Here is a 72,089-nt window from a genome sequence, read left to right on the forward strand (position 1 = left end):
AGAATGAAGGAGGTCTTGTATCTCTCTCTCTCGGAACTCGATTTCCCAGCAACCCGCAAGGGTAAACCGTAAACACTGGAGCTGGATTTCTTGGCTTGAGAAAAGACACCGTCTCTCAGTGCGTCAGCTGGAGGGTCGGCTTCCTTCGGCACTTGCTGCTGCAGAGCGTCAGGCAAGTAGTAAGTCGATCTGCTCCAAACCACCGTGTGTTTGTCTGGACAAATCTGGGCATATTTATACTATGAAGGTGCCGAGATTGACGTGTGATTGAACTTAATAACGTCATATAAGGACTCAATCCCTAGAAAACTCCTTGATTTCCTAGATACATTAGCATACAGACAAGGGGAAGTCCTGAGCTGCTGAAGGCGGGTTTCTCTAAGAAATCGTTGTAGATTCTTGGAACTTAGTGGAAGTAGCCATGCCGTATTTGGGCTGCATAGGCTCAGACTAAATATGGTAATGATTTCTATGCCTATATAAGGATCGAATACGCTATACCTATATAAGGGCATGAATCGGGAAAATTACACTAGGGTCCTAGATTGATTTACAACACCCACTCCACGATCTAGAGTTCGATTAAACTAAACCTAACCTATAAGCACTGAACATGTCTATGAGGCTAGTGTTTACAATCCCACCAAAATACAACTTTGCATTTCAAAAGGTCTGTACACATGAAAAAATTGAGCGAGAAAGTGACACATTCTAGCACAAAACTGATAAATGAAGTTTACATTTATGAAATGTCTCTTAATGATACAGAAAGGAAAAAAAATCGAGAACATTCCATAACATAGAATTTAAACCTTTTTGTTTCAAACAAGGCCAAATATTGTCATTGTTTAGCAGTATCAAATGAAATCCAGTTCTCTAAGAATAGTTCTACTTTAAGCAGATTACCTTGTGCCAACAAGTTCTATTTTGAAAAAAGTTCAAATTGGTAGAGCAGTTGTTGTCGTAAAAGGAAGGTTGAATTTCAGAGTTCAGGGAACGCTGTGTAATTCAATAGTTATTTTCGGTTTCAGTGGAAAACATTAGTTCGTCTAGGCTGGCAAAGAAACCTTCAAACGTAGTCGGTGAAAGTGAAACCACTTAATAGGCCAAAAGCGCAGAAGTGTGGCTCATCGCCGTCAGCGTGTGATGCATTAGCAACGTCCGAAACAGATGGTACCTGTGTGCCTGGAGTTATCGCCGATAAGGTCTCAATGAATGCCGTCATCAGAATGGGCAGCCTTTCGGTACAACTCGATGCATGAGCCGTTACTGGACTTAGCAAAGCGTCGACATCCGCTGGCAGTACTGATGGTAGTGTAAGACAAATTTCCAACACGCATTCTTTTCCACAGAGCAGGCATCGTAGAACAGGTAAGATGCAATCTTGCCAGATTGGTCTGAACGATAGAAACCATGTCGTGTTCAGATCTCTCAAACGAGCCATGCCAAGAATCTTTGATATTCTCTCACAATACCATATGGCAAGGAGGCATTGTTCCATGGCATTCTGAGTATCGCTGGTTACTGGACTTGCCATATCGGAGCAGAAGGAATAAAAACAAATTCCTGCTATGAGTCCCAAAACAAGAGCCAGCCCGCCAAACACAGAGTGCACGAAGTTTGGAAATATGCTGAGGACTGCTTCAAATGGTGCTAACAGTCCTGAAAAAATTGTCTTAAATACATGTGCGATGCCACTGGTATAAGACATGTTTAAGATTTGACTTAACATTTCTGCGAAATGTACTGGGCAGTTTGTTGATAATAATGTATGTATCTCAGCGGCTGTCCTTGCAACCTGCAGATCATACGTTTCTCTGGACGAGGTCAGTGGCACATTTTTTTGTAAAAGAATGGCTTTCATTCTGCTTAAAGTATCAATTCGAATAGAAGAGATATTCAGTGAAGGCCATAATGCCGTCCCTCTGTCTGTCTTGCTTTTTGGATACAATACTTGCATACAACAAGTAACCTTGGATGACACACTAACTAGATAACTTTTTCCTGGCAACATGCCACAGCAGCTGTGATCATTGAGTAGAATGTAACTGCCATTAGATAGCTGTCTAGAAACGGGTTCTATTTTTGTGGAGGGAGCACCGTGCAGATGGCATGAAAGGTTATTTGCAGAACCGTCACAGGCTCCGTGCAAATTAATACCCTGACACAAAAGTGTTCCACTAAGTGAGGTTTTACAGTTTGTTCCACTAAGGAAAACCTTCTTCCCCCACTCCAACAATTGTGTGTGTATGGTAATTTCCAGGTCGACTTTATGTATTCTTTACCCAACCTTTTATACAGGCCCGCTGGTATATGCTGTAGACAATACTGAAATAACGTCACTGGTATCGTAATGGTACCATGTATTATCCATTCTATGACCGGCTTCTCAGAAACTGTTAATGGTAATCTTTCCAGTTTTTCAATGCTAAGCACCGTATAGTCTGCTCCTTTTTGTGCCAACGAGATTTGTTTATCTGTAAGGTTAAACACAGAAAACAATGACGTTGTATTGATTAAACGCCATGGCACGTAGCCTGAACGGAGATTTTGCAACGTCCAGCCTAACAGCATGATGGAACGTAATTGCGACTGGCCATGTTGTAACATTAGCAAGTCCTGCTCTATTATGTCAATTGCAGATGACACGATGCTGTCCAAAGAATAAATTCTGGAGGACAGAGTCGTTAACCCATTGTCCACTACAGCGAGTGTTTTCTCCAAATTAATACGATCAATTTCTCGTATTCTTTCTGCAGTTTCCAATTGTGTCAATTTCCAAGCTTCGTTGTATGCAGCGTATATACCGGCATATATGAAACGTTTCTGCTGTGGTTTGCGAGGCTCCATTATGAAATCTCGCAAATCATTGCCTTTTAAGTAAAGATAAGTGTTGCTTGATTTGTGGGAGTGTAGATGTCTGTAGCCATTCAAGGCAGAGTTTCCCTACACTGTATGTTGTTACTATCCCTGGATGTTGTCTCTGGGAGTATCTTGGATCTGGCTTATTTTATTCACTGTGAACCCTTTTGTTCTGTTCCGGAATCTATCTTGACAGCTATTCGTGTCTGTAGGCCAGATTAACCATTTTTTCCAATCAGGAATTGTTCTATTTTGTTTTAAAATATAAGTCACGTCTATTCCGTCATCAGCAGTGTCATTACTTTCAGGTATGGGCTTAGGTATAGATGGTTTGTTTAAATCTTTTATCTTAGCCAGGCCAAGACATGAAGTTTGTTGAATAGTGTCATTCAAAAACATTATTTGTTCTGGTATAATGCAGGGCAGGCTCTAAACAGGGCTTCTAAACCTTGCACCTGCCAATCTTTCGTGCCCCAGACTGTTTTTTTCTCAATGTTGTCTTTCCAAAAGTTAAATCCTAATGTAGACAGCTGGGCATAAAAGTTTGCGGAATAAATGTGTTTAGTATTGGTCAACATAGTTTTCATTCCAGTCTTATTCACATTTTTTAAATAAAACGTTTCTGCATTGGTAACATTAAACCCGGAGAAGTACTGAAATTTTTCAGAAAATGTTTTTCGAGCTACCCCTTGGGGGAGTTGGACAATGTTCCCATTGATTATAAGTAAAAACATTTCTAGGGTGTGCAGATTTACGCAAATAATGGTGACCATAGTGGTTAAAACAATACATTTGTTCATAATCAGACGAACCTTCTAAGTAATTATGTTATGTAAATTTTGCTGACATTTCTAAATCTGTCATCATATTGCTAACAGTTTTTCAAAGTCCCAATCATCCGAAAATGTGCTGGTTGAAACAAAGTCACTCAAAGAAATCTTGAACTGGTGTAGAATCCTTAACAACTCCACAGGGCCATAAATGTCATAATCAGTTCTGTCCCATGCTATACCACCAGGTATAGGAACTGCTGTGATGTTTACTGATGACAGGTCTCTTCGTACACGATGAGATGAGCTGTGAGGTTGCAGCAGTAAGTTGACGTTGGTACTTGCAGTGTCCATCTTACTGTATTTTCCATCTATCATTTGTCCCAAACTTAACACTAGAATGAGCCAGATCAGGAGGAAAAATATACCTAACACAATCCAAAATTCAACCCAGGGTGAAACCAGATATTTTTTCTCAAGTTGATGAAAGAGTTCTGTTACTTTTTCTTTGAAAAGTTCTTTAGCTGGCGTTGGTTCTGATTCACTTGGATCCTCAGAAAAATCATTAAAGTTGATAAAATAGCCAGAGGCAGTTCTATCAATACTTGGGATTGCATCCAGATTTTTTGAAATCACTGGAGTTGCTTCTTCCTTAGTCATGTTTGTATAGTCAGAGGCTACATCATTGTAGACAGGTGTTTCTTGATGAACTGTTATTTGGGTATTTAGAGGCACAAGTTCCATGGCTTTGTTGCATAGTCCTTCTTTTCTCACTGTAGGTTTATCAAAGGTGATAAGTCTTTCAGTTTGAACCTCTTGAATTGTAGTGAGATTTGACTGTCTGCTACATCTTGGGAGTCCACTGGGCCTACTACTTATTATTGGCCACATGTTGTGGTTTGACCAGGTCAATTGATACAACTCTGTTCTCCCTTTTTCCAGCAAGGGGCGGTAGTACTACTGATCCTGTTCCTTTTATTTCCAAGACAGGTACTGCTTTTCTGTATGAAGGCCCAAATTCCTTCTTTACTGCGATCTTCTCTCTGACCAGATCCCCAATCTTTGGAATCCAGACAGGCCTTGCTGGGACAGGTGGTTTTTCTTCAGTGGTCGTTTGTTTCTGTGTTTTGTTACTCAGACTTCTTCTTATTTCATTTAAGTCCTGTAAAACAGTCAAACGGTCTTTGACATCGAAGAGTTTTTGTTCCACCACTGAAGTTTGACCATCGAGGTCTTCGATTATCATTCTAGTACCAAACATTAATTCATACGGAGTGATTCCACCCAGAGGATTTCTTCGCAGATTGTTAAGACTACGTTGGACACTTATTAGATGTTTTACCCACCCGTCACCCGAAGCTAATACCTTAGCTGTTATGGATTGCTTTATGTCACAGTTTTTTCTTTCCACTACCGCATTACCCTCAGGATGGAAGGGACTAGAATACCGCAATGCAACGCCCAAACTAGCCATGGCCTCCTTGTAGGCTCGAGAGCTAAACGCAGGACCCTGGTCAGAATGTAGCGTGCCGATTGCGTATGTGCCGATAAAGACTCGCAAATCCTTTATAACAGTTCTGGCGTCAGCCGAGCGCTGTGGCCACATCCAGATGAATCTTGTGCAGGAAGCCACTGCGACCATGTTATATTTATAGTTACCATCCCTTGTTAAGGGACCACAGTGGTCCAGGTAAACACACGCTAGTGGTTTATCTGAAATTAGGAGTGGCGTCTCTGAAGGTCGTTTAACTGTTGAAACTTTTATTTTCGGGCAGATTTCACATTCTAGAACATAGCTTCTAGTTTGTTTCCTCATACGCGGCCACCAATATTTTTGTTTTAATAGCGATATTGTTGCCAAAATTCCTGCATGAGTAGACGCCAGTCCGTCGTGTGCTGCTAAGATCAGTCCTAACCTATGTTCCATGTTTGGAATTGCCCTATCCCCCACTCCAGGGATTTGAGCAAACGGAACATTATTCGCATCAGTTATATATGAGTACTTTACAGGAAAGCCCTTCGGGAGTGTCTTACCACTGTCTTTGACTGAAGCAGTGACAGCTTGCATTATTTTGCTGTCTATTTTTGTTTTTGACCGAGTGATTGCAGCTACGGAAGCCGTTTGCACAGCTGCCTTCGTGGCTTCATCAGCCAATGAATTCCCTGCAACGTGAACGCCATCACGCTGATGACTCAGTGTATGTATCACGTGAGTCTTTTGTAGTTCTTTTTGCAAAAGAACTACTTGTTCCCAAAGCGTTTTATGCTTAATCGTGCCACCTTTTGCATCTTTGAAACCGTTTTGAACCCAGTTTTCCAGATATTCATTGTAAAATTGGACGCAGTAATACGAATCGCACACTATTAGTGTGGGGAATTCGCGATCGGCATTCTCAAGCGCCATCTTGAAAGCCTGTAGTTCAGCTCGCTGAGCTGTACAGTCCCCAAGTGATTGAATTTTGGTGATCATAGGTCTGAATTTACCTTAGCGCCAGCGACCTTGAACAATCACGCACGCAGCACTGTAAGCTTGCTTCCCCCGATTGCGTGTTGTGCTGAACCGTCTGTATATATTATACATCCGTAATGTTCTAGAGGTAGGAGTTCGATCAGCAGAGGACTTTCATATTCGTATTGTAGGAATTCTTGTGTTTTTAAACTTGGGTCAAAAACGTATTCAACGTCTGTCGCAGCAAGAGAGTTAACCCATTGTATCCATCTTGGATGTAAAGCTTTAGCATTGGGAATGCTTGCCTTTGTCACCGCCTCTAAGGCAGGTACAGGTGTAACGATAATTATGCGTTTACCCTGTGCGAGAGCTCTCTCTTTTGCTACTGCAGTTTGAACCGCTGTCAAAAAATTTTCTGTTGAAGTGAATTTTATTTCAGCTTGTGTGTACAAGTGTGATTTGTAAGCTATTGGTACCGTCTCACCTTCATTAAAGGTCAGGTACGTGTATCTGCATCTCCCAGGGATGATTCGGATTACAATATTGCACGCATTGACGCGTGTTTCTAAGTGTGTTTTTGCTAACATGTCTGTTTGCACTGAACGCAAAATTTCTGTGTGTTTTTGAGTCCAATTTGTTAGTTTGAAATCAGGTGTGATTAGTTCGTAGAGAGGTTTAACCCTTTCTGCGTAGTTTAGAACATAAGTTCTTCCAAAGTTTAGGAAACCTAGAATAGACTGTAAGTTTTTCAGCGTCTTTGGAGCTTGGAGCAGCGCACATTTCTCTAGAAAGTTTGCCGCCAGGCTTTTGCCTCCATTTGATAACTCATACCCTAAGAAAAGGAAGTGGAGGTGGGCAATTTGTGATTTCTTAAAATTGAATTCGTACCCTAGTATTATGGTTTTTACTCTTTTCAAATGCACGTCCAAATTATCATCTGTAAGATAGATGTCATCGACATATGATAATGCCTCATCATCGTACATTTGTAGTAACTCTGTTACCCTTGCTGAAAATATCCCTGGACTATTCTTGAATCCCTGCGGTAAACGACAGAAGTGTCCCTGTGTCCCCATTATTGAGAAAGCGGTCAAGTGCCTGCTTTCAGGTGCAATGTTTTGACAGGAAAACCCATTTGAAATATTTAATGTGGTTTTATATTTTTTACGCACAATGTTATTCATTAGTGCTGCGCTGTCTGCATTCTGTACTGCAAATGTTTTACAACAAGAGTTTAAGTGTCTGTAATCCAAAACTAGACGATATGAATTGTCTGGTTTGGAGACAGGAAACAAAGGATTGTTCATTGACGAGGTGCATGTTTCAATCACCCTTTGGTATTCAAGTTGATTTAAAATCTCCCTGACCTGTTTTTTAGCTTCTTGCTTAACTGGATACTGTCTTTGTGCAGTAGGTTGGTTTTTTAACTGGATTTTATGGTGAGGAGAGTCCTCATCCCATCCTACATGATTTTTATATAATGCTGGAGCCTGGGTCACTGCCCATTTTCTGGCATATGTGTATTTTTTGTGAATAGGAATACATTTTGAGAAGGCTGGCATAATTATCTCTTCGCCATGTGGGCACTCCCTGACAAACTCAGGTGGCCAGTCTTTTTCAGCTAGAAGAATGTCACAACCCTTCGAAAGTTTCTCCTAAAAGAGTGCTTTTATTTTCCTAGTTATGTCCCCCTCCATCCGGAGTGTTACTTCATATAACTTGTGGGGTACGCTAACCCTGGTATCGGCAGTTTCAACTTCAAGTCCACTGTCTCCAGATGATCCATCAGGATCCTGCAAATTATTGTTACTTCTGCTGCGCTGTCTAGCATTGTCTGGGCCCATTCCCCGTTCTTGAGTTGTGTCCTCAAGATCCTCGGCATGTTTGATTCTTACACTCGCTACCTTCTTTTTGGAAAATTGAGGGGCATATTATCAAGGACGGGCGATACATTATCGCCGCTTTTATCGGCAGGAAACTGCCGATAAAACGGCGATAATGGGCTTGATAATATGCTCTATGAATTCCTATCGAAGCCCATGTTAGATGTGAAGACATCTAACATGGGCTTCGATAGGAATTCCATAGAGCATATTATCAAGCCCATTATCGCCGCTTTATCGGCAGTTTCCTGCCGATAAGAGCGGCGATAATGTATCGCCCGTCCTTGATAATATGCCCCTGAGTTTTCTTGTTTTTTGGAACGTGTTCTTCGTCTTTGGACTTCACGTGTTCTTCTTTTTGTTCTGATCGTCCTCTTCTTTCTGATTTCTGCGAGGAATTCTGAAAGGGACGAGAGGAACGTGTATCAGTGTCTTGATATCTATTAGGTTTTCTTAAATTATTCCTATTTCTAAGGTTATATCTTTTTTCAGAGGGCTCCCATCGGGGAGACCTATCTTCTTGTTGGGGAGATCTTCCTCTGGATTGAGAATACTTTTCCTTAGGAGGTGTCTTTTTAGTAGTGTCCCACTTCTCTTTAGGAGTTGTGAGATTATTTTTTGATAAATACCTTTTCAGGTTTTTCTGTTAGTTGGGGTTTTACTGGTTCCCACCCAAACTATCTCTACCTAGTTCTTCAAAGGATTTTTCAATACTTCTTGCCAGCTCAAATGGCTGGTCTGCTACATCTGTTTCTCTTAACCTTTGGCGGATAGCTACCGATGCTGCTTCACCCCTAATGTTGGCTAATAGTATAGCCGAGACCTGTTTGAAATCTTTTAGTAATTTCATACCTAGATTTAAGGCCGGTTCTGGACCGTATTCATTTTGAATTTGACCCAGAACTTCCGGTATTACCGCCATAGACGGAACACCATGTGTTTTTGTGTAGATTGAAGCAAAGACTGTACCCCAAGTGTCACAGTCCTCCACATGTGATGCTATCCCCATTGGCAAACAGATTGTCAGAATTCTGTGTTTCTCATGAGGTGTAGTATCAGGAAATACTGCCTCTATTTGAGTGATTTATTGTGCTAACCAAAACTGAATTTGTTCCCTTTTAGCAGGCAATTTACCGATGACTGATTGTATAGTCTGTGGTGTGATTTTGTTTGTGTTCCCCTGATGAGGGGTGTGTTGTGGAGTTCTTACAGTTGGTTGGACTGTTAAAGTCCTCATGACATATTGTACCAACTGTCTGTGAATCTTAATCAGTTGTTTTAACTGAGTTAACAATTCTCGGTCTGACATATCTTCTATGTCAGGATAAGGTGTATAGCTTGCTAATACCGGCCATGTAGCTACTGGTCTACCTAGTGGACCGAGCCTGGTAATGTGATTTTGATGTTTTAGGGCACCTTTAAACCAGAGCGCATGCTCTTGGTAAGTTAATGGAATTTCGATGTCCTCGTAAGGAACATATTCCAACGGATGTTCCTCTATTTTGTAGTAGTGAAACTTGTGTGTATCACTATCTGTTGGAGGAAAATGAATCCATGAACAGTATACGTCTGTCTGCCGATACTCATGTGCCTCTATAACAAATATTACTTTACCACCCGTTGCTGGAACTCCATTATTTATGAGTTTGTAAGTTATTATTTTTCTTACATTTATCGGGATTAATATGGCATCCGGATCATTCTGTATGAGAGTTCTGTCATTTTAAGCTACTTGTGCAGCAACTCTCGCTCTTTCTCTTTCGTCGTCACTTTCTGACATTTTATTGACCGAAAGTCTGTTTCTGCAGAACAAGTTTCAAGGAAACCAAGATTAGGTGCACAATATTTTGGAACACTGTATCCTTCAACGTTAAATAAACTAAAAACTAATATGTAGGATTCTCATCCTACTTAGTTTTAGCGGATATTTATCCTTTTAACCCACTCTAGACGTCTTTTGGAGTTTTTTATGGGAAAAAGGAGGTCTGTGTGAAAAGCACGACTGAGTTACTCTAGTATCTAGCGTTAAATCATCTGCTTACCAAACCTTGGGCGCCATGTAGTGTAGTTCCTATATTCCCAATAGGCTCTGCGCATTGGAATAATAAATCCTGTAGATTAGACGTAGGACTGAGGTCAACCAGGTCTCTACCGAATCTACTAAACTTAATAGTGAGTGCCAGCTAGCTCAGAGGTCACTAGAAACTTTCTCGAATAAACAAGAAGGGATTAGTTTCTGACAACCGTATAACATGACAACTTTGTTTCCCCAGAATGAAACGTATCTCTAGAGTCGCGGAAACAATAGATAGTTATTTCGCTCAGTCATTCGTGCATGCTTAGTTTCACCAGAGTTGCTGAGAAAAGGAAAAGACGGGAGTTTTCAATAAAAGTATTTATTGAATAGTGTTATCTCTCAAGCATAAGAAATGTACTGCTACAATCGTAATACTGGTTATAAAGTACAAGGCGTATAATACGAACAGTATTATAAAGTAGTACTGAAAAAGCATGATATGGTTTCTAAGCCATAAGTTGCTTAAAACATATAAAATACATACAATGATAAAAGTTGGCTAAAAGTACTCAACTGGTGCTTCTAAAATATGCCTACCCCGGTGTACCTAACCTAAGTCTAGTACGAGGGAGGGAGTAAGTAAGGAGTAGCTTTAAGTTTAGTAATTCTCTGCCAAGAGTCTGATAAGGAATTCTCTAAGAGTTTAATCAGCTCCGTACCTTGGTTTAGAATGAAGGAGGTCTTGTATCTCTCTCTCTCGGAACTCGATTTCCCAGCAACCTGCAAGGGTAAACCGGAAACACTGGAGCTGGATTTCTCGGCTTGAGAAAAGACAGCGTCTCTCAGTGCGTCAGCTGGAGGGTCGGCTTCCTTCGGGACTTGCTGCTGCAGAGCGTCGGGCAAGTAGTAAGTCGATCTGCTCCAAACCACTATGTGTTTGTCTGGACAAATCTGGGCATATTTATACTATGAAGGTGCCGAGATTGACGTGTGATTGAACTTAATAACGTCATATAGGGACTCAATCCCTAGAAAACTCCTTGATTTCCTAGATAAATTAGCATACAGGCAATGGGAAGTCCCGAGCTGCTGAAGGCGGGTTTCTCTAAGAAATCGTTGTAGATTCTTGGAACTTAGTGGAAGTAGCCATGTCGTATTTGGGCTGCATAGGCTCAGACTAAATATGGTAATGATTTCTATGCCTATATAAGGATCGAATACTCTATACCTATATAAGGGCATGAATCGGGAAAATTACACTAGGGTCCTAGATTGATTTACAACAGTGTCAGCGCATGAAGACTTCCTAAGAAGTGCACTCACGTTGAATGGGTCAAGTAGCATAAAGCTACAGAGCTCGTTCGAAGAAGCTCCTTCTCTCTCCATCAGATCTTCTCTCCTAACTCAATCCCGGGGCACTGCCCATATTCCAACATCAAAATGCTAGGACACACCTTCTTCACATCACACAATCATCTCATCCAGCTGGACACCTCTTCCTAGGTAATTGTCCTGTCAGTTTCGATACTCCCAGACTCTGGCTCGATGACCTTGATTCCAAGGCCTTGTCTAGTGAGTAAGAACACCATCCCACATTATCAGCTCCATTTGTTCAAATGTATTCTCTCTTCGCTAAGCCTAACTCCTAAAACAAAAGCGTTATTTTAACTAACAAAGATGAATTTCTCCACCTGCTACAGAAACGTGAGAAAGAAAAGATTCGACTTGCACATGAACATTACAAATACTTCAATTATTAATGCCAGGGAAAATTACATATGAGGCCTACAGAAAATCGGCTAACATAAAAATCACCAAGAATCTTCGCTAAACACGCATATACATGAACCTTGTTACTGTGCTCATTTAAATCAGTGAGTTACATGTAAGTAAATAAATTTCTCCTTAGACGTATGCGAAACTAACATGAAACTTTATCATGCAGAACACTATTACATCGTTAATATCTCCATGTTGCACGAAATCCCTCTATCACATTACTTTACACGTTATTACATTTCGCATTCTAATGACCAAATGTTAACACAACATAACAATATATGCAGATGCAAACGACTAGTGATTATAATGCACCCCTGCAAAATGAAGGGCACAATCGAGCTCCATCAGTCCCGAGTCCCACAAGGGTATACAGAAAGCCCCTCTATATTTAATCAGATCCTGAAGAAAAATGTAAATGCTTTTTGTGATGCCAAATCATTCAGTCCTTGTCCAGTACATTGACGACCTGTTGGTAGTGTCCAGTACACAGTGGCTTTCACACGTGACACCATTGCCTTGCTGAACCATTTAGCTGAGAATGGACCTAAAGTATCCCCATCCAAGTTGCAATTTTGCAAAAGAGACGTTCTGTATTTTGGACATCTCATTAAGAAAGGAACAAGGAAAGTGCCCCAAGATAGAATCATAGCGGTTCTAAACATGAGTCTGCCCATTACACAGAAGAAAGTCTGAATCTTTCTTGGAAAGCTTAGCTACTATCGTCAATAGTTTTCCAATTTTTCGCTGACAGCGAAGCCTCTCCAGAGGTTGACACGCAAAGATGTGTGCTAGCTCAAATGCATAGTCCTGTGTGTGAATGTGTAGAATATTTTTGGGATACTCTTGATCCTGTAGCTGCCGCATTGCCTGCATGTTTAAAAGCAGTTGCTGCAGCATGTGTGAGTTTGAAACAGAGTGAAAGTATTGTCATGGGACATTCATTGAAAGTTCATGTGCCTCATTCGGTCAAGGTGTGGTTTACCCGTACTCAAATGCAACATCTTACCAGTAGCCATCTCATCAAGGATGAGCAGATTATTTTGGGAGCACAGAATGTCACTCTTATGAGATGCACAAGTCAAAATCCTGCAACCTGGATACCCCTTCCTAGAAAAGAGAATGTGATTGATGAATCTGACCAAGATTGTCTAGATGTGAGTGAACTGTGTATGAAGTCTCGTCCTGACATACTTGATACTCCCTAGCCTGAAACTAATCATGTGCTGTTTATTGACGGATCTTGTTTGTGAGATGCGGAAGAAAACATGAAGGCTGCATATGCTATTTGCACGGTTGTGGGTGTGGTTGAAGCTACATAGTGCAAGGACTTTTTCTGTACAAGTGGCAGATTTGGTAGCCTTAACATGCGCTTGTATCATCTCTGACCAATTGCAAGTCGCCATCTTCACCAAGGGGCAGTACGGATTTGGTGTTGTACATTGTTTTGGGCAATTGTGTTCACAGCGGGGGTTCTTGACCTCGTCTAGTTCCCTATCCGTAATGGAGAGAGTGTGAGTAACCTTTTGCTGTCACTACAGTTGCCTACCCAAATTGCAGTGGTGAAGTGTGCTGCCAATCGGCAGGGCAACTATTGTTACTGTCGGCAACTGCTATGCGTATGAGACCGCGCGCTATTTTGTATTGTGTAAAATTCTTACACCTTCAATTGAGATCCAATGGGAGAGAACACTGATGTCACAGATTGCAGACTGTTGTTATCCACTGTATACACCTGGGAGAAAGAAGTAAAAGAGATACAGGATGAAGTGCCAGAAGCTGAGAAACAAGGTTGGATTAGGGCAGGTTACACTAGGAGACAGGAAGACAAGGTGTGGGTATGCACTGAGGTAGAACCATGTTACCAGATAGGTTTCTGACTCCTATGGTGTGATTCTATTATGGTCCTGCCCATGTCGGAGGGATGGTTTAACCCAATGTTTAGGTCAGTTGCATAAACCCTGTGTCACAGATGCATGGTGTGTCAACAGCTGAATGCAGTTGACACACCATCACAAAGCCCTTGTCACAATGAGTCATGAGGGAAGATCGGGAGGTCCTTTTAATCAAATGCAGATTAACTTCATTAAAAATGCCTATATGTAATGGCCTAAAATATGTTATTGGTATTGTAAGCAGCTTTTCACGATCGGTGGAAGCTGATCCCACAAGACGAAATGATAGCCTAACTGTAGCAACATTATTGCTAAGGGAACTGATACAGCATTTTGGATTTCTGACTTCTTTGGAGTCAGACCGAGGAACTCAGTTTAATAATGAGGTTTTGAAGATGTTATATGCAGCATTACAGATTGACCAGAGACTTCTGGGATTGTGGAACAGGTAAATGAAACATTGAAATCCAGGTTGGCAAAAGTGTGTGCTTTAACTTCTCTGAAAGGGCGTCATCCATTGCCCCTTGTGTTGATGAGTTTGAGAAGTACCCCAGGCAGAAGAACTGGACTATCCCCATATGAAGTAATTATGACTAGAGCCATGAGACAGCCTACAGGTCCAGCAAATGCATTAGTGAATATAACAGATGACTTGGTGCTGGATTACTGTAAAGGACTGGCTGACGTGGTGCGTTCTGTGTCTCAGCAGTTTGGAGATGCTGCAACTTTGCCTCAGCAGGAGCAGTGCTATGACCTAAGTCCTGGAGACTGGGTCTTGGTGAAAAAACTTGTATGAAAGTCATGTTTGGAACCTCGTTGGCGTGGGCTGTTCCAGGTGATTCTGGTAACCACAACTGCTGTTAAATGTGCTAGTCTTCTGAATTGGGTACATGCTGCTCATATTCGCAGAGTCCCATGTCCTCTTGAGGATACAATGCCTGTCTTGGGTGTGCTGGTGGTTCCAGAGAGACAACAGATTCAGGTCAGCCAAGCTGTTGGGGACATACAAGCTAGTGGGATCTTATGCACTTGGCCAGAGGGGGTCAGAAAGAGTTGATTCTTGTGGGTACCAAAGGGTCATAAGTGAAAGGGCTGACTAGGCATGATTGTGACCCCATCAAAGGGACTTGTGTTCCTGAAGTGAGAGTAGTACCCGGGGACTGTTGGCCCAGAAGACAAGAAAGGTTGAGGCACATTCTGACAGAAGGAAGAGTACCACGGCCGATCACAGAGGTCTCTAGCCAGCCTGAACAGAGCGACAGTGAAGGACCATCAGTGAGAAGGTCCAAAAGAGCCCGAATACCAAGTCAAAGGTTAATGTGTCAGATTGCCATACAACATTCCTTTAACCCTTTGGGTGCGTCGGACAGCCCCTGGCCGTCCAACGTCACAGTGGGCGTGTGGGGAGGATGGCCGGGGACTGTCCGAAACACGCCTTCTCATTAATTCCCCAGCACTGCGCAGAATATGCACCGCGGTCAAGAGGTTAAAGCCACTGCCAAAGTTTACTGCATGAACAAAATAAACAAGCATCTGATTGTTACCCATGCTATTATGCTATTCAGCATAAACAAGAGGTATTGGGAGAGCCAATAAGTCTCAAAGGTGCACCCTATTAAATTTTCCAATGCTTGATGTTTTAAGTGACTTTGGTTTGCATGAATTTGGGGCTTTGGTCTATAGGTCACATTTACCAGTCTTGCCTGAGATCTTTGTTTTGCTGTCAACTCTGGGATAGTTTGTCATTTATTTTCGTATCTTTCCATTTGAAGGGAGAGATGACTCATCCATTGTTTTATACACTGTCTACCTCACAGGAACTCTAGGGATCCTCCACATGCAAGTAAGGCTGCAGTCCTGTTCTGCTGGTGCCGATAGAAGTGTGTCAGAGTGTTTGTCTCATTTGGGGCAGGCAGTAAATGTTTGAAACTTGTTACCGGAATAAGTACTTTTGAGGTGAAGCAGTCGATTGAGTGCAGTGTTTCAAATGCTGTCCCACCCTCCAGAAACATTTTTGTTGTGGGTAATCTAGTAAAGCACAGCAATCTTTGGGCTAAAGGGTCTGGTAGTGCCCTAGTGCAATGAATAAGAGGTACAGCACACCCTCCATTTTGAGGATTCATTTGTGGACAATTATCACATTAAATGCTGTTGCTTTTTGACTTGTAATAGTGTTATTAGTAGGATTTCCAGTTAGGTAAATACGCACAAGAGCTTCTTAATTTAGAAAAGACTCTTCATGTTGCTTTATGCACAAATGGAAGATTGGGGCGGATTCACAGAACTAATCTGAGACAAAATCCTAAACGTACTACTTTTGGTATTCAAAGAAGGCATTTAGTAGGAGTAAAGTTAGTATTTTGTCTTAAGTTAGTATTTTGTCTTAAATTAGGATATTGTCTTACATTTTGTTAAGACAAAATCCTAATTGAAGACAAAATTCTAACTTAAGACAAAATACTAATTTAAGACTAAATCCCAATTTAAGACAAAATCCCAACTTAAGACAAAATACTAACTTAAGACAAAATACTAACTTTACTACTACTAAATGCCTTCTGTGAATACCAAAAGTAGTAAGTTTAGGATTTTGTCTCAGATTAGTTCTGTGAATCGGCCCCATCATTCTCAGAAGACTGATTTGGCTACTTGTCTTCTCCTGTTTATCTGGGTTGCTTCGGTAGCTTTGTGTGTTTCATCTGTTTCCAGGCATGGTCCAAAGCCCATGCACTGCTATTGCACTTTAAATGCTTAGGCCAGAATTTATTTTCCCTCCCCAGTCTGAACATTATTGCCAGGCTGATTTCACAATAACATACAGCTTGTGCTGGCACATGATCACAGACAGCCTGTTTGTTCATGGTTCATCTCCCAGACCAATTAAATATGGTTTGATAAAACAAGCCTGCAAGACTTCACTTGTCAATAGCCAACAGCGCTCCCACTCTGCTTATTTACTAAAACCCCCCGGAAAGGCCTGACCTACTTGGAGAGAAAAAGAGGGCAGCAATGTGCACTCCAACACATCCGATAAATGGCGGTTATCCCTTTCTAGGATAAAGATAGCGTTTTTATTTGAAGAAATTTGGATAAAATACTGTTGTCCCATTCCAACTTTAGGATGTGGTCAGGGCCTGACTGGGAACCCAAAGCATCCCTGGCAAATTTTTTCCGACCAATTCCACATCCAGTATATAGCGATCGATCCTGACCACTACACGAGGGCTTGGTGGGGTTCTTCCCCCCAAAACAATTTGGGGGGAAATGGCAAAAATAGTGCATTCTACATTAAATTTGTCCTTATATATTTAATTGTATTTGTTTTGATATCCTAGTAAATGATGACCTTACAGTGCACCAGGATACAGCAATCTTTATTGGGGCACTTCAATGATTTCTTTACTATCACTCTCCAACTGTGCCTCTCATCTCTCCATAACCCCTCTCTCAAATGCATTTCATTTATTTTTTAGCGCTTCTCACAGAACTGTAGGGTGTCCGTGCACTGTACATCACACACACACACACATACATAGACAATCAGGGGTGGCTTCTCCAGTAAGGCGGAGGAGCGTAGCCCCACTGAGAAGGTCTAAAAGGAAAAAATAAAATGATAATTGATGGTTATTGTAATTTTATGTTTATTTACCATCCTTGCTCATCAGGGCAGGGGCAGTGCGGGGCTGTTCTGCTCACAGAGCAGGGCAGGGGAGGAGTGGTTTGCCCACTCCACGTGTGCATGATGGCCCAACCGTTATACACACTTTGCATGTTCTCCATACAGGCTGCATTATAGCCTGGGTGGAGAACATACCCAGGCTCCCATTCCCTGGCTCAGCCCCGAACCATGGCGCTCAGACCAATCACAATGCTGCATTGCAGTGTTGTGATTGGCTATGGGAAGCCTGGGAGCCAAGTGCTTCCTGCCCTGAAGTCCTGGAAGAGGACAAAGAGGACGGGTGGTGGCGGCAGCGGGCATGGTATACAGGTAAGTGTTAAATTTCTTTTTTTCATTCCCTCTCCCCTGCGACCTGCCCTCCACCGCCGTTAAATACCAACCGCCACTGGAGACAATGAATCATACATGTGTAAGTCAGAGAATAGAAAATGTTACATAAGACAAAGGGGATTTACATTTCAATATTGATAGGTATTTTTTAAGAGTGCCTGGTCTGCGGAAGCACAAACTCAGGATTCAGAATGCAACACAGTGGTTACGGTTGACTTTACCTGTAAGAATTTATTTCTACCTAAACAAGCCCTTTTTAGCAAAATTAAAATTATGAAAGACTGGACAAAAAAGCATAACTTTCTAACGTAGATTACAATTGTAATTTATGAACTGCACAGTAACAAAAGGCTCCCTGTGCTATGCAGATAAAATACTGTTCTATGATCTGCATAGAACACGCTCTTTGCAGCAGGCATATTAACCCTACAGCCTACCTTAGATTAATCAAAACTGCCACTACACACAACTCCAACTGGTACAATAATCACCAGAGTTATCTTGACACTTTTACTGTTGCCTGAAAATTGTTAGATATACAAGGAACTATGCAGTGCTTTTCAAACTGATATACTGCAACAAAACCGGCCCACAATATTGAAAGCACCCCCGTCCATTCTCCCGGGGAAACGGACAATGCCCAATCCGGCCTTGGATACATCCTCCCCCTGATCGGTAGGCCACCTTTACCACGGATCATATTTATCACTGAGTATGTATCAAGCAGAATATTTTAAAGGTACCTTTACAATGCAGTACTTTACCACGCGAGAAATTATTTTTTAGCTCTGCCTGTCTGTCTGTCTGTCCGTCCGTCCATCTGTCTGTCCGCAGCCAGCCAGCCAGGCAGCCAGACAGCCAGACAGACAGACAGGCAGCCAGCCAGCCAGCCAGTCAGCCAGTCAGCCAGCCAGCCAGCCAGGAGCCAGTCTCTGTTGTGGTCACTATTATTGCATTAATACAGATAGTAACTTGCAAAGATTTTCAGTGCAAATAAGTACCACTTACTAAACAAATGGTTCAAAACCCCTGCCTTAGAGTATCTGGACACTGTAAAATTATTTCTCTCCCTCCATAAAACCTTAGCTGGAAATTCCAAACAGCTTCAGCTAGAAAGCAGATGATTTGCAATGTGTGGTCTTTTTAGAGGAAAGGGTAGTGATTTGCCGCTCACTGCAGAATAACCATATCTATTTTAAAGCTCCATTTTGTAGGATGCGGCTGTTGAATAATATATATGTATAACCATATCAATTCATATGTGTGCGCTGCAAAGATATCATGCTTACATATATCACACTAACATGAGGCCCGAAGCTCCAAAGGGCTTACTATCTGACCTTGCCTGGACAAGCTTCAACAGCTATTATGTACAACCTTAGAGGCCACTTAGCTTGTCCTGACTTCATGATAGTTTATTTATCTGGGTGCGCACATTTGCTTACACAGGGCCAAGCCAGCCTTTCTGGTCTGCCCATATCTAGCTGTTTATAATTGGCATGGTGCAGATTTTGTGCAGATTTTGCACATCCCTGTTAGCCATATTTGGCTTGGTGCCTTATTCTAGTTCAGTTGACATGGCATTACTAGACGTATATAGCACCCAGAAACCAGCCACTCTGGGAATAAGCAATCTGAGAGCCCCTAAGGCAGGAGACCTGTTTTCTTCCTTGCTAATTACCAATGATGCATGCATTTGGTACCAATAAAATGCATTTTGCTCTCTTTCTGAGCAAACCTGCTATGTCTGGTGAGTTTCATTCATTTGGTCCTGGGAGGGTGTCAGTATTTTCCCACTCAGCGGCCATGTTAAATTCAAAAGTATTAGATAGCCATGCCAACAACCTGTGTAAGTCACCGCTCCTTTGACCTAAACCTCACCATGACTATATCATTCCACAATCTCACCTCTTCCAAAGTAAGCTGCAACCCACCAAAGTCTCTAGTGTTAAAATTTAACCCAAACCATGACCCTTTTGGGTTCTAGAGACGCCACATTAATGAGTGGTCAGTATAATGGCCATGTCCTTTTGGAGAGCTTAATATTGCTAGATCATGTCATTTTGAGGATTGAAACACTGTTCCTTTATAAAACCATCTTAGGGATGGCAGTTCGGAACCCGTAAATAGGGACTTCACTTCCCGACCAAGATGAAGGCCAGATCATGCAAATGATCTCCTCAAAAGAAGGACTAATCCCTGTGGCCTACACCATACCCTCTTGCGCGATCTATTCTTCTCTCACCTCTCATGTGCAATGTTTATGTCACAGCTCTTGGTTGGCAAGAATATCCACAGATAACTTTACGTGAAGGTTTGGGGCCTGAGTTAGAGTGTGTGAAAAGGTGTGAGAAATTTCGCCCTCATTTTTTGCGGAATTGTATTGCTTGTTTCTCGACTCAGCGCACTTATGTGCACTGATCCCTAAACATGTAAGAATTGGTTAATCTCCTATCCTATGACACATCTAATTTTCCTGTAAGGCTGTAGTATATGGTGTATAAACTATCTCCATGGCATGGAAACTTCAGTGTCACCTGTGGACTTCAGTACTTACTGTACCATCCACTCTTATGACAAGATAAACATAGCTTTAGGCCTACCAATGTAGCCTGAATGCTGCAGTTTCCCCTGTCAAACTAACCCTTTGGACAGGGAAAAAACTTTCCTATTAAATATTGATAAGTCTTTTCTAATTAGTCATTATAGCCTACAAGGTAGCATGCCTAATTTTTAAAAGTGGAACATGTAGAAATTTAATATTGACATGTCCCTACAGTGGCAAGGCTCCAACACTATTTTCGCTGTGGAAGACTCTGGCTGGCCTGTGAGGAAATCTAGAGTGCAGATTAATACATTTATTTTTCTAATTTAGGATTTAGACAAGCTACACAATTAGTTCAACCACTATTTTAAATATTTATTAAAAATCCAATTCAATAATGAAGTTAGATTTTTAAAAAATATTTAGGAAAGGTACGTTTTAGAAAGTTATCTTTTTACTATATGAAACTCCTGGAGGCTAGCTCGCATTAGTCTACCAGTAACTAACATTGCATGCCTTAATGAGGTATATATAGTTAGCAGGGGTTGAGCTCAGGTTAAATTACTATAATCTTTGCTTATGCCTAAAGGGTTAGTGACTTTTATTAATTAGGATGGGCTACCATCTCCCCAATTAAGAAATCACTTTCTTACATAGAGAATATAAGAAAAGTGAGGAAAGCGGGTGAGTTAGGCTCAGCGCTTATGGTGCTATAAGTAATATGCTACCTATGCTTAAGGGATGATATTACAGCACAAATTAAGTTCACTTTGGTTGAGGTGCCAGAGAGAGAAAAATCCCCATGATAGCGCACATTAAGTTTACTTTGGTTGAGGTACCAGAGAAAAATTACCACTTCAAATATCTTATTTCCTCAATTTATTTAAAGGCTTTATTTCAAATCACTGAAGCAGCTGTTTTTCCTCCTTGCCACCACCTTTCATGGAATATCCTGACTCTTCAGGGCTTCAGTGTGCTTCATGGGACTCTTGCTTATACATTAGGTAAATTACTTCTAATATTAGGCTCTGCTCTCAGTAACATCACTGTTACCCCAACTCTAAATAGAGCCGGCAACTGCAACTTAGTTGGACATGACATTCACCACTTTTTTGTTGGAGCATCAAATCCACCAAACTGTCAATCAGACCCTTAATCTGACAGCATCACGACTGATCATTTAAGAAATGCCTCTCTATCATTCAAACCTGGATGTCAAAGGCCTAATTGATTCTGAAGCCCCAGAAAACACCCTCATTCTCACAAATCATCAAAGGCAACAAGAATGGCTGACCGAAATTTAACTTGAAGGTCTCGAACACATCTACAATATTTAATGTCAAATAGTTTCAAGAATGACCGAACACCAGGCATACCTTTCATGCTTAAGGCGTCCCAGATAATCCTATGCATGTCCCTCATTCTTATCACACAACTTAATTACACAACTTAAAGAAACATTAGGTAATCTTTTTTCAACTCACACAAACACAAAGATAGCTCCTCGATCTCTTGGACTGCCTTTCTCCAACTCCCACTTTCTCTAGATCCTCATCAATCTAATTGTGCCAGAATGTCTTATGGCCCAAGTTACAGGACCTCTATGTACAGTAGCCAAGACAGGGTCTAAAAATGAATTATTTTATTTTCTAGTCCTTTTCTTCATGTGCCTCTAGCCCCCAAATGCTTTAGTATGATCGCTCACTCCCATCTAGAGGACTACTTTATACCTGCAATTTCTGCTCTGCTCTCTCTTTACACATTGTCCACTTAGGGCCAAGGTAACCCCTAGAGTCACTATTGCAAGTTAGGGAGCCAACAGTAGTGGTTTAAAGATGGTTTTGTTATTGTGTGCCTCATTTCTCCCTTCACAGTGTCCCTCAGAGTGCTAGAACAAGGGGCCCCTCCTCCATCTGGAATATGACTCACTTCCTAGTGTTAAAAAGGAGCAAAGAGTAAGATGATCTCTAAATTGTATCTATACATTAACTTGTCTAGGGTAATTACTATATGAAACAGTATCTATATCTACATTCAATAACCTGTTAGATTCTACACCAAGTTAAACAGCTTTTGGGAAGGATATCCACCATAAAGGAAGGAGTTTGCAAGTCTAAGGGCCTGGTTTAGATCTTGGCGGATGGGTTACTTCGTCATAACGGATATCCTGTCCACCGAAATATAAATCCCATTATATCATAGCAGATTTATATTTTAGCAGATGGAATATCCGTCACCATTGTGACGGAGTAACCAGTCTTACAAGAATTAAATCAGGCCCTAATATTTTAAGCTAAAGAATTCCATATTGTTAAACCATGTACATTTTCTCATATCAAATGTAGATAAGTATATGCACTAAGCTTTGATCAAATGAATTGAGAGACATATTTTTACCGGTAGTCTAATATTAAATATGAAACATTGTAAGATGGCTGCCTTTGAGAACCTGTATCTAAGTTCCCCCTTTTACATCGTCCCATCTCTGTTTTCATTGAGATGACTTTGGCGCACTCTTCGTAATGGGGAAAGCCCTTTAAATAGGAGGCAGTAGAAAAGCTGTAACTCAGTCGAAAACGGAGGATCCCAGAAGGCTGATTAGTCCCGGTGAGTGAAAATACAGCAGAGGTGCCGCATAGCTTAGATGTGATGAGGCGCAGTTATATTAGATGCTGTTATTATATACATGGGCACCGTAGAGTTAAAAGTTTATATGCAGCCTAAATAGATGCTTTTACTGTACACACAGGCACAATTGCTAGTCTGTAGCAAATATTGGGGTGGTATACGATAAATTTGGCGATAAAGGCAAATATATGGTTCCAATAACACATGGATCATAGACAAAGGCCATTATAAGAAATAAACCCTGTTATGCTGCATTCTTCTTTCGTTTTTCGTTTATCTTTTAGCACACCGTTTTTTGTCTGCTAATAGCATAGGAGGTGGTCAGTTAAGAGGGACTTTTACTGCGAGGCTGCCCCGTATAGCGTCCTTTATACAAAATAAGTTCAGATTAGGTTTAGGAATTGATCAATGTCATGATGGGGAATCAGAGGCATTGATTGAATTCTATTGAGAGATCTTGTACATTGGCTAAATTTTTATCTGCGGTGAAGGATTTGGAAGCTTTAGATGTGTTTCTATGCTAAACCAGGTAACTAAATAATGAACAGCAAAGACCGATTTTGAGTGCAACTTAAATAAGAGCTTTATATACACATATTGGCATCATGCATTTCAGGACATTATTGCATGGCGAATCTCTCGATGTCAGTCTGGATATTAGGGACGACAGAAGTTGAACACTGAAGATTTTGAAGATTAGTGTGAGACTAGTGTACCATCGAGAGACTATCCCCTTCTTATACTTAAGGTGTGTAATACGTATATCTAAAAGCTATTTTTATAGCAAGTGTCTATGAATTGCCACACGGAGGATTATAATTATATTTAATTTATATCCATTTATAGAAAAATAAGGGCGACATCGGGAACAAGTGTCAGTCCTGCTCCCTATAGCATTGTGAGGAGCCTAGAGATATATTGAGTGGAGCAACTCAAAAAATTAATACAACAGCAAATATATAAATCCAATGTGTAAAAAAGTTGCAATGCATGTTTAAATATGTATGTATTCTATACATATATTATACAAACCACTTAATTAACATGTAACTCTAAAAGTTACACATATAATGACAGAAAGAGTTACTTACATCACCTCTCAAAAAGGAAAGCTATTATTGCCACACATGGGAAACCAAAAGTCAGGAGGGAATGAGCACAGAAAATATATACTGAAAATATACAAAATACTATGCTGATGCTTGTGCTTGCTATATAAATTATGTTGTAATATTGCTATATAGCTCACTGGTGAGGGCTATAACAGTTGTTAAAGGCCGAGAATCTTAGTTATAGTCCCAAACTCGAGGCTCCCTGTAATATTAATAATAATAATAATAATAATAATAATAATAATAATAATAATAATAAAAATAATAATAACCCACATTTGTAAAGCGCAAACAATCACCCGTAAGGGTCTCCAGTCGCTGGGGGCCGTCAGAAGATTAAGCAAGCTATTGCCCAGAGTCACATGGTGCTGGGCTAATCTGCCGCCGGCGCCGGGGATCGAACCGTGATCCCCAGATTCCAACGTCAGTCATCCTGGCCGCGGGGTCACACCTCTCCCCCCTATAAGGAGGGAGAGGGCCTTTAGCAATTGGTATAGCTTGAGGCAAAAGAGCTGCAAGGCTGCCAGAACAATCCCCCCACTGAGGGTGGATGGAGAAACACAAACATTGGAATGTTGGATCAGATGGCATATACCAGCCATTATTAGCCTTGTGCTGCTCCACTGTAATCAGTGGAGCTCCTAACATTTTAATGTTCCAATATAGCTTTATAGCCCACTCCCGAGGGCTATACTGGTTGTTAAAGGCCCTGAACCCTATAACAAGGGAGAAGGCCTTTAACAACTGGAATAGCCTGAGGCAGAAGAGCTATAAGACTATTTGAGCATTTGACCCATTAAGGATAGAAAGTTCTAAATAAGACAGAAACATGAAGACACACATTATAATGTTGGAGCTCCGGGTTTACACCAGCCATTATAAGCTCAGAGCTACTCCGTTGTCTTCAATGGAGCTCTCAACATTTCAGGATTCTAATTAATGTTAGAAAGCATAATCACCCAAAATGTGACAGTAATAGAAGTGAGAAATGTTTTATTAGTTCTTAAAGAAGGAAGCACTAGGTCGAAAGAACCTATAGAGCTGTATTAACAAATATCCTACCAAAAATGTTATAAACATTATAGTCTAATAAAAAGTATATGTTCAAAATAAAAAATATATTTCATGTTACAACTTTTCTTAATATGTAAAAATATAATTATCAGAAAGTATGTGTATAAATAATTATAAAAACATACCAACTTTTAAAAATATATATCTAGTAAATGTATACTGTATATTATTCCCACTATAGTTTATGCTACATAGTGGAACATATTATACATTTAAAACAATACACTTACTTTTCCTACTTCAATGTACTCTACATTAAGGGACATCAACATAGAAAGAGTTACATTTACTATTCCCATTTCAATCTAAGCTTCATTGGGTAAGGTGTTTGACTTTGAAGGGATCAGAGTTACCATTTCCACTCTATTACAAGCCACATTGTGGAAGGTGTTTATGCTGAAGGGGCCACATTTACTGTTCCCATTCAAGTTTAAACTACATTGGTGAAAATGTTGAGCACTGAAGGTGCTAGATTTGCTATTCACACTACAATTGAAGCTACATTGTGGAAGGTGTTGCACTTTGAAGAGGATACATTTATTATTTCCATTCCAACCTAAGCTACATTGAGAAAGGTGTTGGACACTGGAAAGGGTAGCTTTAGGAGTACCACTCCAGTCGAAGCTACAATGGGGAAGTTGTTGGACTTTAAAGAGTTTACACTTGTTACTCATACTGCAATTAATGGTTTACCTGATAAAATAGAAATGTTTACATAATACATAAACTAAGTATAATTTAATTTTAAAAGGAAATCATTTTTAATTTACATTTTATCATTAATATATTAACATATAAAAATAAAGTTGGAAATAAACTAAAAAATGAAACAAATTAGTTTCCAATAAAATTAATTGTAAATGTATTTTGAACCAATCATATACACCATAAAAATATAAACTCATTAAACATTTAAAACCTAATAATATATTCTTAAATATACGTTAAACACTTCCATTTTAGTATTATATGCAGTATGCTTAAAACCAAGATACCAGTATATAAATTAAATAATAACATTAAAAAAATATATATTACATTTTAAAAATGCAAATTTAAATAACACTAAAAACTATTACATAAAGTTTCATGTTAAATAAAAAATCATCATAAATTTAACATCCAATACAAATCCTCACAGTTTTCCACTATAAACCCTGCTTCCCACTACTCCCGCTACTTAATTAACTACTTTAGAATATAAGCAATTAAAGCACACTAATACATTACAATAAGGAATTAAAATGTAATTGTATTAATATAATTATTTATAAACAAACTTAAAAAAACTAAACAAACGTTTTAAATACTACCCACATTAGTTTGTAAATCACTGACATTATCATGCAAACCACTAAAAACTTATGACACTTAAAATACTACAATAATATAAAACAATGAGATAACATTAAACTATATTTTTAACGACAATATTATTTACAAATATATTTAAAACAACACTGACAAACATTATTCTTGGAGGCAATATTTTTGATGTCACAATATAAATGCAACAATATTTTTGTACATGACATTTCTAACCTAATATCTTGGTCAAATACCTCAATGGTGTACTACATAGTTTTGGAGGACAGGCAAACCTTCAGCTAGTGATTCTAAATCCATATCTTACTATTTAGAGGCAAATGTTTTACTACTGAAGTGTTGTGGATTGACACAACATGCTCCCATCCAGCTCGGGTAGTAGGATGCAGCCTGTGATGTTGGATTTTTAAGACTTTTTTTATTGGTCAATGACTAAAAACTTGCTTTTGGATATTCATTTCCCGTCATTGGGCAAATATGCATCTTAAGTTCTTACCACACTGATTAGAAGCCCAAATAATTGATCGCAAGAAGGCCAAAGGTGTGGTATACGCGTCAGAAATTTGGCCACTCAGAACTGAAGCTGGAAGTGCATGATTAACAGCCTTCTCAGATTCCCCATTTCAAAATAAGGATATGGGTGTTTTTTTATCAATTGATTGTTTAGAAGACTCAGTAAACAATTGGCTTAGGTGATGAAAGGGCCAAAGAATTTCTGTCAACACTTGCTTTGATGACGGTCATGTGCTTTCTTGGTATAGATACTGCAACCCCAACTTATTTGTGCTACATTAAAACATGGTCTTTTTGAATTATGACAGAAATAAGACCAAGATTTGTTGTGAGCTGAATCAGTTTACTGAAGATGAAGATTTGTTATTTGTGTATGAGTATGCTGTGTTTTTTGTTATTTAGCAACACATCTCAATATCTCTTTGCCACTTATGTTCAAAATGTTGGTTAAATACCAGCCACACCCATTAATGAACATCTAATACAGGTATTTCCCAAGTATGCCCACATTCATGTCAAGTTTATTATAGCTCCTCTTCATCAAGTCTCAGTTGCCTAAAATTTGCACAGTAGTCTATCCTTTCTCCTCAGATCATAATTTATTTTTGCATTCCACATCTTTTGAGGCACTACAAAGTCCCCAGCTACTGTAGAAGATGTTTGATTGAACCAATAATTTAAAATAACAATACTGTTTTGATACAATCTTTATTTATTGTTATATTTGTCTCTGTGGATTGTTGGCCATAGATATAAACAGTACACCTACTGGTAAAAGAAGTATTAAAGCATTGGATTTAATCGTCAAAATGAATATCTCTATTATTTTTAGTAATGCTTAGAGAGGATGGATAATATTAATTAATTGGTTAATCCTATCATTTACAGCTAATATCACAAGGTAATGGTATTTATCCGCCTACCTCATCCTATCTATTTTATTCTTCTCTGATGCACTCCTTGCTTAAATGCATCTAAAGAATCACTACATAATTAGAAAGCCACCAAAACTTCATGCACAATAACCAATGCTTCACCATAGACCAGACTACAAATTCACCAGCTGCATACGAAGCACAACTAGCATGGTAGCTACTTATGCAAAGACTTGCAAGATTTTTACACAAAACAGGGAGAGGGGGGTCAGAGGGAAGAAGAGATTTAAGACCTACTACAAGTTCACTTCCCCAACTACATACTATGAAAAACAGAACATAACTTGTAAGGTCTACCAGCCAAATCAGTTTGGCCCAACTGACATGAAGTACACTATGTCAGTGAGTGCTATAATCACATCTAAACAAAGTGAGAGAGTGTGAGTCACAAGTGTGAGAAGAACAAAGTGTAATCACGAACTGGTCACCAAAATCCAGAACAGCTTATTATGGCTAACCATCAAACGAACCAAGTGATCAGTCATATCATTTGGTCGTCCACACTGTGACCAGGCTGGTCTTTAGATCATCTAGACCCCGTGCCACACAGTAAGTTGTTAGTGCTGAATTTCGGTCCAGGTGAGGTGAGGTCCAGTCCCCTGTCATTTTGGATCACGCTGAGAATCCATGTGACAAGGAGGATGTGTATATAAATGTAGGTACAGGTTGTATCGTTCCTACTTCCACTTGTTTCCCTATTTTTCACTGATTAGTATGGTGTAAAAAGTTTTTTTGTTTTACTCTGCACAGATATGTTACAGTAGCTCATGTGACAAGGACTCACACTCTCTCACTTTGTTTAGATGTGATTATAGCACTCACTGACATAGTGTACTTCATGTCAGTTGGGCCAAACTGATTTGGCTGGTAGACCTTACAAGTTCTGTTCTGTTTTTCAAGACTTGCAAGATAGCAAGTATCTTCAACACAAATCTATCTGTTATTTTTTGCTGTTTAACTCAAGACTTACCAATACCAAGAAAGGGTCTGGGCTCAATGGCAATAAGGACAAGCCTCAAATCTATAACTACAAACCAGCACGAGCACCAATATTGCCAACCTATTTTTATAGTGATCCTTACTTATCACTCGAATAACTGAAGCAAAACAGTAACTCGTGGGGAATTCTTTTTCCAGAATCAATCAAATGAGTTTTAATAATTTTGCATTGAGATAACCAATTCAATGGTTACACATTTTTCTGTTTTTTATGCAACACAATACTTATTTTTCAAATCCACATCACATATAAATAGACATAATCATCCGACATAACAACTTTCACTCAAAACACTCATACATAACAGCACATCAATATATACAACTTTACAACATTATTTACAATTTCCTGGTCAAAGTGAAAATTAGCACTGGAAAAATACAAATGCAGACGTTTGTATGATTTGAATTCAATCCGATATTCCTAATGCTTGATGAGGGGGTCTACGCGTTTCGATAACCCCTTAATGTGGGGAAATCTCATCAGGACCATGTGCCTGTAAGTGAAGGACAAAAATGAATCAGCCTGGGGGGAGAAACCCGGGGTCTGTCACAACAGTGGGGGTGGGAAAGACAATCCTACCTCTTGGGTGCTCGGATTTCCTTTCAAGAAGATGTAACTGAAAAACGAAAGCAAAACGTCTATTTAGGCTCTAGTTCCTATAGGAATTATACACTAAGTGATTCGCCGATTCATACGTGTGTACTTACATATCTAAGCTACCGAAGTCGGTTGCGGGTTCTGGAAGTGGAAATCTGTGGAAATTAGGTAAGAAAAGGGGGTGTAAGTGCGGGACGGCGGGTGTCAGCATTAAATTCTGAACAGCGGGTGGGCCGACTTACTTGAACGGCGTGGGCGTTTGCCGGAGGTGAAGTCCGGGCTCTGGGCGGCCAAGGGGTCCGCTGAAGTTAAACTGAAATACAAACGGAGACCTTGATGAGATCTCGGTCAGCGCCTTGTGTGCCTTCTCAGTCTAAGTTGTGATCGCGCTGGTGTATTACCTTTAGATTCTGGTAACGCTGACTCAATCAGGGTTTCTGCGCTGTCTCGCCTCTGTCAGTCAATGCGGGAACCAGCGTCGGCTGCACAATGTTGGAGTCCTCGCGTCTTTGTGTTTTACCCACTTCCTGGTTCCATGGATTCTGGGAATTGTAGTATCCAATGTTGGTCATCATGACGACGATTAGTTTAGAGGAAACTAGTATTTTGGAAAAAGGGCTCTCTTTTGTCCCTACGTGACACACTAATTTTGTGAAAATGAAAATGGAGGCACTGGAATTCTGCCGCAAAATCAAATTAAAATCATTCTTTGCCTTAACTACGTTTAATCCAACAGCAGAAGTTACAGGACTTAGAAAAAAGTCAACTTTTTGTCCACCAGGAAACAAAATTGCTAAGGAAGTCCTGACTTTTGAAAAAACAATCCTATCAGCTATAACTAAAATGGAAGGCAAACGCAGTTGGACCAGATTTAATATCTCACAAGCAGAAAAAAGTGCGTTGGAAGATCTTAAAAAAGATACGTCAGTTATAATAAAGCAGGCGGATAAAGGAGGATCAATCGTGGTATGGGACACTGAAAAATATATAACAGAGGTTATGAGCCAACTTAACAATCCAAGATGCTACAGAAAAATACAGAAAGACCCCACTATTGAATTACAGCAACAGCTGAACCCCATGTTGGAAAAGGGCCTAATAGATGGGATTATCGGCAAAAAAGAGTTCGAATACCTGAGATGCACGTGTCCCCGAACACCTCTATTTTACGTCCTTCCCAAAATCCATAAGGACATAAATGCCCCACCCGGAAGACCAATTGTCTCCGGGTGCGAGTCGCTTTTTGAACCTATCTCTAAATTCGTGGATTTTTTCCTCAAACCTTGTATGTCCCAGGTTAAATCTTTTCTCCGTGATACATCTGACTTCATCAACAGACTCCCTACCATCTCTTTTGAACAAAACCAAGATTTGATGGTCACAATGGACGTTTGTTCATTGTATACCCAGATTCCCCAGAGTGATGGCCTGGATGCAATCCAATTCTATCTGGATCAAAGACCTAGACCCACTAGAGTCCCAACTGATTTCATAATACAATTAGCATCTATAGCTCTCAAAAAGAACTATTTTAACTTCAATGGAGAATACTTCTACCAGGTAAGCGGAGTAGCTATGGGTTGTCCCTTCGCCCCAGAACTAGCCGTACTTTTTATGGCATTATATGAAGAAAAATTCGTATACCAGGATAATCCATTTGCCCATCATATAACGAGCTGGAGCCGTTATATTGATGACGTCTTCATCACCTGGAGAGGGAATGAAGAAGAGCTACAAAAATTCTACGAGTGGCTAAACTCAAGAACGGAAGAAATAAAATTCAGCATGAGCTTCTCGAAAGTAAAAATGGCATTCCTCGATGTCGAGGTTTATCCCACAGATAGTGGCTTGGTGACTACACTTTTTAAAAAACCGACAGACAGAAACAGGGCGCTACACTTCAAGAGCAACCACCCGCGTAATTTAAAAGAAAACCTCCCATTCGGACAGTACCTCCGGATCAAAAGAAATTGTCATTGCAAAGACGAATACATGTTCCACGCCTCCAACCTTACGGATAACCTAGCCGAAAGAGGGTACCCCAAGAAATTGTTAAAACGAACAATGAAAAGGGTATGGTGGATTCCCCGAGAAACGTTACTAGTACAAAAAGAAAAACCAATCCTCAACAGGATAGTATGCGTATCAACGTTCTGCCCCAACTCCAACCAGCTTAAAAAAACGATTCTACAAAACTGGCATTTGGTGGAAAACATCGATGAAACGTTAAAAGAGAAACCACTTTTCGCCTTCAAAAAAGACCAAAGCATTGCCAACCATCTAGTTCGAGCAGGCATGAAAAAGAAAATAGCTACGATTGGCACAATGCTAGGATTACCACCCATCCAAGGGCATCACAGATGTGGAGCTTGCATCTGTTGTGCAAGCACTGAGGAAGGACAGGTGTTTGAACACCAACATAAATTCTGGAGACATGACAAATTCACCAATTGCAAATCGAGGTATGTAATATATGGCATAAGATGCCCCTGTAAAAAACTATATATTGGAAAAACGAGCCAGGAGGTGCGATGTCGAATCACCCAACACAAGTCACGAATAAAGAAGAATGTGACGACTGCCCCACTAGTCAATCACTGGAAAAACCATGAACACACACTAGAAGAACTTAAGTGGACAGTGATTTCCAAAATCGAGAAAGACTCCAGAGGTGGAGATATTGAGGAGAAACTGTCACGCCACGAGGCCATGCTAATTGTCAAGTTTGATACGGCGACAAACGGGTTAAATGAACTTTCTGAAATATACCGTTTGTAAACCCACATTTAAACCACTTGTTTGCTGTCTGCAGAACTGCCTCCTCCACCAGAGACATTGAGGTCGATTACACGAGGTCGGATACGACTTGTTTTCCTCTAAACTAATCGTCGTCATGACGACCAACATTGGATACTACAATTCCCAGAATCCATGGAACCAGGAAGTGGGTAAAACACAAAGACGCGAGGACTCCAACATTGTGCAGCCGACGCTGGTTCCCGCATTGACTGACAGAGGCGAGACAGCGCAGAAACCCTGATTGAGTCAGCGTTACCAGAATCTAAAGGTAATACACCAGCGCGATCACAACTTAGACTGAGAAGGCACACAAGGCGCTGACCGAGATCTCATCAAGGTCTCCGTTTGTATTTCAGTTTAACTTCAGCGGACCCCTTGGCCGCCCAGAGCCCGGACTTCACCTCCGGCAAACGCCCACGCCGTTCAAGTAAGTCGGCCCACCCACTGTTCAGAATTTAATGCTGACACCCGCCGTCCCGCACTTACACCCCCTTTTCTTACCTAATTTCCACAGATTTCCACTTCCAGAACCCGCAACCGACTTCGGTAGCTTAGATATGTAAGTACACACGTATGAATCGGCGAATCACTTAGTGTATAATTCCTATAGGAACTAGAGCCTAAATAGACGTTTTGCTTTCGTTTTTCAGTTACATCTTCTTGAAAGGAAATCCGAGCACCCAAGAGGTAGGATTGTCTTTCCCACCCTCACTGTTGTGACAGACCCCGGGTTTCTCCCCCCAGGCTGATTCATTTTTGTCCTTCACTTACAGGCACATGGTCCTGATGAGATTTCCCCACATTAAGGGGTTATCGAAACGCGTAGACCCCCTCATCAAGCATTAGGAATATCGGATTGAATTCAAATCATACAAACGTCTGCATTTGTATTTTTCCAGTGCTAATTTTCACTTTGACCAGGAAATTGTAAATAATGTTGTAAAGTTGTATATATTGATGTGCTGTTATGTATGAGTGTTTTGAGTGAAAGTTGTTATGTCGGATGATTATGTCTATTTATATGTGATGTGGATTTGAAAAATAAGTATTGTGTTGCATAAAAAACAGAAAAATGTGTAACCATTGAATTGGTTATCTCAATGCAAAATTATTAAAACTCATTTGATTGATTCTGGAAAAAGAATTCCCCACGAGTTACTGTTTTGCTTCAGTTATTCGAGTGATAAGTAAGGATCACTATAAAAATAGGTTGGCAATATTGGTGCTCGTGCTGGTTTGTAACTCAAGACTTAAGCACAATTGTAAATTGAAAGCGACATGATTGGAGCACCCTTCCAAAACTCATGAATGATACCCAATGGTTACCACCAAGGACCTGGAATTCCACATTTGGCCAACTATGCACAAAAGAGTAGCCTCTTCTCAACTGTGCCGAAGTACTTCAGGCCTCATCATGGCATGAGTTACTATAACAGTCCTACAGTACAATTAGAATGCATCACAGTACAAAGCACCACAATCAATGTGACAATACCTAGTTCCTATAAACGCAAAACATAAATGTCTCTGTACAAAGAGAAACAAACATTCAACATTCATGCTTTGTAACTTTTGTTACTTTTACCTGTTCAGTATATTCCCAGGAAGAGCAGTTGAATGTAGTATTTCACCCAACTCATATTTCTTTTTGTTGACAAACTAAGAACGAGCAGATTGTTAGGAACAATAGAAACCGTGCCATGAGCAGATGATCTGTTTGGAGTGTAGAGTGCGATAGTTTAATCCGTCATTTGCTGGCCAGACACATCTTTAGGGAGTGTACTTCTTTTAATTGAACAATTGCATGCAAAGTCCAAGTGTGTGACTGATAGATGCCTGTACTGCAAAAAAGGAGAAGGTCCACATCACAGCAATATTTCAAGATAACATATTGTGACATGGGCACATACATTATGGGAAAGTATACTGCATTAGTTCAATACATCTTTGCGGCAAGACTGTCACCTGCTGCGGTTTAGCAAAACAGGAAACATTATTTGCAGACCATATGCAAACCAAGCATCATACTGTTCCTTTGCAAATGCCCAGAAGCTGAATGTCACAAATCAGCAATCGAGGCTTATTTCCCTCGGTGGAAAAAGATTGGCTCCATCTAAAGCTGGATCTATTGCCAGCTTATAGCAGCGATCAATTAAGGAGCCAATCTAAATAGAAATCCTTCATTAGAGATTGGCTGTCCTTTTCATTTTGAACTGGGATCTAACAATATTTGGCGACACACAATGCATAAATTTGCTTTCCAGGAATAAACTGCTAACTCACGTCAAGGTAATGGAGTCTGAAGAGACCTAAATCAAACTAAAATAAAAACAAAACAAGCTAATCGGCAGAACTATTTGTGACAGAAGAGCAGTAGCAACTTTGCAGCTAAGGTTGGCACTACTTCATACGAGAACTAATTTTTGCACTGTTAATACGTTTAGTAACCAATTTGACGCTAACCTTTAGAAACTGCAGGCAAAGGTTCTTGCTTTCACAATGTCAAATTTGGTTAACATTGGCCAAAGGGGACAAGAAAGTTAGAAGTTCTGGTCTCAAACCTAGTCTTTTTTTTATCTACATAAAGAATTCCTAAGGGAAACGTTCTAAATGTTTCTCCCAAAATGGCACAATGAAAGTTCATGAAATTTAACATGCATATGGTGCTTACTCCGTTTCGTTTATATCTGCAACATATTGCCTCCTTTTTTTTACTGAGCATTCTTAACACCTTTTGTCTAAAAAGTGGCAATGTTGAGACCATACCACACTGTGATAGGCTGGAGTGTTTCAGAGGGATTTCAGCGGGATTTCAGCTATTTTTATTGTGTGTTTCAGTATAAACCTGCATCAGGAAACCTGATGGTGCGTTGTACCACTACAAGGGTTGCAATTTTTAAAAAACAAAAAATGGGTTGACTTGGGGTTCCGTGGTGCTCTCCTCGAAGTAAACACTCAGTTAGATATATACAGATAAGTAATGCGGTAGTCTCGTAAGGAGGGATGCCCACCCAACATCCACAAACAGAACCTAGGTTCCAAATAAACTTAAATGCAGCCTTATGACACATGCAATAATTAAAAGTTCAGTCTGCCAACGTTGTACTTGATCTACGACGTTATGAGTCACTTTATTCAGAAAACAGCTTTAATCCATTACGTGTTTCGTTGTAATCGCATCTTCGTCAGGGCTAAAGGTACCAAAAACAATAATAATGCATTTACTTATCTATACACAGTCCTTGTAGGCATATAAAGTACATATTATCACCCAGTGACTTCCAAGGTGACATCCTGATTGTACATGCATGCTGTAAGCATTGTCAGAAACTAGCCTATTCAAGGGCAAGCATTTCCTTAGCCATCCACTCTACGTTCTACTTGCAACAAAGTTCAAGAACTTAGTCAAATCTAGGTTAAACAGATAGTACTTCACAACAGAGAAGTCTAAACCCTCTTAATAGTCATACAATAAAATAAAATCATAACATTTTAATAACTCTATGCGCACACCTCACGATCTCTATATCCGACATCAAAAAAGTAATTTCAAATGTTGGCTAATAACACCCAGAGCCCATGTGTTAACGCCAAGAACCTATCCTTTCGTCACATAGCCAAAGCAAAACCCTTGAACAAAGCTGGCATAGACATGGTGGTCCGCTGAAAAGACCAATAGGAAAAAGCCTCTATAGCACCTCATGATCATAGGGGGTAACTTGACATGCAATTACCAAAAAATCTGTATAGGCGGCATCTTATAAAAAATAACAAATTCTGTTTGTGTGTCCACTGCCAATCTATAAAATAATTACATTAAATAAAATAAAGTGTTATCTTAGTGGTAGGATAATTAAAGTAGCAGGACAAAACCTCTATTAGCGAAACTCACCCAAAAACTGTCAATAGCTCTATATTGTAGTGTAGTTCCTATCTTCCCAATAGGCTCTGCGCATTGGAATAATACCTACAGCAGTAAAGGCCTAGGCCAGACGTTAACTAGGTCTACTACTGTCGATACTAGACTTAAGTTTTGGGTTTGCCAGCGTAGCTCAGAGTTCGCTAGAAACTTTCTCGAATGTTCAGGAAAGAATTAACTCCCCTGATTAGACAAGAAGGGATTTAGTTTCTGACAACCATAGAACATGACAACTTTGCTCTCCCCTAATCAAGAGTGTATCTCCAGAGTCGTGTGAGCACAAGGCAATTATTTTACTCAGTCAGTACGTGCATTCTTAGTCTCATCAGAATGTAGAGAAAAGGAAGAGACGGGCGTGTTCAATAAAAAGGTGTTATTTATTGATCAGTCTCTTTTCTCATACAAGAGAAATGGATCGATATTATTGCAATACTTATAGTTAAGTAAAGTGCATACATTAAAAGCAATAGTATAAAATAATACTGTAGAAACATTGATATGGTTTCTGAGCCATATGATGTTTAAAATGATTAAAATATATTTACATATACATATACATTTGACTAAACGTACTCAACTGGTGTTTCTAAATACGCCTACCCCGTGTACCTGACCTAAGTCTAATGCGTGTGCGGGAATAGAAAGTTACAGTTTAAGTTAAGTTTGTTTTGCCAAGTGAATAACTAAAAGAATTCTCTGTGAGGGGTTATTCAGTTCTGTACCTGGAATTTAGGATGAATGAGGAATGGTATCTCTTTCTCTGCTCTCGATATTCCAGGCTGCCTGCGAGGGCTGCCCGAAAGCGCCGGTGCTGGGTCTCTCGGCAGGAGATAGCAGCGCGTCTCTCAGCGCGTCAGGAAGGCGGGGCTGCTGCCAGCGGGGTCTGCTCTGCTCTTGGCTTCGGCAAGTGTGGCTGCTCCGTCTCGTCACCACGCGCGTGTTTGCATAGGGCAAGATCGGCAATATTTATACCTTAAAGGTGCCGAGATTGACGTAAGGATGGACATAGATACGTCAATAAAGATGTCATACGACTTGCTCGTTAGCACATTCTTTTACTGAAATTCTCTGTGAAATCAAAACAATGGCCGCACGGATTTTCCAGGTTGTCATAGGTTTGATTTGTTATGAGAACGTCGTATGCCTTATCAGGGGCTGGAGGAATGTCGCTTGTCTAATTAGATCTCAAGCGTTATGACCTAATCAGATAACACGTTCCTGTGCCGTAGTGTGACTGCGTCAGATAACGGTATCTGCATCATGGGGGCTTGTCTTGCCTCATGGGCTGACTGTTAGTTAACTTGATAGTTAGTTTAACCAGAATAGGGTCAGGAATAGGGGGATCAATTCAGAACCTATAGGAATACATGACACCCACTCCACGCTAACTATGGTCATATTTACTAATCTATGCATAGTATAACATAGTACAACATACTATAGAGTATAGTGTATACCTTACCACCCCAAAATACATAAATGCATTTTGAAATTTTCAAATATACTGAAAAATTGCAGTCATATATATTGTATGCACTCAAGCTATGAATTAAATGCCAAAGTAAACACGCATTTGTATACATTATTGCTTATTTGGTATATGAGAAATACACATGAAATGGCTCTTAATATGGCTATACAGAAAGAAAGTTCGAGACCATTTCATCACATTATAAAATGTTTGTGAACATATCAGCGGGCAACTAAAGTTTATAAAGTATCTAAAAGTAGAAATCTTAGTTCTCTAGGAATAGTTCCTTACTTTAAGCAGAAGACAAGTGTCCCGAAAATTATGTAAAAAATAATTTGGGGCTGCCAAAAAATTGCTGTCCGTGAACTGGTGGGAAAAATTGTTCATGTGACTTTATTTTTAAAGTTGAAGGCCGAATTCAGGGAACGCCGTGTGCGAGCTTGCTCAAAAGTCTCTATTTCTGTTCTGGAGAGAACATCATATCATTAAGGCTTTCGAAAAAACTGTCAACAGCTTCATGGGAAAGTTCCACTAAGTCGGAAATAGGTGTAACCATGCATTCGTGTGCATGATTGTCTCCATTGACATTCTGATTCGCATTGCAGACAGAAGGTCGTACCTGTTCGATGCTGCTTTCATCTTGAACTTCACTACTCTTCAATCGTAGTGGTGAAGATTCCACGAATGCCGTCATCAGGATTGGCAGCCTTTGAGGGCAGCACAAAGCGTGAACCTTGGTAGGAACCAACAATGTATCTGCATCCACTGGCGCATCCGATTGTAGCGTCAGACAGGTGTCTAACACGCATTCTTCTCCGCATAGCAGACACCTCAATACAGGTAAAACACACCTTTGCCACATTGGTCGAAATGATAGAAACCAAGTCATGTTCAGGTCTCTAAGCCGGGAGAGTCCCAGGATTTTTGATATCGGTCCCGGTATCCAATGGCTAGGATTGTATCTTCCATTGTCGCGAGAGTTTGATCTGTGACATGGGTTGCCATAACGAAAAATAAGGACTAAGAATAGGATTCCGGCAATTAGTCCCAGGATCAGGGGAAGTCCGCCAAAAATCGAATGGACGAAATCTGGAAAAATACCCAGTATGGCTTTGAATGGTGTTAATGCCATTGAAAATACTGTCTTAAATACCTTTGAGACCCCAGTGGTATCAGAAATATTTAAGATTTCGCTCAGGATTTCCGCGAAATGTACGGGGGAATTAGTTGATAATAATGTATGTATCTCTGCAGTCGTCTTTGCGACTTGTAGATCATACGTTTCTTTTGATGACGAGAGCCTGGTAGGCGTCTGAAGAAGGACTGTTTTCATTCTGCTTAAAGTATCTATTCGAATAGAAGTAATTTTCAAATTGGGCCATGCCCTTGCCTCCCTGTCTGGAAAGGAGCTGGGGAACAAAGAACGTCCACAGCACTTGACCTTCGCAGTCGTAGTGACTAGATAAGGAGTCCCGGGCATAAGACTACAACATCTGCGGTCTACAATAAGAATGTAACTCCCATTATAGAGTCTTTGAAAGAATGGTTCTATTTCAGTTGCAGGTGCGCCTTGCTGGTGACATGAAAGGTTGTATGAATTCCCTTCACAGGCTCCATGCAAACTAATTCCGTTACACAGAAGCGTGCCGCTTAGTGACATAGCACAATTGTTGCCACTAAGAAACACTTTCTGTCCTTTATTACTGACACATGCATGTGAATAGGGCAGGTTCCAAGTTGTTTTAAGGTACCCCTTTCCCAATTTCTCGTACATGCCAGCCTGTATATATTTTTGGCAGTATTGAAACCTGAAGGTTGAGATTGGAATATTTATGATTCCATGGATTATCCATTCACTGACAGGTCGTTCTGACATTGTCATTGGTAATCTTTCTAGTTTTTCAATGCTCAAGATTGTATAATCAGCACCCTTTTGCGCCATACCGATTTGTCTATCAGTAAGGTTAAAGATTTGGAATAGTGACGTTGTGTTGATTAAACGCCAAGGCACATAGCCTGAACGTAGATTTTGTAACGTCCAGCCAAGCTGTACAATAGAACGCAATTGTGACTGACCATGTTGTAATAACAGTAAGTCTTGCGATAATATATCGATTGCTGAAGACACAATGCTGTCCAATGAAAAAATTCTGGAGGACAGAGTCATTAACCCATTGTCCACTACAGAAAGTGATTTTTCCAAATTAATACGGTCAATTTCCCGTATTCTCTCTGCTGTTTCAATTTGATTAACCTTCCAGGCCTCATTGTATGCTGCATATACAGAGGCTGCTATGAAACGCTTCTGACGCTGTTTGCGTGGTCCCAAAATGAAATCACGCAAGTCAGCACCATCAGTAAGTAAAGTTAGGTGTTGCTTAATTTCAGGCAGTGTGGAAGTTTGTAGCCATTGAAGGCATAATTTGCCCACACTGTAGGTTGTTATTATCCCTGGGTGATGTCTTTGGGGATATCTAGGGTCTGGCCTGGTCATTTTGAAACCCTGTGTTTTATTCAGGAATCTGTCTTGACAGTTATTTGTATCTGTGGGCCAGATCAACCATTGTTTCCAATTAGGATGTGTTCTGTTTTGGTATAATATATGGTTTACGTCTATCTCTTCATCCGTATCAGAGCTATTGCTAAACATTGTTGGCTTTGGAATAGACGGTTTATTTAAATCTTTGATTTTGGCTAGGCCAAGACAGGTGGTTTGTTGAACAGTGTCATTTAAAAATATCATTTGTTCTGGGATCATGCAAGCTCTAAACAAAGCTTCTAAACCCTGTACTTGCCATTCTTTTGTACCCCAAACACTTTTCAAATCAACATTTGTGTCCCAATAATCAAATCCAAAAGTATTCATTTTTTCAAAGAATGAGTCTGAATATAACAATTTTGTGTTGGTTATCATGGTTTTGGTTCCTGTCTTGTTTGACAATTTAAAATAAAATGTTTCAGCATTACTTGTGTTAAAACCTGAAAAATATGAATATTTGTCATAAACGGTTCTGGAGCTCCCTTTTGGAGGTGTTGCACAATGTTCCCATTGATTATAATTTAAAACATTTCTAGGTTGTGCAGATCTATGTAAAAAGTGATTACCATAGTGGTTATAGCAATACATACTGTCATAATTTGTAGAACCCTGCAAATAATCATGTTTGGTAAATTTAGCAGACATTACTAAATCAGACATCATGTTATTAATGCTTTCGAAGTCCCAATCATCAGCAAATGAGTTTGGTTTTACAAAGTCACTCAATGAGATCTTAATTTGGTGTGGATATTTCAGGATCTCGACCGGACCATAAATTTCATAGTCAGTGTTGTCCCAGGCTACCCCACCAGGTATCGGATTGGCTGTGAAGTTGGCTGAAGAAAGTTCTCTTTTCTCGACGTGTGAAGATGTGTGTGGTTTGAGGATCAAGTTGATGTTCTGACTTGCTGTGTCCATTTTAGCATATTTTCCCTCAATGAAGCGTCCCAAAGTAAGTACCATGATGAGCCAAAGTATGAGGATAAATGCACCAAAACCCACCCAAAATTCAATCCATGGAGAAATCAGATATGTTTCTTTCAGTTGGTTCAAAAGTTCATTAGCTTTTTCTTTAAAGGTTTTTGATGATGGCTGTGTCTTTGATTCACTGAGGCTTTCAGAGGAATCATTGAAGTTTATGAAGTAGCCGGATGCAGTTCTGTCAATTGTTCCAATTGCTTCAGGATTTTTGTTTCTTGCATTTTCATTTGGTACTTCATTGTAGATTGGTGTGTCTCTGCTAAATGTTTTTATTTGGGTTTTCAGAGGTCTGAGTTCTATTGCATTGTTGCATAGTCCTTGTTGTTCTTCTGTAGGCGTCTCGAATGTGATGAGCCTCTTCGTTAGGACCTCTGTACTGGTAGCAAACCTTGGTGTTCTGCTACTTATTGGGAGTCCACTTGGCCTACTGTTTGTTATCGGCCACATGTTGTGGATTTACCAGGTCGATGGATACAACTCTGTTCTCCTTTTTTCCAGCAAGTGGCGGTAGTACAACTGATCTTGTCCCGTTGACAGACAAGACAGGAACTGCTTTTCTGTAAGAAGGCCCAAATTCCTTCTTTACCGCGATCTTCTCCCTGACTAGATCCCCGACTTTTGGAATCCAGACAGGTCTTGCTGGGACAGGTGGTGATTCTTCAGTGGTTGTTGGCTGTTGTTTCAACTGTATGTTGCTCAGGTCTTTTCTTGTTTTGTTTAAGTCCTGCAAAATAGCCAAACGGTCTTTCACATCAAAGCTTTTTTCTTTAACCACTGAAGTCTGACTGTCGAGGTCAGAGATAATCATTCTAGTTCCAAATAATAATTCGTACGGACTGAATCCCTTCAGAGAATTTCTTGGCAAGTTATTTAGACTACGTTGGACACTTATTAGATGTTTGACCCACCCAGCTCCCGAACCTAATATACTTTCCATTATAGATTGCTTTCTGCCTTGGTTTTTTCTTTACACCATCCCGTACCCTCAGGAAGGAAGTGAGAAGATTCCCGCTGGGCTGTGCTCATTTGGCCATGTTTCCCCCCCGGCCGGAGGGCTAGAGTGAAGACAATGGTCAAACGTAACATGCTCTTAGCGTATATGCCATTTAGACTCGCAAATCTTTGTATAACAGTCCGGACGTCAGCCGAGTGCTGAGGATCTACATTATAAGTGGAAACTAGCCTGTATATGTTAATCGCAAGCCCTGCTTTTTACTGGTGATATTATCTGCCTTGATACGACGAGGTATAAAACTGTTTCTCTCCCCACTGCGATCTCTGTTGCAGTTTGGGCAGTTTTTTACAAACATGGTGTGATGCAGGCTCATGCCTGGCCACCAGTACCGTGATTGTAATTCTTCCAGAGAATCCTTTAATTTATGGTGTCTGAGACCCTCGCCCATGTGTGCGTCTGCGATTAACAAGTTTCTCCTGTCCATGTTTGGAATCACTCTATCCCCCACTCCAGGGATTCGAGCAAAAGGGACGGAGTTTGCATCGATTATGTATGTATAATTGAGTGGATAGTTGATCGGTAACGCTGAGCAGTCGCCTTTTGATGACGTTTTCACCGCCAGCACTGTTTCACCGTCAATGTATTTTAATGTACGCTTTTTTCGAACTACGGGAGCCGATTTAGTGGCTGCCGCTGCGGCTGTTTAAGCCAATGAATTCCCTACAACGTGAACGCCATCACGCTGATGACTCAGTGAGTGAGTCACGTGAGTCTTTGGTAGTTCTTTTTGTAAAAGAGCTATTTGTTCCCAGAGCAGTTTCTGCTTTATTGGTGCATCTGTGTCATCTTTGTAACCGTTCTGAATCCATGTCTGCAAATCCTTGTTATATGATTTGACGCAGTAATATGAATCTGACACTATAAGTGTCGGGAATTCGCGATCCGCATTATCTAGCGCCATTTTCAATGCTATTATTTCAGTTTGTTGTTCTGAATTACTTTCTACTGAGTGTGATTTTGTTAATAGAGGTTTTAGTTTACCTCCGCGCCACACTTCTTTTGTAATCTCACATGTGGGGTTGTATGCTTGTTCTCCCCAAACGGAGGGTTGAGCATGTCCGTCTGTATAGATTACACAGGCGTAATGTCGTAGAGGCAGAATGTCGATTGGCAGAGGATACGTCTTTTCATACTTTAGATTTTTTAATTCTTCTAGTTCTTTGGAAAATTGTCAACCAGGCTATACTTGATAATTCATATCCTACGTATAAGACTGTTAAATGAGCAATTCTGGACTTTTTAAAGTTGAATTTGTAACCCTCTGCTGCGAACCCAAGTATTATGGTGTTCACTCTTTTCAAGTGAGTCTCCAAGTCATCATCTGTTAAGTAAATGTCATCGACATAAGATAATGCTTCATCATCATATAGTTGTAGTAATTCTGTTACTCTCGCTGAGAATACCCCTGGGCTGTTCTTGTACCCCTGGGCTAACCGACAGAATTGTTTTTGAGTGCCATTTACTGAGAATGCAGTTAGATATCTGCTCTCTGGTGCTATGTTTTGACAAAAGAATCCATTGGAGATGTCCAAGGTTGTTTTGTATTTTTTGCGCACTATGTTATTCATTAGTGCAGCACTGTGTGAGTTTTGCACTGCAAAGGTTTTACAACATGTGTTAAGGTGTCGGTAATCCAAAACTAGACGATATGAATTGCCTGGTTTGGAGACCGGAAACAAAGGATTGTTCATTTGTGAGGTGCAAGTTTCAATCACCCCCTGGTATTCTAGCTGATCTAGTATTTCATTTACCTGTTTTTTAGCTTCTTGCTTAATTGGGTACTGTCTTTGTGCAGTAGGTTGTGATTTTAACTGGATTTTGTGAGGAGGAGATTCCTCATCCCATCCTACATGATTTTTATATAAAGCAGGTGCTAAGGCCACTGCCCACTTTCTGGCAAGTGTATATTTTTTATGAATCGGGATTTGATTCGAGAAGGCAGGCATAATTATTTCTTCGCCATGAGGGCACTCCCTGACAAACTCTGGTGGCCAGTCTTTTTCAGCTAGAAGGATATCATAGCCCTTGGAGAGATTATCCCAAAATAGTCCCCTTATTTTCCTAGTCTTATCTCCCTCTATACGTAATGTTATCTCGTATATCTTGTGGGGTTTGCTAACTCTGGTGTCTGCAGTTTCCACTTGAAGATATTCATTCGTGTCCACTGTCTCCAGATGATTCATAAGGACTTTGCGAGCTATGCTCACTTCTGCTGCGCTGTCTAGCATTGTCTGAGCCCACTCTCCGTTTTTCAGTTGTGTCCTCAGTATTCTCGGCATTGTTAACTACCTTGATACTGGCTACCTTCTTTTTTGGAAATTGTAATTTCTTTTTTAGCTGAGCAGGTTCCTTGTCTTTGGACTTGGCGTGCTCTTCTCTTTGTTCTGATCGTCCTCTTCTTTCCGATTTCTGCGAGGAATTCTGAAAAGATTGAGAGGGACGTGTATCAATGTCTTGATATCTATCAGGTTTTTTAATATTCTCCCTATTTCTAAGGTTATATCTTTTCCCAGAGGGGTCACTCTGGGGTGACCTGTGTCTCTGGTTCGGAGATTTCTCCCTTCGCCTAGGAGACCTTCCTCGGGACTGGAATTTCTTTTCTTTAGGATTGGATTGTTTGTTTCCATCCCAGTTCTTTTTTGGTGAATTATTAAAAAATATTTTTTCTGGACTTTCAGTCAGTTGCGGTTTTACGGGTATTCCACCTAAACTATCTCTACCTAGTTCTTCATAGGATTTTTCTATGATTCTGGCAATTTCAGCTGGTTGGTCTGCTATATCTGTCTCTTTTAACCTTTGGCGGATCGCCACGTTTGCTGCTTCACCTTTTATATTGGCTAATAATATAGCCGAGACCTGCTTGAAGTCTTTCAGTAATTTCATACCAAGAGTTAAAGCTGGTTCTGGACCGTATTCATCTTGAATTTGTTTTAGCACATCTGGTATTACCGAAATGGATGGAACACCGTGCGTTTTTGTGTAGATGGAAGCAAAGACTGTACCCCAAGTGTCACAGTCCTCTATGTGTGGTGCGATTCCCATTGGGAGACATATAGTCAGAATCCTGTGTTTTTCTAGCGGGGTGGTGTCAGGAAACACCGCCTCTATTTGGGTGATTTTCTGTGCCAACCAGAATGGTATTTGTTCCCGTTTAGCCGGAACTTTACCTAGGCAGGATTGGATGTTCTGTGGTGTGATTTTATTTGTGTTCCCCTGGTGAGGGGTCAGCTGTGGAAGTTTAATCGCTGGCTGAATTGTTGAAGTCCGCATTACATACTGGACTAATTGTCTATGAATTTTTAGTAATTGTTTTAGCTGTATTAACAGCTCTCCTGTAGACATCCCTTCGATGTCTGGGTGTGGTGTGTATCCGGCTAAGACCGGCCACGTTGCTCCTGGTCTACCTAAAGGACCGAGCCTTGTAATGTGATTGTTATGTATTAGGGCGCCATCAAATAAGAGCAAATGCTCTTGGAATTTGAGTGGTACTTCCACCTCCTCGAAAGGAGTGTAAATGTCAGGTGGTACCTCTATTTTGTAATAGTGGAAGTACTTTGTTACAGCATTTGCTGCTGGAAAATGTATCCATGAATAGTATACCTCTGTCTGCCGATATTCGTGTGCCTCAATTACGAATATGACTGTACCACCTCTAGGTGTCAGTCCATTTTCTATAAGTTTTAAGGTTATAGATTTCCTTTTGGCGACCGGAATGAGTATTATATCCGCGTCCGCATCCAGTGCTGCAGTATCAGCTGCTGCTATTTCAGCTGCTAATCTAACTGCCTCTCTTTCTTCATCACTGTCTCCCATTTTACCGACAGGATGGTATTATGTTTGTTTGCAGATCAGGTTTCTTATGGAAACAGAGATTAGATGCACAATATTTTGGAACTGTTTATCCTTCAACGTTGACTATACCAAGAACCATACATAGGAGTTCCCTCCTACGAGGTCTTGGAGGATATTACCTTTCACCCACTCCAGACGTCTTTGGAGTATTTGGGAAAAGGGGTCTGAGTGAGAAAGCACGACTGAGTTACTCTAAATGTCTTACGTTAGTTTTATCGCCCTTTCCAAACACGTTGGGCGCCATGTAGTGTAGTTCCTATCTTCCCAATAGGCTCTGCGCATTGGAATAATACCTACAGCAGTAAAGGCCTAGGCCAGACGTTAACTAGGTCTACTACTGTCGATACTAGACTTAAGTTTTGGGTTTGCCAGCGTAGCTCAGAGTTCGCTAGAAACTTTCTCGAATGTTCAGGAAAGAATTAACTCCCCTGATTAGACAAGAAGGGATTTAGTTTCTGACAACCATAGAACATGACAACTTTGCTCTCCCCTAATCAAGAGTGTATCTCCAGAGTCGTGTGAGCACAAGGCAATTATTTTACTCAGTCAGTACGTGCATTCTTAGTCTCATCAGAATGTAGAGAAAAGGAAGAGACGGGCGTGTTCAATAAAAAGGTGTTATTTATTGATCAGTCTCTTTTCTCATACAAGAGAAATGGATCGATATTATTGCAATACTTATAGTTAAGTAAAGTGCATACATTAAAAGCAATAGTATAAAATAATACTGTAGAAACATTGATATGGTTTCTGAGCCATATGATGTTTAAAATGATTAAAATATATTTACATATACATATACATTTGACTAAACGTACTCAACTGGTGTTTCTAAATACGCCTACCCCGTGTACCTGACCTAAGTCTAATGCGTGGGCGGGAATAGAAAGTTACAGTTTAAGTTAAGTTTGTTTTGCCAAGTGAATAACTAAAAGAATTCTCTGTGAGGGGTTATTCAGTTCTGTACCTGGAATTTAGGATGAATGAGGAATGGTATCTCTTTCTCTGCTCTCGATATTCCAGGCTGCCTGCGAGGGCTGCCCGAAAGCGCCGGTGCTGGGTCTCTCGGCAGGAGATAGCAGCGCGTCTCTCAGCGCGTCAGGAAGGCGGGGCTGCTGCCAGCGGGGTCTGCTCTGCTCTTGGCTTCGGCAAGTGTGGCTGCTCCGTCTCGTCACCACGCGCGTGTTTGCATAGGGCAAGATCGGCAATATTTATACCTTAAAGGTGCCGAGATTGACGTAAGGATGGACATAGATACGTCAATAAAGATGTCATACGACTTGCTCGTTAGCACATTCTTTTACTGAAATTCTCTGTGAAATCAAAACAATGGCCGCACGGATTTTCCAGGTTGTCATAGGTTTGATTTGTTATGAGAACGTCGTATGCCTTATCAGGGGCTGGAGGAATGTCGCTTGTCTAATTAGATCTCAAGCGTTATGACCTAATCAGATAACACGTTCCTGTGCCGTAGTGTGACTGCGTCAGATAACGGTATCTGCATCATGGGGGCTTGTCTTGCCTCATGGGCTGACTGTTAGTTAACTTGATAGTTAGTTTAACCAGAATAGGGTCAGGAATAGGGGGATCAATTCAGAACCTATAGGAATACATGACAATATACTATTTCATATGTCGACTATCCAAAATGAGTTCACTGTTCAGTAAACAATTCACTGATACAATTAAAAATGCTCTGAGACAAAATCCCGAATTCGTGTCAACGTTAGCTCTCCCCTCGAATAATATCCTGTAACTATTGGTAATTACATCTGGAGCACTACAAAAAAATGGGGAAGAGGGGAGGGGGAAAGACAGTACACACTGTGTCACAATCAAGTTGGAAATTATTATGAACATAAATTATGCTCAAAAAAGAAACCCTAACATGACCTTACTTGAGAGATTATCCTGTAGCGAGCACACGAAGGTTCATGGCATTCCAAATGGGTGCCATGTTGGAATGGTATTCAAAAAAATTTAGAAAACTAACAAAGGACTACAAGGGACAAACTCCCTTTTTGGTATGACAGAGTTCCCACCAGACGGAATATTTGAATGATGTTTAGAACTAGTTTCTCAAAACCATCAATTGAGGATCAAGGACTGTATATCCAATAGTTATTCTATGACATAGCGAATCACTAGTTTCACCAATATATCTTACAGTTAGGAGTGAATGATTACGTAATATTATGCGCTGCTGTTTACTATCAGCAATCCATATCCATACCATATCAACTCGATAGTACATTTCTCAATCCCTAAGACTTGCAATATCAAGTATCAAAGCAGAGCATCCTGTGCCAATCTCCTGATTCTGATATATTCCAGGAAACACTTAATATATTCAGCATAATGCAAAAGAGACTAAAGGATCCCCAGCATAGGCCAAATTGTCAAAGTCCAATAATATCCAACTAATGTGGGAGAAACGTTAGGTATGCCATGACCTGCTGGACAACCTCGCCAACCTCGGACTCAAGCAACTGGTGAACACCCCCACCCACTACGCCGGCCACACGCTTGACCCCGTCTTCTCATCCAGCAAGCACATCTCCTTCAGCCACTCCACCGGACTTCATTGGACTGACCACAGCTGCGTCCACTTCAGCTTCAGAAGAACCACGAGCGACCACCACCCGCAACAGGTTCCTCGCCGGAGCTGGAGCAAGATCACCGCCGAGCAGCTCACTGCCTCCCTCAGCCAGAACCCTCCCACCAGCACAACGGGCCCCAACGAAGCAGCCAGCAACCTCACACAGTGGCTGACTGCCTGCGCCGACAACCTCGCACCACTAAAGAACCCTCCCAGCACACCCGGCAGCAAGAAAACCCCCTGGTTCACGACAAACTCAAGGACTCCAAGAAGAACTGCCGCACCCTCGAGAAAGCCTGGCGCCACGACCAGACCGCAGACAACATCTTAAAACCCTTCATTGGTTGCCTATTAAGAAGCGGATTACCTTTAAAGCCCTGACCATTGCCTTTAAGGCCCTCCATGGTATCGGTGCAGGTTATCTTCGAAAACGGATCCACTTCTATCTTCCCTCCAGATCCTTGCGTTCCGCCACCCAGGCCAGGGCAGTCACCCCAGTGATTCGTCATGCCCGCTGTGGGGGGCGGTCCTTTAAACACCTCGCCCCCCCGGCTTTGGAACGCTTTTCCTTGGTCACTCAGATCTAACACCAGTCTGCTGGCATTTAGGAAGGATCTGAAGACTCTGCTTTTTATGCAATAAAATCGTTTTTTTCCCTCGCTTCGTTTCTGCTTCCCCTGTATTATCTTCCATGTTGGTTTGTGAGGGTCGTCAGTGCCGGGACACTCTTCGGAGTAGCCGTGCGCTATAAAAGTACCCTCTTAACATAACATAACATAACATAACATAACATAACAACATGACCGCCCTCAAGCACGCCACCCGCAAGCACCACCAGCTGATCTGCGCCACCAAGAAGACAGCACTCAAAGAACGACTGGACAACAACGCCCACGACAGCAAGGAACTCTTCAGCATCGTCAAAGAGTTCTCCAACCCCAGCGCCGGAAACAACTACATCACCCCCTCGCAAGACCTCCTCGACTCACTCGCCTCGTTCTTCCACCGCAAGATCACCGACATACACAACAGTTTTGGCGCACAGACCACTCACCCAACCACCGAACCAATGCCCACCACCACCACCCTCTGCAACTGGACCCCGGTCAGCACCGAAGACACCACCCGCACGATGAACACCATACACTCTGGATCCCCAACCGACCCTTGCCCCCACCACGTCTTCAACAAGGCCGACTCCATCATCGCACCCCAACTCCGGGACATCATCAACACCTCCTTCCACACCGCCACCTTCCCGGAGAGCTCGAAGCACGCCGAGCTCAGCGCTCTCCTGAAGAAACCAACAGCGGACCCCACCAACCTCAAGAACTTGCGCCCCATCACGCTCCTCCCTTTTCCTGCCAAAGTCATCGAGAAGACCGTCAACAGACAGCTCGCAGCCTTCCTTGAGACGAACGGATCCCTCGACCCCTCGCAGTCCGGTTTCCGAGCCAACCACAGCACCGAGACCGCCCTGATCGCAGCCACCGATGCCATCAGATCCCTGCTCGACAATGGGGAAACAGCGGCCCTCATCCTCCTGGACCTCTCTGCAGCGTTCGACACTGTCTGCCACCGCACCCTAGTGCAGCGCCTCAGCAACATCGGAATCCAAGAGAAGGCACTGGAGTGGATCATCTCGTTCCTCGCCAGAAGAACCCAGAGATTCCGCCTCCCCCCGTTCAGATCTGAGGCCACCGAAGTCATCTGCGGCGTACCACAAAGATCATCTCTCAGCCCAATCCTCTTCAACGTCTATATGAGCCCCCTCGCAGACATCGCACGCCAACACAACCTCAACATCATCTCCTACGCAGACGATACCCAGCTGATCCTTTCCCTCACCAACGACCCCGCCACCGCCAGAGCCAGCCTACACGAAGGGATGAAAGACGTCGCCGAATGGATGAAGAACAGCCGCCTAAAACTGAACGGAAGTCCTCATCCTGGGATCATCGCCCTCCGCCTGGGACGATTCCTGGCGGCCCCCTGCCCTGGGCACCACTCCCAAGCCAACGGACCACGCACGCAACCTGGGCTTCATCCTGGACTCCTCCCTCTCGATGACCAGACAAGTCAACGCCGTCTCCTCGTCGTGCTTCAACACCGTGCGCATGCTCCGCAAGATCTTCCGATGGATCCCCACCGAGACCAGGAAGACCGTCACCCAGGCACTTGTCACCAGCCGACTGGACTACGGGAACACCCTCTACGCCGGAACCACAGCCAAACTTCAAAAAAGACTCCAACACGTCCAGAACGCCTCCGCACGACTCATCCTGGACATCCCCCGACACAGCCACATCTCGACCCACCTGAGAGACCTGCACTGGCTCCCCGTCAGCAAGAGAATCACGTTCAGGCTCCTCACCCACGCACACAAGGCTCTCCACGACCTGGGCCCCAAGTACCTCAACGACCACCTGACCTTCTACTCACCCACCCGCCAGCTACGATCGACCAGCCACGCCCTCGCCGCCATACCACGCATCCGCAGAGCCACCGCAGGAGGAAGATCCTTCTCCTACCTGGCAGCCAAGACTTGGACCTCCCTCCCCATCCACCTTCGGCTGACCCAAGACCATCTCTCCTTCAGGAAGCAGCTCAAGACATGGCTGTTCGAGCAGTGACGTACCCCTCCCCCCCAGCGCCTTGAGACCCTTCCGGGTGAGTAGCGCGCTATACAAATGCCATGATTGATTGATCGATTGAATAGTAGAGGCCTAAATTTACAAATAAAATTGCATGTTATATTTAATACATCAAGTGCCTAGAGATATGTATACATTAGGCTCATGTTACATTGTTCTAATTACATCAGAGTCATGGATGCATACAGATACATGCTTATTATAATCAACCTCCAAAGAAATATTTAAGTTCATGGCCGATGTTCAACCCCTTCTCTACAGCCTGTAACCTCATGATCTATACTGCTTCTCTGCACCTCAAGCACAACTCTCCATTCCCATCTTTAGTGTCGTTAGTCACGTGGTCAATGCCAAAGAACCTAACATTTCAATGCTGTGGCTGTGTTTCACATTTTAAGGCATAAACTGGTACGGGGTATCTCAAATCATGTGTTTTTCACTGCCCTCATGTGTGCTCCAACCATTTCTTTTAAACTCCTGATTGTGCTACTCACATATATGCATTCGCATCTACAGATAATAACATAAAACACAAATTTGGTGCTACAGTTGATATTGTATCTGATATCATATTCTTCCAGATCCCCAAGCCTGAATTTCTTAGTCTTATCCAGTGTCAACCTACACATTTCACATTTTCCACATTTGTAAAAACCCATGTTGTGTATGGTCATCCAAGTGTCTCACTGTTTGTATTTCGGGTAGCTGTGACTTAGTAAGTTCTTAAGTGTCCTGCCTTTCCGAAAAATGATATCAGGTCTATTAGAGATACACTCCATTAGCAGTCTATCTTCTGCTAGTAAATACCAGTGCCAGCATTTACTAACAGCAGATAGACTGCTGAAGGACAGTAACAGAACTGTAAACGAAACCAATATACACTATAGTGGGGAAACCTCTGGATAGCCATGAGCTTTATAAATCCCATTAGAATTGAATAGAATAGTGAGGTGTTTCAATTAAAGATCACAAAACATCTGTACTGTGCATTTTCTGTGACCTCCCCTGACACCCTGATGGCTATTTCTAACAGAGTGCCAGGGCAGCTATCAGCTATCCTGGCATTTTTCACTCTCACATTGTTAAAGATGGACGAAGCCAGGGAGAGTTGACAGCCCCATAACCATGTTTACTATTTTCTCAGTTCTGGCTTTTTTTGGGTTTTAAAATAGGACAGGTCAAGAAGGACTGGGAACCTTGCATGTTGCCTGTTCTCTGTTCCTTATTTCAGGGGCTGTTAGCTTTTCCATACCTTTTTCAACCTCATTTTCTTAGGGGTCCTAAAACAGCTGCGCCAGTGTTCTAATTTACAATTGTGAAAAGAGTGTTTAGGCAGCCAATCATCATAGGCCTCATGCTCCCTCATTGTTTTTGATGTGAAAGCGGAGAGAAACAGCTGACTGCTGGCTAGAAATAATATTCCATATACTTGGTGATCACGAGGGCAGTCATCTGTCTTGGGAGTCCTTTAGCCTCAAAATGTTTGTGAGCAAAGAAGGACATGGGAAGCCGACACCTAAACTGGCACCCTGTTCGCTATTGTGAACAGGGTACCAGGTCAGTTATTGCAAAAAGGGTGCCTGGGCCTACATTCACTGCACCAGTCCTCTTTGGCCAGTAGCATTTTGCGACCCTGGAATGCTCGGAGCAGGTAGCAGCTGCCTCAGTTTCCTGTTTGCATACACAAAGAGGGAACTGAGATATTCCTTGGTTTCCGTAGGCTGGCTTAGGTCTTCTGTGCTCATGCCAGCTTTTTAACTCTTGGGCTGCACCATTACCAGCTCTAGAATTGACCTATAAACACCTTTAATGGGACCTATAAAAAATCTCCTGGGTGAACTGTTGCTACTCTGGTCCTAGACCATACACCCTCAACTGTGGTATTGGTGTATGCTTAGCGAGGCCCTCCACAGGAATTTCAGCTAAGAAAAATCCAAGATATCCTAGTAGGTGAGACTTTGCTCAAAACTTTTAACAATCCTTCGGACTTCCTGCTAAAAATAAAAGTGGCCCTGGTAGCTGAGCTTTTGCTGCTCAAGAGCTTCACTCATTGGTCAAAAGTTCCCAATACAACAACTATCCACTTGATCTCTTGTCTGCACTTACGTGGCTGATCTAAGGTTTCTAACTTTTCAAGTAACATTTCTACCCACTCTTTTACCATCTGCCTCGACCAACTTTCCTTTGTCATATGAGGCACATCCCGATCCCATTCACCATCTCACTCTGTCCTATTTCCCTCTCTCCTATCCATCACTCCCTTTCTTTTTCACCTCAGCCCCCCTCTATTTTCTTTTGAACATCTAACAAACTGAAATCTACCAATGTTCCTGTTCCACTTGTGACATATGGCCTTTATTACAAAGTACATCACAAATCACAATCTTTATCAGTCACCAGTGCTCCCCCTTTTTAACTATACTCTCTTCTCTTATTCACAAGACATTATCTGCCCAGTCCCAGATTGCCTTCACTACATTTGTGCCCCTTTTCAATCTATCTAATCTATGTCACATATCCTCTTCTAAGCTATCTAGTGATGGACTTATTGATAATGTAAAAACAAAATGTAAATCTGTATTTGTATAGTGCAAACTACTCACCCTTATGGGTCTCAAGGCACTGGGGGCCATTGTGGAAATTAAGTGAGCTATTGCCCAGAGTCACATGGTGCTGAGCTGACCTACTGCCGGAGCCGGGGATCGAACCATGAACCCTGTGCTCCGAAGTCAACTGCCTGGCCGCTGCACTACACCTCTCCACCTCCACTATGTTTGCTCCATCCCCCTCGCCTGATGATCCTAACCCTATTAAATTCATACTTTACCTCCTTTAGCAACCAATTGAGTTCTGTTCTTTGCCTTGTGCATGGACTCTGCTGCTATCCAGGTATGTGAAACCACTGGAACAAGAGTGATCACCTGTACAGACTGGAGATAGCCAAACATCCAATGACCTAAACTTATCCTCTTAATCTCTGTTGCCTCTCCCGCAAGAGGCACTATCAATTTTACACACCCAAAAGCCTAACTACTCAGAACATTAACCAGGGCAAATGCCTGAACAAACCACTATCCCTTTCCATTTACTCCCTCATTGTTTTCCCAGACCTAAGAAATGTTGAGAAAAATCAGCTCCACCTCTCACCTGTTGCCACAACTTCAGGTAGTACACCTGGCAGATTGTTGCAGGGATTCTGCTCAGACACAGAACTGTGCACAGAGACCCAGGTCCTCAGTGAATTAGGGTGGCCAAAAACTCACCTTAGTACCTAGAATCCCCTACCAGACTAGCATCAGTGTCTCATCAGCTCTCCATCCTATAGCAAAGTTACCAATGATTAGACAACCCAGAACATGCGACTTAGGTTATCTCAGATAAGGTGGGAAACATGAGCGCTCTTTCGTTTTACTCTCATACCAGTCCAAAGCAGGGAGTAAAGGGAGACACGTGCAAGTTTCAAATATTTATTTTAACACCATGATCTCAGGTGCAGCATCTTAGCTAATGCAAGCAGACATATGATAAGAAATAAGATTGTCAGCATAGTTACGATTCCATAAAATACAAAGGGAGAAGAATGTTATAATGCTAAATGGAAACAGGTTCAATATATACCTATATTTCACCCTCCCTTGCTAGTAGGTTATTATATAACTAAATAAGGTCTCTTCGGCTTGCATAGGCGAGCCCATTCCTCAAGGATTAGCAGGAGTGAATCACATCGAGTTCTGCACAAGCTCTCAGCATACGAATGTTCTCCAAGTGTGTTCTATCATGCCTACACAGTGCATTATTAAAGGCGCCAGTATCTGAGTTGGCCACAGCTGCATATGTGTTATGGCTAGAACGTGCGCTGATCAGTTTGAACAACAGCTACAGGGTTGATATAACCTTGAAGGCCTCGGCACTGACTGTTCAGACTAAGCTTACGAAGCAAGTCTAGCAATGTAGAAAAAAAGTTATTCTCATGTGAAGCAAAACACTCAGCCTAACTCTAAACAATAGCTTACGTGTGTGCCGTGTGCAAAAGACAGCAAAAAGGTAAAATTTCTCATGCTAACTTAACACTTTGTTGATGTAAGGCTCAGCCCCACTGCAAGATCAATTGTGAGAGAGTTTGACTGTCCCCTGGCAATGAGAAACTTAAGAACTCTAAACAACACTAGTTCATGTTGTTGAAAATGGGCGGCCTCACTGACAACACTGGCGTTTGGATCCTTCCTTGCACACTGTTCACCTCACCTGATGTTTTCTGCCTCATTCCTGCTTCTCTCCCAACAACTCCCTCACACACATGACTTTCCAGATAGTGTCAGGATTATTCCTAAGTCACCACGACTTAAGGTTAAAATGATCAATGTAATCACTTCTGCTGACTGGTTATGCAAGAAGGAGAGAATCCCCACTAATGATTGGACGTTGAAGTGGAGTTCAAGGAACTCCAAATTGGCTGGTATTAAGTACCAATTTGAGCACCATTCTAATGTTCCAGAAAGCTTCCTAGTGAAGGCCAGAAAAGAATCTCCAGTGCGCCAGAATGCTAAACTGCGCACTTCATTGAAGTTTCTTGAAAATAGGTAGGGTTGAGAGTGTGCTCTGTTGTGTTAGCTTAGTTTAGGGTAGTGGCGTCTTTTTCCACCATCTTTAGAGACCGGGACGTGATCCTTCAGACAGCTCGAGGCGCTCCACCCCTCAAATATGGGAACAGTACAATCTCATTTTTCTCTGTCTTCACTGTCAAGGTCCAGAGACAGAGACGCTTCTTCCTGGAGATCAAAAAAGCACTCAGGTGCAGGACATCAAATATACCATGCTATTTCCAGCTAAGCTACTTGTGGAGGCAGAGGGCAAAACCAGGTCCTTCACAGAGCCAGAGGAGGCCCTTGACTGGCTTGATGGATGGTGGAGAGTGGGAGTCAGAGGGACCTTGGACTTACAGGAGCGACGAGGTGGGAAGCCGCAGAAAAAAAACCTTACTCAGGAAGATGGGGACCAACATGCCACTGGAGGCTCGTGAACTCACACAAAGGTTTTGAACCAAAACTGAAACATGGATTCTCCCTCTTAGAGAAGAGACATAGACAATTACATTTGATAAGCGGCAAACTGGACTGGGAAGTGACTCAAAAGCAGCCTAAACTCCAGTAACCTGAAATGACCTGCAGACACCAAACCATACAAAGAAAAGTAAACGTACTGTTCAGTAATGGACACCAAGACGAGCGGATGAGTATACACCAACTGTATATAATGTCTCCTGTAGCAGACATTTCGATTGTTCGGGGGAGGGAGAGGTTGAACCCACAACTCCTCCACACAGGGATGGGAGGGCGGCGGACACTCTGCACAGTTGGAGAAGCGGACCATTGGATTCCGGTATGTAGGAAGGCAGGTAGGAGCGGTGGAGGGAGTTTGGGGGTGTGTAGCATTGTTAATTGATTTACTTTAGCACAGCGATGAAGCATGTCACATGAGTCAGTATCGGGGCCAGGCACACACCAGCATACTACTAGGGCACCAGAACTGAGAGAAAGGGGAGAGTCATACAATCGCCTCAGCATGGGCAAAGCATTTGAGAAGGGAGACAAGTCAATATGCCTAGTTCCACAAACAATAAGCGTAGTCAAAGCCAACCCGGCATATGCCTGAGATGAGGGGATCCACTTATGTATCATATTATGCACCATCGAATAACACATTCTTGCAGTCATGGTAAGAAACTTGGGTAGGGACCTGAGGTTCCTTACATGGAATGTAAACGGGCTGGGCGACAAATACATAAAAAGACAAGCCCCAGACATAGCCCTAGTACAAGAAACACACCTAACTGGCAATACCTGTAAGGCTCTGAACGGATGGGGCTTTCAATTCATATCACATGCAGTATTCACCGCTAGTTCCTGGGGACGGAATCCTTCTCTGCAAAAACTCCCCATATCTTGTCAGTAAAAAGTGGGCGGACGGGCAGCCACTGGAACTTGGGAAGGGAAAGCCCTAAATGTGCTATCAGTATATGTTCCCCCAGCATTGCAACAAACCACAGTACTGGATTTGAGCAAGTTCTTCCTAGACCTCCCAATCTTTACTTTGGTGATTGGGGGGGTGACTTCAATTTGGCACTAAACTGGTTGCTTGACCGGTGACCCCCACGCAGAGATCCAGGCACTGGGTCCTAACTGGCGGATTTTCTTTCAGCCCTGGCCTGGATGACGTATGGCGACCGCTCAACCCCACAGTCACTTTTCACTTGGGGCCCACAACAGCCAATCCCGCATTGACTATATGCTCACTCTTGCTGCTGATATCCCCGACTTCACTGAAGCCTGTTGTTTGGCAAGGGGTATCTCGAACCATTCCCCAGTGCTGAATAAAATGACTGTGGATCTCCAGTCTGGATGCACCACACTCACAATCAACCCATGGGCACTAAAAAGCAGGACTGTTCCAAGACAAAGAACTATGGGCCAGATGTAGGTAAAGTACATTTACCGATTCTAAAATACCGAATTTTACCAATTCGGTATTTTAGAATCGGTAAATGCTATGTAGCAAAAAAATCGGTAAACATTACCGAATGGTTAAGATTCGGTATTTACCGAATCGGTATTTACCGAATCGGTTATTGCCATTCATTCCTATGGGCCTGGAGGCCCATAGGAATGAATGGCAATTACCGAATCGGTAAATACCGATTCGGTAAAATGGGGGACACATTCAAGGGTGCCAGGGTGTCACTTTGACACCCTGTTGCACCCCTGAATCGTGCTTGTGTGCAGATGTGGCACACATACATGCCCTAAGGGCATGTATGTCTGCCACACGGCGCAGTTGAAAATGCACAGATTTGCATTTTCAAAGGTATTCGTTATCACCAACTTATAGTTGGTGGTAAATAATGAATCCTAAAATGGGAAAAGCACTCATTTGAGTGCTCCCTACATTGCAAATTCGGTAATTTACCGATTAGGTATTTTAAGGAATCGGTAATTTACCGATTCCTTAAAATACCGAATCAGTAAATTACCGAATTTGCAATTTAGGCCACCTACATCTCAGTAGCCTAATAACGGTCGGTAACGGCTGAAATTCTGTAATTTCGGCTGTTACTAACCGGTATTGGGCGACCTACATCTGGCCCTATATTTCCAGGAAAACGTTGGCTCTGTAACTTCATCCCAGACCATATGTGGAGCATTCGGGCCGTCATAAGAGGGAGAGCTCCAGCACTAATGGTGGGGCACAAAAGAGAACTAACGAAGGGTATTGAGCAATTGGAGGAGATCTTATTGGGTGAGAATAGCCTAGCCCAGACCACCGACGACTCAATCCAACAAGCGCTAGCGGCCAAGAGACTAGACCACAGGCAGCTACTTACAGCGTCAGCTCGGGCCAGACAAAAGAATATATATAATAAGATGTATGAGGATGGGGAGAGAACAGGCAAACTATTGGTGTGGCTTGAGAGGGGGGAGCAAGCAAACAGGTGGGTCCACTAGTTTGGGGGACCTGATGGGGAGGAAACAATCCATCCACAAGATATAGCAGAGATATTCACTACCTACTTCAAAACAGTCTATACCACTGTGTCGGCGACTACAGCCACAGACAATCAGAACCTCCTAGCTACCATCCAGGCCAATGGCCTCTCACCTGAAGAGTGGGATTCCCTCTAGGGAGACCTCACAGAGGAAGAGATACAGCTGGCAATCCGAGAGATATGCTCGGGTAAGACAATGGGACACAATGGGCTCCCGATCGAATTTGTAAGTTGGCTTCTACCAAGTTGATGCCCCATCATCACCAAATGTACCTAGAAAGTTATGAAAAATGTCTTCCACTAGCTGAGATCCGATTAGCCACGATTGTTGTAATACATAAGCTGGCAAAAATCAGCAAACAATTGTAAGTAGTACAGACCCATCTCTCTTCTTACAGCGGAGGCTTAAATACTAGCCAAAGTATTAGCTAATAGTCTCTTCCCTCTGATCACAAACTTGGTGCATCCAGATCAATAAGGCTTTATGCTGAGCTGAAACACGGCTATAAGTCTACGTCGCCTACACAGCCTTCTGGGTAGGAGAGACACTTTAAGAGAAGACGTAGCCCTGTTGTCATAGGATGCAAAAATGGCCTTTGACACCATCGAGTGGTTCTACATCTTTGCTGTACTAAAGCGAATGGGTTTCGGACCCAAATTCAGAAAGGGGATTGAACTCCTATACACAGCCCCAACAGAACAAATCGTGGTAAATGATCACACATCACAACATATTCAATCGGGTAGAGGAACCAGACAGGGGTGCACACTATCGCCGTTGATTTTTGCAGTGGTGCTGGAACCCCTGGCGATCTGGGTAAGAGGTGACTCCCTGATACGGGTACTTAAATGGAAGGAGCAACACGAGGACAGAATATCACTTCATGCAGACAACTTATTACTATATATGGCATCCCGAGTGTCCTCAATTCACTGCATCCTTCCTATCTTGCATATATTTGGTAACCACTCTGGATATACAATAAACTGGCCCAAATTTCAACTATTCCCAGTGCATGACTCTAGACCTAAACTACCAAAAGACTATGACATCCCCGTAGCAACAGATGGCTTCCATTATCTAGAAATATTTATAACCATGGAACAAACAAAATTGTATGAAACTAACCTGCAGGGCCCTTCAACACTTCTGAAAACCAACGTCGACACTGGTGTGGCCTCCCGCTGACCCTTTTGAGTCGAGCTGCTCTTTTCAAAATGTTAGCTCTACCTCGCTTCCTATATGCACTTCAAAATACCCCCTATAAGGTCCCAGACTCCTATTTTTTAAACACAGACAGTGTGGTGCGTACTCTACTGTGGGATGGGCGGGCACCACGTATTGCGATGCAGAAGTTGACGGCAGGATGGTACAATGGTGGGATTGCACTACCGACCTTAAGCTCTATCATTGGACGTCGCAATTGATAGTGACTAATTGCTGGGTCCATGGTCCCCGAGTTGAGCATAACATTCACACGGATATGTGGTTGATGGGGCAGGGAGGGTATCACAGAGTGCTATATACAAACCCCAAACGACTATGCCTAACTGGACCCGCGGCCCGATCTACAGAAATCTGACATTTGGTCAACAAAAAAGCGACCCCAGTTTGGGAGCCAGAGTGGCTGGGACAATTGAATACCTGCCCAGGGTTTGATAAATAGGACCCGATAGGTATCTCATCAGTAGGAGATATGTGGAACAAAAAAGGATTGGTCACATTTACAGACCTGCAGAAAGAATATCAGCTTGCACAGTCCAAAACCTTTAGATTCCTACATTAGCCATGCCCTTAAAGCAGTGATAGCTGAGGGAAGCCTGCTACCCGAAGCATCACTTCTTGAAGATAGATTGATATTAGACCCCATGCCTAAGAAAGCCATATCCCTAACATACAAGAAACTGATCAACAACCGGCTTGACCTATTGACACAACTTAGGGAGCAATGAGAGACAGATGCAGGTGACATAGAGGATAAAGACGGATACAACACTCTGGCTTTCCCAGGGAAATCGCTATCCCTGTGAGACTGAGACTAGTCCAGCTCAAAACCCTGCACCGAGTCTACCTAGCCACGAGAGTTCTGGTAAAGATTGGATGGAGAGCTGATATGCAATGAATCCGTCAATGCGCTCAGGAGGGCACATTCTTCCACACAATTGGGAATGCCCGATCATCCACACATACTAGAAAGCAGTCACAACAGTAAAGGGGGAATGTAGGGGGGAAAAACGGAATCCCATCCCGAAACTTTGCCTGTTAAATATATGGGAGGCCAAGGACCTAACCCAAACTAAACAAACATGGGTGTCATTGGGGTGGACCCTGGCGAACCGCTATGTAGCACAAAAATGGTGAATCGGGGAGCCACCACTATTAAAAGGGTGGGTAGCTGACATGGATAGGACTATGATAGCGGAGAAGGATGTTTTTAAAAATAGAGGATGGCCCAAAAAATGGGACCATAAGTGGGTGGCATGGAATACACACAGGGGCGAAATATGGCTGCCCCCTACGGTTGAGCTATGCAGGAGGGAGGAGAGGTTGCAAGACTTGCCAAATGCAGAGTGGTAGATACAACACTGCAGTAATATTCAATATGGTTGCACCAAAAGTGATAAAAGAGTGAGTAGCAGTCAGAGAAAACAATAAAACCTTGAAACAGGAAATTATAAGCTCTAGAAGAGAAACCTCAGATTTGGCAATAGAATGAGTGGACTACTTTCTGGGCAGAAGGTTAGTTTTCCTTCGTTAAGGAATGAAAGTGCAAGTTCCTCATTAAGTTTTGACCCTCAACCATCTACCCTTATAATCCATTCTTTATCTCCAGTGATTCCCTTGCCCCCGCCTTAATGGAGACCCCCAAAAGGCACAAGTTTTCCTAACTCAACGTTCGTTACATTTCATGTGCTGTGTTTTGATTTTTCGGGATGCGCAGTCTCGAGTAGCCTTTATTTTGTTGTATCTCAGTGGTGATGCAGCATCCTGCTCTATGCCACTAGTATCAAGAGACGATCCGGTTGGGTATGATTTCAAAGTCTTCAAGAAAGAAACTGAATGGGCAGAAAAGCAAAAGAGCAGCTGTGTTCTATAGAGGTCTAAGGGATGATTTGAAGGGTGCACTGGCCCAAGTACCACACTCTTCAACAGATGTTTTGGATTTAATTGATTTGGTACTAAAGTTTGATTTTCATCAGGGTGAAAAGGAAAGGAGAAAAGAAGAAAGAATATTGTTTCAGTGTGCCCAGGTTTGACAGAAGTAAAACGGAAGGTTCGAGAACCTCAGACTCCCAAAATGGTGTAGAACCAATGCAAATCAGAACTGTCAGATGTCCTCAATCCAAAGAGTAAAAAGAAAAAACAAGACTAAATAATCAATGTTTATACTGCAGAGCCAGTGAGCATTTTGTTAAGATTTGTCCCAAGAAGGCTACACCGAACTTGATGGAAAATGTACAGCATCATCAGTGGGAGGTGTTGGACTGATGGGTGCAAACAAGAACACAATTCCAGAAACTCATAAATTGGTGAATACATTGCAGTCTTCTTCACTGCATTTAATCCTAACTACAATGCTTACCTTTCGAGATATGATCCTTTCTAAGCTCTCAGTGATAGTGGATTCCGTAGCCACTGGAAACATTTGTGACGTGAAGTTTGCTCAAAAATTGGTCTGAAGGCCGTCCGGAAGAAAACAAGTGAAGCAGTTTGAACAGTTGATGGTACACATTTGTCATCTGGTCCCATAGTTAGTCACACCAAACCAGTAGAACTAACTCTTCAAGAAGGACATAAAGAAACGCTGCATTCAATCTCATTGATGCCCCACAGTTTCAGTTAAAATTTAGCCTGCCCTGGTTGACTGAGCCTAATCCTATGATTGACTAGGGAGCCAGGATTGTTTCAATGGACTCAGAATATTGCAAGGAGAATTGTTTCAGGAAGGAAGAATCATGTCATGGAGAAGATCTGGGGACTCTGTGTGTGTAATACATACTGAGGAAATTTCTCCAGAGTACCAATGTTTTTCTGTTGTGTTTACTGAAACTGAAGCAGAAAAGCTCTCACCACATAGAAGTTACAATTGCAAGATAGAATTGAACCAGGTTCTAATATACCTTACAGCAGAATTTATGCACTAACTGAGAAGGAGAATGAACACTTGAAGGAATATATACAAAAGTACCTAGATAATGGATTGATTCAACCCTCTCAATCTACAGTTTCCTCTCCACTCTTGTTTGTACCTAGGAAGGAGGGAGGATTAAGAACATACATAGATTATAGAGCACTAATCAAAATTACCATAAAGAACCACTATCTACTTCCCCTGATCTCGGTATTGCTGGATCAAGTGAAAGGTACACAAGTTTACACCAAACTCAACTTGAGAGGCACCTACCACTTAATAAGGATAAAAGAAGAAGATGAGTGGAAAACGGCCTTCAGGACAAAATCCAGCTTGTGTAAGTACCAAGTGATGCCTTATGGGTTATGTAACGTGCTGGCAGCCTTCCAGCACTTTATCAACGATGTGTTGAAGGACTTTATCGATAAGTGCGCTATAATCTATATTGATGATATTTTAATCTATTCAGGTTCAGATGAAGAACATACTAAGCAAGTGAGAGAAGTGCTGCAAAGGTTAAGAGAAAACAACTTATTTGTGAAATTGGAGTAATGTGCATTCAACACCAAGACTGTTGAATTTTTGGGAGTTGTACTCTTCCCCCACTGGAGTAACCATGGATGAGCAAAAAATTAAGGCAGTGGTGGGTTGAAAGTCACCAAAATCAGTAAAGGAAGTCCAGAGCTTCATAGGTTTTGCTAACTTCTATCGGTTTATTCAAGACTTTTCCAGGAAACTCATCCCTTTAACTCATCTTCTCAAAAAAGGAGTACCATACCAATGGTCAAAAGAAGCAGAGAAGGCCTTTATGTCCTTAAAAAAGGATTTTACTTCAGCTCCAATCCTGTTGCATGCCGATCATTCAGAACCATTCTATGTAGAAACAGATGCATCAGATACTATAATTGGTGGAGTTTTGTTTCAAAGGCACAAAAGCACAGGACTACTGCATCCAGTAGTGTACCGGTCAAGGAAGCTTACTTCGGGTGAAGTAAACTATACTATCACTGAAAAAGAACTAATTGCCATAAAAGATGCCTTCAAGGATTGGAAACATTACCTTATGGGAGCTCGACACATAGTGACAGTGTATATTGATAATTGGAATTTGAAATTCCTAAAATCAGCCAAAACCTTGACACCAAGACAGTTTGGGTGGTCCCTATACTTCGCTGACTATGATTTCGTCATCACCTATCGACCTGGAAACAAGAATGGGAAGGCAGATGCTTTATCTTGCATCGAAAATGAAACCACAAGAAAACCTCGAGAACCTCAAGAAATAATTCCTGAAGAAAAGATTATAGGAATCATCTCAGAAGAAACCCAAGAAGAACAAATCAGAAAATTCATGAACTCAAAATAAATTAAAGAATAGTCTATTCAGGATGGGAAGAGAGAAATTAGAAATCATCTGCCATTTCAGGATAGTGCCTTATGCTTACCAACAAAAGCAGTTCAAGAAAAGGTTGTACAGGAATATCATGATGGTCCTATAGCAGGTCATAAAGGAATATCTAAGGCAGAAGTTCTAATTAAGAGACAATTCTGGTTGCCACAAATGACTAAGGATATACAAGAGTACGTAAACACTTGTGAGATTTGTGCTCGAGGAAAATCGGAGAGACAGTCTCCTAAGGGGCATTACAACCATTGCCCTCCCTATCCATGGCATACCCTTACTCTTGACCTTATAGTGGACTTACCCTCTAGTCAAGGATTTAATACAATTTTAGTGTTTGTGGATGCCTTTACTAAAATGTCCCATTTTGTCCCCTTAAAAAGGTGCCCACTGCTAAGAAGTTAGCATTACGCTTTAGCCAACATATAATGCGAGCACATGGAATTCCCAGAGTGGTAATTTCTGATTGGGGTTCTCAATTCCTGTCCCATTTTTGGAAGGCTTTCACTAAGGGGTTAAAAATTGAGACAAGGTTTTCCACCAGGTATCATCCCGAGACTGATGGGCAAACTGAAAGGGTGAACCAGGAGCTAGAACAATATTTAAGATTGTTCCTATTAGATCAGGAAGGTGATTGGCCTGAGCATCTATAGGCAGCAACGTTTGCACATAATAACACAAAGAATGTTTCCACAGGTTATTCAACATTTTACCTAAATTATGGAAGACACCCAAATTCGTCTGTAGAGTTTCAAGAAATTACTGTCCCTGCACTGAAGGATTTGGCTCGACACTTAGCATTAGTGCACAAATCTGCGGTAACAAACTTAACCAGGGCCAAAGAAAAATATACGTTCTATGCATACAGAAAGAGAAGGAAAGAACCAGACATTAGGGATGGAGACAAGGTATGGATCAATTAAAAAAATCTTAAAATTAAGAGTGATCGGAAATGCCAATGTTTTGTGGAACCATATGTAGTCAAGAAGGTCGTAAATCCAGTAATTTTTTGATTGACATTACCAACACATGTAAAGATTCACCCAGTGTTTCATGTTTTGCTCCCAAACAAGGCGTCTCAGAAGTTAAGGAGAAATTTATCACCCAAACCATTACAACTTGAGAGTGGCCAAGAATTTGAGGTAAATTGAATCTTAGATTCCAAGGAAGTAAGCGGTCAGATTCAATATCTGATTGATTGGAAAGTTAGTGGATCTGAGGAGAGGTCATGGGAGCTACAATATGATGTACATGCTCCGCGATCAATTATGGTCTTTCATCAGAAATTTCCAGCCAAACCCCGACCGGCAGAATCCCCTTTACCAGGGGGTACTGTAAGGACTATTCCTAAGTCACCACAACTGAAGGGTAAAATGATCAATGTAATCACTTTTGCTGACCGGTTATGCAAGAAGAAGAGAATCCCCACTAATGATTGGACATTGAAGTGGAGTTCAAGGAACTCCAAGATGGCCACCAGTAAGGACCAATTTGAGCACCATTCTAGTGTTCCAGAAAAGATTCCTGGTGAAGCACAGAATAGAATCTCCAGTGCAACAAAATTCTAGACTGCGCACTTCACTGAAGTTTCTTGAGAGTAGGTAGGGTTTATAGTGTGATCCAACTCAAGAAGATTAGGCAGTCTCTTCTTATGCCATCCCCTTTGCCCCCCTTGGAGCACTCTGTCAGGCAATTTATTAATCTTGTTTTGATGGAGGGGTATGGGGTGAGGCTTTGGGAAAGGCCTTAATTCTGCTCATGTGGAAGTACACCTTGAGCCTTCTGACAGGTGGTCTATTGGATTTTATTTCAGACATTATTGCATAACACACAAATCGATGCATCATGGGTGACCTCAACACCTGGTCTACCTAGCTGGAACTGTATCAGGCCACATTGTTCATCTCAAACCTTGACGCTCGCCAAGTAGTCACTGGTCAACATCAGTCTACTTGCCACACTCTTGACGCAAATATAACCCCAAATGGACTGAACTCAAAGGCAGGAAACAAACTCCAATACTTGAGAGTGATTATCAAATCACCTTTGACCTTAACCTTCTCCTTATAATGCCTTTCACCACAAGTCTCATGTACTAATGCACTGACCACTGCATGGAATAGTCTGAACCTGGATGTACTGAAGAAAGAGAACTCTCTAATTTCTTTTTTTTTGTAGAGTTTTATATAGCGCAAACTAGACCCGAACCGAATCAGGTATCAGAGCGCTTTACATAGCACAAGTTACGTTTTACATGAGGACACACACTTTCATTTTTTTTTTTTTAGGCACGGGGAGATTAAGTGATTTGCCCAGAATCACAGGAGGTTTTGGCGTCGTTACCGAGACTCAAACCCAGATCCCCAGGTCCGAGGTCGAGCGCCTTAGCCGTTAGGCTAACTCCTCTCCCCCTAATGATAGTAAACCAATTCCACCAGTGGTTCTTGAAGATTTTCAATAAAGTAGTTCACCTCAAAGTCTTATGAAGCAACAATACCATCAGAATATGGGCACGCTTAAACCAGATGTAAAACTACAAACTATATAAGGAAACCTTGAAAGACAGGTAAGAAAAATGCAGAACATAAATGTGAAAAATTAACTACAGAGCCATCAAGAGATCCTACTACGTACAGTGCATTTCAGATGCACCATGGTACATCATGGAGCTATTTAAAATCCGTTCTGAGTCCTCTAACCAGGGCTTCATCTCGCACTGCAAGAACTGCCTTCACAAGTTCAGCAACTCACTGTTTGATTGTATTATTTACAAATCTGACAGATTAAACTCTCATTTCCAATATAGAGGAACTGGTGACACCCCTTCCGTACATATTCAAGCAAAACTCTACACATTCAAGGTGCCCTTCATAAAAGGAATTAATGAACTCATCAAGTTCATCTCTATCACCGCATCAACAACTAACCCCTGCCTCACACATATTTAAAAAATCTCCCTGAAATCGACTGCTACCAATTTGGCCTGGAGAGTTTACCAACAAACTAAAAATGAAGCCAATACTTAAGATCAATGAAAACAATACTTGAAGGAAAAGATTTGATGAATAAGATCCGCCAAACTATAGCCTATTTCCAAATGGACCATTCCTTTGGAAGTTCATTGAATGGGCAGATTGTGGCTGCTCTCCTCCTAGAGCGTTCATCAGCATTTAATTCCACTGACCATCAACCACTGCTCCAAAAGTTGAGTGACGCTGGAATCTAGGGCACCTTACTTAATGGGATTAAGACCTAACCAGAAAAAGATGTCCAAATAATGCTGCAGCAGAGCAAGTGCTGAACTTGAAGAGGCATTAGCAAATCAAACCGTCTCTCAAGGCCTTGTACTAGCTCCCTGTGGCTAGAATTGCCATTGAAAACTTTCTACATCACTCAAGAATATACCTACCACCCAAGATCCATCTTTTCTATAATCAATCAATCAATCAATCAAACCATTTGTATAGCGCACTACTCACCCGGGAGGGTCTCAAGGCGCTTGGGGAAGGGGTAAGCTACTGCTCGAACAGCCAGGTCTTGAGTTGTTTCCTGAAGGCGAGATGGTCCTGGGTCAGCCGAAGGTGGATGGGGAGGGAGTTCCATGTCTTGGCAGCCAGGTAAGAGAAGGATCTTCCTCCGGCGGTGGCTCTTCGGATGCGTGGTACGGCTGCGAGGGCGAGGCTGGTGGACCGTAGCTGGCGGGTGGGCGTGTAGAAGGTCAGGCGGTCGTTGAGGTACTTGGGGCCCAGGTCGTGGAGAGACTTGTGTGCGTGGGTGAGGAGCCGGAACGTGATCCTCTTGTCGACGGGGAGCCAGTGCAGGTTCCTCAGGTGGCTGGAGATGTGGCTGCGTCGGGGGACATCCAGGATGAGTCGGGCGGAGGCGTTCTGGATGCGCTGGAGTTTTTTCTGTAGCTTGGCTGTGGTTCCGGCGTAGAGGGCGTTTCCGTAGTCCAGTCGGCTGGTGACGAGTGCTTGGGTGACAGTCTTCCTGGTCTCGGTCGGGATCCAGCGGAAGATCTTGCGAAGCATACGCAGGGTGTTGAAGCACGATGAGGAGACGGCGTTGACTTGTCTGGTCATTGAGAGGGAGGAGTCCAGGATGAAGCCCAGGTTGCGAGTGTGGTCGGTTGGCTTGGGTGCGGTGCCCAGGGCTGGGGGCCACCAGGAGTCGTCCCAGGCGGAGGGCGAAGATCCCAGGATGAGGACTTCCGTCTTGTCCGAGTTCAGTTTCAGGCGGCTGTCCTTCATCCACTCGGCGACGTCTTTCATCCCTTCGTGTAGGCAGGTTCTGGCGGTGTCGGGGTCTCTGGTGAGGGAGAGGATCAGCTGGGTGTCGTCGGCGTAAGAGATGATGTTGAGGTTGTGCTGGCGTGCGATGGCTGCAAGAGGTCTCATATAGACGTTGAAGAGGGTGGGGCTGAGTGAAGATCCTTGCGGGACGCCGCAGATGACTTCGGTGGCCTCTGAGCGAAACGGGGGGAGGCGGACTCTTTGTGTTCTTCCGGCGAGGAATGAGATGATCCACTCCAGTGCCTTCTATTGGATACCGATGTTGCTGAGGCGCTGGACTAGGGTGCGGTGGCAGACAGTGTCGAACGCAGCGGAGAGGTCCAGGAGGATGAGGGCCACTGTTTCCCCCTTGTCGAGCAGGGTCCGGATGTCGTCGGTGGCTGCGATGAGGGCGGTCTCGGTGCTGTGGTTGGCTCTGAAGCCGGACTGTGAGGGGTCGAGGGATCCGTTCGTCTTGAGGAAGGCGGTCAGCTGTCTGTTGACGATCTTCTCGATGACTTTAGCAGGAAAAGGGAGGAGCGAGATGGGGCGGAAGTTTTTGAGGTCGGTGGGGTCCGCTGTAGGTTTCTTCAGGAGGGCGCTGAGCTCGGCATGTTTCCAGCTCTCCGGGAAGGTGGCGGTGTTGAAGGAGGTGTTGATGATGTTCCGGAGTTGGGGTGCGATGGTGGAGTCAGCCTTGTTGAAGACGTGGTGTGGGCAGGTGTCGGTCGGTGATCCGGAGTGGATGGTGTTCATCGTGCGGGCTGTGTCTTCGGTGGTTACCGTGGTCCAGGTGCGAAGGGTGGCGGTGGGGGGCGTTGGTTCGACGGTTGGGTGCGTGGGTGGTGCGCCGAAGCTGTTGTGGATGTCGGCGATCTTGTGGTGGAAGAACGAGGCGAGGGAGTCGCAGAGGTATTGTGACGGAGTGATGTCGTTGGTGCCAGTGCTGGGGTTGGAGAACTCCTTGACGATGCTGAAGAGTTCCTTGCTGTCGTGGGTATTGTTGTCCAGTCGTTCCTTCAGGGATTTCTTCTTGGTGGTGCGGATGAGCTGGTGGTGCTTGCGGGTGGCGTGTTTGAGGGCGGTCATGTTGTCGGTGGTCCGGTCGAGGAGCCAGGCTTTCTCGAGGGTGCGGCAGGTCTTCTTGGAGTCCTTGAGTTCGTCGGTGAACCAGGATGCCTTCTTGCTTCTGGGTCTGCTGGGAGGGTTCTTCAGTGGTGCGAGGTCGTCGGCGCAGGCGGTCAGCCACTGCGTGAAGTTCCGGGCTGCTTCGTTGGGGTCCGTTGCGCTGGCGGGTGGGTTCTGGCTGAGGGAGGTGGTGAGCTGCTCGGTGGTGATCTTACTCCAGCTTCTGTGGGGAATCTGAAGCAGGTGGTGGTGTGTCGTGGTTCTTCTGAAGCTGAAGTGGACGCAGCTGTGGTCGGTCCAGTGGAGTCCGGTGGAGTGGCTGAAGGTGATGTGCTTGCTGTATGAGAAGACGGGATCAAGCGTGTGGCCGGCGTAGTGGGTGGGGGTGTTGACCAGTTGCTTGAGTCCGAGGTTGGCGAGGTTGTCCAGCAGGGCGGTGGTGTTGCGGTCCTTGTTGTTCTCCAGGTGGAAGTTGAGGTCCCCTAGGAGGATGTAGTCGGCGAAGAGGAGGGCGTGTGGGCTGATGAAGTCTGTGATGTCTTCACTGAATTGTGTGCGTGGTCCAGGGGGTCTGTAGACGAGGGTGCCTCTGAGGGTCGTCTTAGGGTCGGTGTGAATCTGGAAGTGGAGATGTTCGGCTGCGGCGAAGGAGTCGTTGGCGTCGGTCGTGATGCGAATGGTGTTCTTGTGGACGATGGCGATGCCTCCTCCAGTCTGGTTGACGCGGTCCCTCCTGATGATCTTGTACCCGTCCGGGATGGCGATGGCGATGTCGGGTGCAGAGGAGGCGTTCATCCAGGTTTCCGTGAGGAAGGCGACGTCCGGTGATGTAGCGTCGAGGAGGGTCCAGAGTTCCACGGCGTGTCTGTGGACGGAGCGGGTGTTGAGCAGGATGAACTTGAGGTGGTTGCTGCTGGTGCTTGGCTTGGCGGGTGCGGGGCAGGTTCGGAGGCAGGTGAACTTGCAGGTACAGCAGGTGAAGGGTCAGTGGGTGCGTCTCGGGGTGGCTCGGTAGCAGGCGTGGTTCCGGCCGGCATTGAGTGCGTTGAGAGTGGCCACGTCGTAGGTCAGTCGGGTCGTCTTGCATCGGCGGGGAGGGCCAGGGGTCCTGGCACTGGGCGCGGTCCAGGCGCGGACGGGCGCAGACGGGCTTGCCTTTGGCACGCCTTCGGCGCACAATCGGCGCGCCCGCTGCGCGCGGCATAAGAAGGGAGCCGGGAGGGAGGGTCCGCCTCTGCTCCCAAAGGAGGAATCTCAGACCCAGAATGACGCAATTCGATAGCCCCACCTTTTGAAAACACTCAACTGTGCAGACGATCATCCTGTGTGCAGACATTCAAAAGATAGTCTGCAATCACTTGGAGTTTACAGGGGTTTAAAGACTTGGTTGTTTCCTGAAATATAGCACCAGGTGGATGGAAAAGACAGGGATTAATAGTTTGCAAATCCTGCATTTCCAAGCTGCAATGCTATCTCTTACCATCCTTTGCTAGATTCTTCAGGTAACTGCACCAAGTCTGCATGCTATCACAGGATAGGAGCAATTGTGGCCTCACAAGGGAAAGAAATTGCAATAAAAGTGTAGTATAATAATTTTGTTAGCCTCCATACCACTCGCCAGTGCTTTACCATTGTCAGAGCCACTAGAATTATGCAGTAACGGAGGAGCATACAGAGACGTTTTAAGGCGTGGGTAAAATTGGTTCTGGCCCAGGGCCCTAGCCTTTCAGTGATCCCCTTAAAGACAGCTCTGTTCAGCATAGTCTCTTGCCCAGATTACATTGAATAAGTCTTAAACAGATGATACTGTTTCTTTAATTTCTTTTTTAGGAGGGTGATATGTGAGTCTATTACACACATTATTCAGAGAAATATTGTTTAGGTTTCAAGCAACATCCATAAAAAAGTTTCTTTTAGATCACAACAGAATCTCACATATGAGAAATGTAACAACATCACAGAGATTATTTGCAGTAATATTAGTGAGCTTGTGCTGTGTTACAATATTGAAAACAACACTAACCCAGAACATTTAGAATTTTGGCAAGTGTGCCTATGCACTATCAGTGATCTGGCCAAAGAGGACATGAAAGAGCTCAAATTGGATCATAAATCAAACAAAGCTGTTCTGAAAAGGGTCCCCAAAATCATTTTGGGCGTGGCCCCCATAATCCTTAAGAGGTTTCTGGGACCATATGGGGCAGGGTATGCTAAATAGTATAGCCAGAACAGGCAAATTGCGCTGGATAATGCTGTACATTCTCTAAGTGTATTATTTTAATCAATATGAGGTAGAAATAACATTTGTGTTGACATTTGAAATTATGCAGCAATAACCAAAGCAACAGAATTGCAATATTCAACTGGGCATGACCATTGTCCAGTGTTT

Source organism: Lissotriton helveticus, chromosome 9, assembly GCF_964261635.1.
Source record: "Lissotriton helveticus chromosome 9, aLisHel1.1, whole genome shotgun sequence".
In the NCBI taxonomy this organism is placed as follows: domain Eukaryota; kingdom Metazoa; phylum Chordata; class Amphibia; order Caudata; family Salamandridae; genus Lissotriton; species Lissotriton helveticus.